At 54.3% G+C, this 54,631-nt stretch overlaps 3 protein-coding genes, 1 long non-coding RNA gene and 7 other non-coding genes across 19 annotated transcripts; 3 read left to right on the plus strand and 8 right to left on the minus strand.

The window, feature by feature from the left end:
* Nucleotides 1-2,596: 2,596 nt before the first annotated feature.
* TRNAP-AGG (transfer RNA proline (anticodon AGG)) lies at nucleotides 2,597-2,668 on the plus strand. The gene has a single exon. It is a non-coding gene; the product is annotated as a tRNA-Pro (tRNA).
* Nucleotides 2,669-5,693: 3,025 nt separating this feature from the next.
* On the plus strand, nucleotides 5,694-5,766 carry TRNAK-CUU (transfer RNA lysine (anticodon CUU)). The gene has a single exon. It is a non-coding gene; the product is annotated as a tRNA-Lys (tRNA).
* A 1,467-nt stretch (nucleotides 5,767-7,233) lies between these two features.
* LOC132027240 (uncharacterized) lies at nucleotides 7,234-8,357 on the minus strand. Its single transcript, XR_009407111.1, has 2 exons — nucleotides 8,115-8,357; nucleotides 7,234-7,678 (listed from the first exon to the last, which is right to left on the minus strand). It is a non-coding gene; the product is annotated as an uncharacterized LOC132027240 (long non-coding RNA).
* On the minus strand, nucleotides 7,442-7,513 carry TRNAP-UGG (transfer RNA proline (anticodon UGG)). The gene has a single exon. It is a non-coding gene; the product is annotated as a tRNA-Pro (tRNA).
* A 281-nt stretch (nucleotides 8,358-8,638) lies between the features above and the next one.
* TRNAK-CUU (transfer RNA lysine (anticodon CUU)) lies at nucleotides 8,639-8,711 on the plus strand. Its single transcript has one exon. It is a non-coding gene; the product is annotated as a tRNA-Lys (tRNA).
* A 2,139-nt stretch (nucleotides 8,712-10,850) lies between these two features.
* On the minus strand, nucleotides 10,851-11,034 carry LOC132027316 (U2 spliceosomal RNA). The gene has a single exon (XR_009407120.1). It is a non-coding gene; the product is annotated as a U2 spliceosomal RNA (small nuclear RNA).
* Nucleotides 11,035-17,908: 6,874 nt separating this feature from the next.
* Nucleotides 17,909-17,981, minus strand: TRNAR-CCU (transfer RNA arginine (anticodon CCU)). The gene has a single exon. It is a non-coding gene; the product is annotated as a tRNA-Arg (tRNA).
* A 942-nt stretch (nucleotides 17,982-18,923) lies between these two features.
* Nucleotides 18,924-24,704, minus strand: LOC132026976 (putative caspase-16). 3 transcript variants are annotated; one of them, XM_059415536.1, is made up of 9 exons: nucleotides 24,513-24,704; nucleotides 24,327-24,415; nucleotides 23,282-23,389; nucleotides 22,977-23,144; nucleotides 22,218-22,440; nucleotides 21,791-21,907; nucleotides 21,305-21,379; nucleotides 20,907-21,013; nucleotides 18,924-20,365 (listed from the first exon to the last, which is right to left on the minus strand). In XM_059415536.1, exons 4-9 carry the CDS (start codon nucleotides 23,079-23,081, stop codon nucleotides 20,177-20,179), a joined length of 816 nt encoding a protein of 271 aa, XP_059271519.1. In that variant the 5' UTR covers nucleotides 23,082-23,144; nucleotides 23,282-23,389; nucleotides 24,327-24,415; nucleotides 24,513-24,704; the 3' UTR covers nucleotides 18,924-20,176. The 3 variants fall into 3 exon arrangements, with proteins under 3 accessions (XP_059271519.1, XP_059271520.1, XP_059271521.1); XM_059415537.1 differs by lacking the exon at nucleotides 24,327-24,415 and having other exon boundaries at nucleotides 22,977-23,140; XM_059415538.1 differs by lacking the exon at nucleotides 23,282-23,389.
* On the minus strand, nucleotides 19,467-19,539 carry TRNAR-CCG (transfer RNA arginine (anticodon CCG)). Its single transcript has one exon. It is a non-coding gene; the product is annotated as a tRNA-Arg (tRNA).
* A 1,668-nt stretch (nucleotides 24,705-26,372) lies between the features above and the next one.
* On the minus strand, nucleotides 26,373-38,915 carry ZNF213 (zinc finger protein 213). Of its 4 annotated transcripts, none has more exons than XM_059415535.1 (7): nucleotides 38,592-38,915; nucleotides 38,369-38,442; nucleotides 30,437-30,952; nucleotides 29,630-29,753; nucleotides 29,378-29,448; nucleotides 29,057-29,180; nucleotides 26,373-27,983 (listed from the first exon to the last, which is right to left on the minus strand). In XM_059415535.1, exons 3-7 carry the CDS (start codon nucleotides 30,833-30,835, stop codon nucleotides 27,301-27,303), a joined length of 1,401 nt encoding a protein of 466 aa, XP_059271518.1. In that variant the 5' UTR covers nucleotides 30,836-30,952; nucleotides 38,369-38,442; nucleotides 38,592-38,915; the 3' UTR covers nucleotides 26,373-27,300. The 4 variants fall into 4 exon arrangements, with proteins under 4 accessions (XP_059271518.1, XP_059271516.1, XP_059271517.1 ...); XM_059415533.1 differs by lacking the exons at nucleotides 38,369-38,442; nucleotides 38,592-38,915 and adding exons at nucleotides 31,267-31,398; nucleotides 32,272-32,526; XM_059415534.1 differs by lacking the exons at nucleotides 38,369-38,442; nucleotides 38,592-38,915 and adding an exon at nucleotides 32,535-32,703.
* A 2,822-nt stretch (nucleotides 38,916-41,737) lies between these two features.
* On the minus strand, nucleotides 41,738-49,744 carry ZNF205 (zinc finger protein 205). 4 transcript variants are annotated; one of them, XM_059415540.1, is made up of 7 exons: nucleotides 49,615-49,744; nucleotides 48,630-48,752; nucleotides 45,667-45,880; nucleotides 45,269-45,360; nucleotides 44,756-44,876; nucleotides 43,114-43,212; nucleotides 41,738-42,852 (listed from the first exon to the last, which is right to left on the minus strand). In XM_059415540.1, exons 2-7 carry the CDS (start codon nucleotides 48,684-48,686, stop codon nucleotides 41,810-41,812), a joined length of 1,626 nt encoding a protein of 541 aa, XP_059271523.1. In that variant the 5' UTR covers nucleotides 48,687-48,752; nucleotides 49,615-49,744; the 3' UTR covers nucleotides 41,738-41,809. The 4 variants fall into 4 exon arrangements, with proteins under 4 accessions (XP_059271523.1, XP_059271522.1, XP_059271526.1 ...); XM_059415539.1 differs by having other exon boundaries at nucleotides 41,741-42,852; nucleotides 43,114-43,215; XM_059415543.1 differs by lacking the exon at nucleotides 49,615-49,744 and adding an exon at nucleotides 46,051-46,170 and having other exon boundaries at nucleotides 41,742-42,852; nucleotides 43,114-43,215; nucleotides 48,630-48,720.
* Between the last annotated feature and the right edge of the window lie 4,887 nt (nucleotides 49,745-54,631).

Raw genomic sequence — 54,631 nt, forward strand, 5'->3', positions numbered from 1 at the left:
ACCTTCCTCCCCACCCCATGCCTGGCTTTGGGGCAGGCAGAGGGGCTTGGACCAGGAAGACCTAGAGGACCAGTTGCAGGACTGGACCCCTGTGCCCCAGGATACTGTGCAAGGTCACGTCGAGACCACCGCCTTTCTTTCCAGTAGGTTTCTAGAACGACCACCCATCCACGGGGGAGAATAAGCATGGTCCCTTGAGGCCCCACATATCTGTGCCCAGGGGTGCCACCACGGAAGGAGGGTTGCTGGACTGTGCCCAGCACCAGGGCAAAAAAAGGGATTTCGGGGGACCCAGAGCTGCGAGGGGGTTTTGGGGGCTGAGCCCAGAAGAGGATGGGCTTGGATGAGGACAGGAGCCTCTGAGTCTGCCCCTGACCCTAGGTCCCCTTCCTGTTAGCAGAGGAGACAGCTTTGGCCCAAGCTTTGGGAGGGTGGGAACTCCCTGGTCTTAGGTTTGAGTCCCCCCAGAACCCCTTACGGTCCTGGAGCCCTGCCCAGCTCCAAGGCAGCCCAAGTTCCCAAGCCTTGGCCCTGGAGGGAGGTCCTGGTGACAGAGCCTCTGGGGGAAATTGACCCTTGAGACTCTGGGCCTAGCATTATGGAACCTCACTCTTTTCTGGAAGATAAGCCAAATACTCCTACCTTGGGGTGCGCTTCTGGGACCCTGCTGCCCCTGAGCCCAGGGAAAGCAAGTGGACAGAATCAAGAACAGAGCATAGAGTCGGTGTGGTTCATTGGTCTAAGGGTGTGAGTCTCATTCTGGGTGTGAGAGGTCCTGGGTTCAAATCCCAGATGAGCCCTGTCTCTGGTTCTTTTTCTTCTCCAGATGGTCAGGTTGTTACCACCTAAGGGAGCCAAAGTCCACCCAAGGCCAGGAAGAAACGGGGACCCAGAGACCCACCATTACACATGATGGGGATTAAAAGACCTTCAGGTCTGCAGAGCCAGCTTGGACCTGCTCTTGCTGCCCTCTGCTTAGACTGTCCCTGTGTTCTCCCCTCCCCACCCCTACCCTCATCCCCACCATTTGGCATGGAGCACGGGGGAGAGGGGAGGAAAGACAGATGATGTTTCCCTTGAGAGCAGATCCCAGTGTTCTGGGTGGAAGGAAGCTGCTGGGTGCCACTGGGAGCATCTCCAGGGGACTGGTCTTAAAACCAGATCCAGAGTGGGCATCCCAGACTCCAGAATATGAGGGCACATGCCTCCCTGGCCAAGCCCTGCCTCACCCATGAAGGGATAGCGAGTTAGTATGTCAGACAAATGAGGGAGAGAGGAGGTTAGAGCCACCAAAGGTGGCCAGTGGGCACTTGACTTTAGACTTTGGTCTCCAGAAGTGTGAGAATATCTGTTTCTGTAGTTTTAAGTCGCTCAGATTGTGATAACTTATTATGGCAGCCACTGGAAACTAACAGAGGTACTGGGTTGGTAAGACATTTTTTCCAAAAAAGCGACTAAGGTGTATGGACCTAAGTACCTAGTAAACTGAACATTCTTTTACCCAAAAAAATACCAGGAACGATTCCCAACACCAAGAGTGCCCTGAAGGGAGAGATGTGGACACTTCTGGGAGAAGTCCCAGCCACAGGCCTGGGATCTGAGCTCCAGGGAGGGGTCCAGGAGAGTGTCAGTCAGCTGCTGTGGTGTCTCCCCCAAAGCAGCCTCCACTCCCACCAAAAAGGAAAGAAAACCCAGTTCTAGCAAACATTGAGAGAGGCCTTTTTAACAGCATAAGCCATTGCAAGAGAATGGAAGAAAATCAGCTGATGGGAACCCTAAGCCCTCCTTTTCTCTCTCCCCCAAAATGGAAAATAAAATCCCCTGCTTCCATTTCCCTTTCACTGGGGAGAGTGGAGCAAAGTTGAGAAGCCTTCCAAATGAGAGACCGCTGACCTGAAGGTGGGAGTGGGGGAGGGCGCTCCCCAGCACTAGGGTGGCCCTGCTTGGGAGCCTCCTCCTGGGAGCCCCACTCAGGACCTAGAGTCCTGCTCCCTCGCGACACCCCCTCACACACACACACACAGACTCTGACCTCTGGATTTGAATCCTGTTCCCGAGTCAAGCACGGTGGGGGGCAGGGCATCCTGCGGTTACTAACTAAACTCTGTGTCTTCTCCCGCCACGTATTCAAAAGCTGGCTGGCGGCCCCAAATATCTGCATTGTTTCCCTCAAGCACCAGCAAGGTGTGAGGCTTCCAAGAGCCACAGCCCGGGGCAGAGGTCTCACGGGAAGCATCCGCCACCAGCCTAGATTGCTAAACAGCCTCGTGTAAACGACAGGAAATACTTTCCTTGCCCGGTGTCATCTTAAAAGGCCTGTTGAGCAGTCAAAAAACCATACATCCAACTTGGGGCTCAAACCCACAACTCTGAGAGTCTCATGTTCTACCGACTGAGCTAGCCAGGTAAGGACAAAGTCTGTCTCTACCTCCCAGCTACTCCACGTACTAAAGGCACGTGTTGCGAAAGGAGACAAAGGTGCATCCTCCTCCGGGAGAGGTGATGCGCGCGTCATTGCCACCCACGGGAGTGGGAGGCGATTAACCAGGGCGTGAAGATAACTAGAAATAAGCAGAAGTAAAGGTTAACTAGGTGTGGCTCGTTGGTCTAGGGGTATGATTCTCGCTTAGGGTGCGAGAGGTCCCGGGTTCAAATCCCGGACGAGCCCGAACCCTTTTCCTCTCACAAACTCCCCGAAGCCTCAATGAAGCTCTGGGTACCCACCTCAGGGCCACCTGCAGCCACAATATCAGCCTGATGGTCCACCACACCCTCATCCCGCTGCCGCGGCTGAAAGAGTCAGAGTTCCTTAATTCCTGAGGCTTGAATTTAAACTCCGCGTTGAGTTTAGGGAGCTGAGGCCAGCAGAGACAGATCTCCAGGGAACCAGACCACACAGACATGGGGCGCCGCAGCTTCAGCCTTGGAGTCCTTGCGCTTCGCGCACCCCCGGCCGCAGCTCCTGCACTCCCAGGTAGTTTCCCTGCCTGGCCACCAGGGGGAGCGAGCCTGTAGGACTGGGCTGAGAAGCCCGCCACCTTCTCCCACGGGAGCCGTCAGAGCACCCAGACCAGGCCGGGAAGCACCCCCAGCTATGTTCCGGATGAGCCAGAGTCTGGCTGACGCCCCGCATTGCCTCTTGTGTTAATAACAGTGCGGGTTCAGGGAGCCTCCCGCGACCCGACCCCCCACCCCACTCCCCAACACACACACTTGCAGAAGGGGAGAATAAGGCGACTGCATAGGGCTTGCCTGTCCTAAGCGTGCGGCACACGAAATGGACACTTTGACTTCAGCTCCACGTTCTCCTCACCTCTTCTTTCCCTTCCTGGGACCTGCACAAAACCCGAGAGCCACTTCCGCCTGTGACCAGGTGCCCAGCAGCAGGCTCTGATGCCCTGCTTCAATACGGCTTCTAACGTCCCAGCCTTCTCGTTGTCTGATGGGGTGCCGCACCTCCCCTCAGCCAGGTGGTGACTGCAGAAGCTTAGTGGGGAGCCTGAACTCATTCCTGTTCAGCCATCAGGAGGCCCCACCTTTGTGACCTGCTCCCTCCTCCCCAAACAAAAAGGAGGAGTTCTCTTCTCCCACCACAGGGGCGCATTGTCAGAAGTCCAAAGACATAAATAAGATCTGGAGTTTCAAAGCATAATACCAGAAACGTCCAAGATGCAACTGGTCATTCTAAGAGCCACGAAAATCTCAACTTGAAAGAGAAAAGGTGAAAGACACCGACACAGATTTTGGAACTGTCTGAAAGGGAGGGGAGAGGTGGGAAAGCAGCCATCCTAAAAATGTTTGAAGAAGCTTTAAAGAACTCACTTGAAACAAATTTAAAAGTTGGGAGTCTCAAACAAATAGAAAATATCAAGAAAAACCACATGGGAAAACGTAGAGATGAGGAATGAGGTAACTGAAATGAAAAGCCTAATGGCTAAACGCATGGGCAAGATGGAAGAAAGAATAAGTGAACGTGAAGATAGAACGGCAGAAATGACCGAATCTGAAGAACACAGAAAACAGACTTTGCAGGAATGGAAGGAAGAGGAAGACAAAGGAAGGAGAGAAGGAAGGAAGGGCAGAACCTCAAGGATTTGTGGGACTTTAACAAAAGACCTAATGTTGGAGATGCCAGAGACCCAAAAAGAAAAGAAAGACAGGGCTAAATGTATCGGAAGAAATAGTAATGGAAGTCTATCTGTGCATTTTTTATAATTATCTTTAATGGGGCACCTGGGTAGCTCAGTTGGTTAGGTGTCTGCCTTTGGTTCAGGTCATGATCCCAGGGTCCAGGGATTGAGCCCTGCATCGGGCTCCCTGCTCAGCAGAGAGTCTGTTTCTCTCTCTCCCTCTGCCCCTCCACTTGCTCATGCTCTCTCTCTCTCTCTCAAATAAATAAATAAAATCTTTATAAATAAATAGATAGACTCCATGCCCAACACAGGGCGTGAACTTACAACCCTGAGATCAGGAGTCACACGCTCTACCAGCTGAGCCAGCCAGGTGCACCTGTCTGTGTATTTTTTAAAAACACACTTTGTTTTTTAGAACAATTTTAGGTCACAGCAAAATTGAGCAGAAATATAGAGTTCTCCAAAACTCTGCCCCGAGCATGCAGGGCCTCCCCCATTTCTGCCTATTTTTAAAACCCACCTTCCTCCATTTTTTTGGTTTTAAAGCACATATAGCATTGCCTCACCCATAAATGTTTTTCACTTTTGTGGGGGCTGAGGGGTGCAAATACCTCTACAAATAAAGTCTTTTGTTTTTGAACACCCTCAGTACTGTGCACACATCCAGCACCATTAAGGATGATACCTTCGTATTCTCTCTTCCCTGGTCTGTGTACGGGTTCCCTCCTTGCCCCTCTCTGCAGTTGCTTGGCTGGATTCAGGATGCAGGCCAGCGGCCCCCACGGCAGGAGCAGAGCGTGGGGAGTCTGAAATCTCCCGGGATCCTCAGCAGATTCACTGAGGCAAACCAACTCCAGAGCTTGGGGTAAGAGAGGAGCAGAGAACTGCTAGGTCCCACTCCCAGCCCAGGGACATCTTAGCCCTCACCCCGAGTCCCTGGAGACTGGATCTAGAGGCAGAGAGCAGCAGGCAGGTGTGACGGCAGGCACCCCGGGGGTCTCCAGAGCCTTCCGCCATCCCCTGCCAGGCGGCAGGTTCCTACAGCTCAGGTTCGCCCAAGGGCAGACCAAGAAGGCATGGGGCGAAATATATATTTTTATAATTTTACATAAAAATACATTGATTTCCGATCATTCAAAGGAAGTGTAGTTGGAGTTTTCATGCAAACACGTGGAATCTGGTGGGTCTAAAACTTATTTTAAGTACACAGGTTTGCTTGATTAGATAAGGGAGGATGGGTCCAGTTGCATTTCCCCATCTCGGGGCCGCAGGTCCAAGGGTGGTGGGGTGTCAGCGGGCGTGGGTCTGCTCTGAGCCCCGACGGTGCTGCAGCACCCCCTGGCGGCCGCGGAGCCCATCTGTCTGTGGGTGCGGGCGGGGCGTCTGCCTTCACCCGCTCGGGACCGCTCCCCTGCGGATTCTGAGCAGCCCACACACAGGGTGCTATCTGGCGACTCCAGAAGTGGCCATGCCCCTCCAGGACCAGATCTGCCCGGCCATTTTGGATTGTGTGCAGCCAATCACATTCTGAAACTCAACAGCCGCCCCTTGGTGGCAACTGCCCGGCTAGCTCAGTCGGTAGAGCATGAGACTCTTAATCTCAGGGTCGTGGGTTTGAGCCCCACGTTGGGCGTCCTTTTGAACCGAGAATTCACACACATTTCTGGGACTGCTGCGCAATTCACACACATTTCTGGGACTGCTGCGCAATTCCTGCATGTTTGGTTTAGGTACAAGCTGTTACGGTGGTGCACCAATACCTTGCCTAAGCCATCGGAGGTGACCAATGATGTTCCCCCCTTACAATGGGTTCTCCAGCCACTTTACTCCTCAACTTCCTTTTTGAGCCAAGTAAATTTAGAAAGGGGTCCGGCGGAGATTGGGACCTGGCTATGACAGAAAAGCCACCCATCCCAGTGTTTCCCTTGGAAATCCAGGGCTGGGTGTAAAGATGGGGGTAGACCCCGAGGGAAGGAGGCTGTTGATTCAGAAGAGGATTTTGGTGGGGAACCATCCCCTTAAGAACCTTGAATGGTTCTGGCCACAGGAGAAGGCAGGGCTGGCCAGGGAGTTCGATTACCTCAGTTGATCTCCACCAGGCCTCAGGTCTAGAGAGACCTCTCCTAGCATCCCAGTGGGCCCCAGGATCTGTGCAGACCTGCTCCCCTCAGGGACTCCAGAATCAGGAGGCATAAAAGGGATACCGCCCTGGGCTTAAGTGAACAAACTGGGTCAGAAAGCAGGCCCACCGGTCTGTACTTGCAGGCAGCCGCCTGGTGAGGGCGCTATGCCACAATCCGGGGGCTGACTCTGGGATTGAGATCAGGAAACTCCTCCCAGACTGGGGGCCCCTGACATGTCCACCACTGCCTTCGGCCCGGCTCATATGAACCATGTCTTTTATATTCTATACTCTGACACCTTGACAGCAGATCCTTGCTGACCCTGGAGAGATTTTCCTTCCCAGGGTTGGCCAATTCCTAGAGATAGCAAATTGTCCTAAACATTTCAAATGCAAACCAACCATTCCAGAGTCTACAGCCCCCAATCACCTCTTCAGCGGGCTCACACACTGGGGGTTCCTATCCCCCTGCCAGGATCACCTCAAGGCCAAGAAACAGACAACTATGGACAGAGCTATGTTCTAGAAGCAGCTGAAATTAGTGCAGACTAGCCCATCTAAGCCTTTGCCTCACCTGTCTCACCTTCACTGAAACCACAAGAAAGGCTCTGGACCGCATTTTCTAGAACTTTCTCTGCTCCTGGACTACCCAGAATACCCAGAGCCTCCTCTGTGCCCTCCCTACCCCCCACCTCCACCCCCTCCACCCCAGGGCAGGATCTGCCCCTTGGCTTTGGAGCTATGAGCCTCAACCCATCTTTTCAATGGCTCATCTGCTGGGCCCGCCATCCCTGAATAAAGCCTCTTGAAACACAGCCCTTCTTCCAGCGTGGCTGGGGCGCCTATGGGGTGCCCTAGTCGTTCATGGCCCCCAAACTAAGACCAAACCTCTCCCCATGCCCAATTTCCACTGTGGTTTCCTTCCTTCCCTTATCTGTGGAAGGGCTTTCTGGTAGCCCCTCCAGAAGGAAAAAGATGTATGCAAACGACCTTTTAATACCACAAAGAAAAAAAAAAAAAGTGCCGAGAGGAAGTTGGGTCGTTATCCCTGAGGATGGGACTCCCTGGTGCTTGCACAGTCCCGCACACAGACCAGATCTCCTGCTCTCGGAGAAGCAGACTAGCCTGTGGTGGACCCAAGTTTCCTCTTGCCCAGGACCTGCCGCGTGACACCGTTCCAAAAGATGGGCTCGTCCGGGATTTGAACCCGGGACCTCTCGCACCCAAAGCGAGAATCATACCCCTAGACCAACGAGCCACGTTGGCGTCGCTTTCCTGACGTTTGTCCTTGGAGGCTTGTGTCCTGGCCTCAGGGCATTCCCCTAGTTCTACGAGTCCTGGCTTCTTGATCCCTTGGGAAGGTGCGTGGAGAGAGGTTTCGGTTTCGATTCCAGAAGAGGAAGGAGTGCAATGCAGCCAGAACCTGGGGGGAGAGAGAGCGCGCAGCCGGTCCCACCCTAGACCTTCAGGCCCCCTCCCCACTCCGCCCCCCACCCCCACAACGATGGCCCCGCCCTCGCCGAAGGCTACCCAGCGCCGAACAATCAGAGGCGGCGGCGGCAGATGACCCTGCGGAGTCTGTGTGGCCCGGGTGAACAGGGAGGTCTCTCATGGTGGACCCCAGCCCAAAAATTTCACCCAACGTGGGATACAGTCCCGGAGCCTGAGAATGAATCTCTGCTGCCTTCCAACCGGCCAGCCTAGCCCAGTCGAGCCTCCAAGTCGGGGAAGGACTTCAGGGCTCCTGTCCTCACTAGAGCCCTCCCCTGCCCCCCAACCCCAGACCCGGGCTTGACCCCAGAAGCTCCTAGCAACTTTGGAACCCCGATGCAGCGGTCAGAACTGGGATCAAGGCTCACTTCTTCCCAAACGGGCAGCTGCCCCAACGCTCCAGACTTTTACTCTCCCATCTTCTCTTTCCTCTTGCGCTAACAAGGGGTCCAGCACCGACTTGGGGAGGAGGGTTTTCCCGGCTTGTCCCGACAGCAAGCCCCTGGAGTCCTTCGGATTCGCTTCTTGCTGCCCACTAAAAAGGGGGACAGCTGGAAACCCACGGATCGCCTGTGACTGGAACCTGGCACCTCTCACATCCTAGTAGAGGATCACACCACGTTCCTTACTGGCCAGCCCCCGTGACGCTCAGCCTCATGCCCTCACCCCACACCCGGCTCCCCTGAGCCGCTGGGCCACGCAGACACACCGACAGTACAGCACAGCACGGCGCACAGTGGCCTGCCCTCGCTCCTTGCGGAAAGGAACTCGAATTCAGCGTTGTGCCGGGGAGGGAGCACGCAGAGGCTCCAGGACCTGTCCTTAACAGGCTCAGAACAGCAAAGTTCCTCAGTTTGCCTGGAAGCCTGTGGCGGTGGGAAGCCTCACATCTGCCCGGCTAGCTCAGTCGGTAGAGCATGAGACTCTTAATCTCAGGGTCGTGGGTTCGAGCCCCACGTTGGGCGTGGCTTTTTATCCTGATAGCCCTACAACTAAACAGGGGACTGGTTCTACCCCTTACTAAGAGGAACCTGTCCCAGTCCAGGAAGGCCAGGATTCTGGGCAACTTGCTTCTGCTGTTTAGATTCCATTATATGTAATTTTTAATTTTACAGAAGTTGAAATTTATGTGAAAGTTCCAGGTACAGTACACACAACAGTCAGAAGCCTCTCTGAGGAGTTCCCCTTCAAGTAACTTCCTTGAAGTTGGCAATCTGGTCAGGCACTAAGCAGCCCAACCCAAGAATATCACCCAACATAGGGCTCAAACCCACAGCTTAAGGGGTTAAGTCCACTCGAACCCACTACTTAACGGGGTTAAGTCTCAGCTCTGTGGGCTGAGGGAGAGCTACAGATAAACAGCATAGAGTGGATTTTCAGCTAAAAGTGGAACCTCATCAACTCTGGCCCTGACTGGGGGCCCACATGGGGCCCCATCTGTAATGGGGGTACTCCCTCTTCCTGACCCTGGTCTTCTCCAGTAGTGCGCCCCCTGCCCAGGCTTCCCTCGCTGGTGGACAGAGAAGCGGCAGTCCAGCCCTGTCCCAACTCCTCTCCTCTTTCTGAAGTAAAAATTAGAAATCATGGGATACTCTGAGGACAGGTTAGTGTGTCCACTTGTTGAGAAGCAAGCAGAGAGGGAACTGTGGGTTTCTTTCTGTGGAAGGATATGAGAGTCCAAAGGCTTAGCTGCCCAGATCCTGAAGCTGGTCAACAGCCGTGAGTCAGGATGTCGGGTCCTCAGAGTAATGTTGGTTTCCAGGGGTCCATTCCTCCCGCCACTTCTGCTGCTCTGGCACCCAGCCTCTCTAGGTCCTGCTGCATCCCAGAAAACCCACGCTTCCATGCAGGTGAGGAAGTGGGCTAGGGATTGAGGAGACATGTGCCAGGTGCCTCTTGGTGGCTGGGCCAGGGCACCCTACCCATCCAAAAGAGATTGTATTTGGGACACCTGGGTGGCTCACTCCATCAAGCGAATGACTCTTGGTTTCGGCTCAGGCTGTAATCTCAGGGTTAGGAGATGGAAGCCCCACAGTGGGCTCTGTGCTTAGCATGGAATCTGCTTGGGACTCTCTCTCCCTCTCCCTCTGCCCCTCCTCACTGCTCACTCTCCCTCAGGCTCTCTCTTTCTCTCAAATAAATAAAGAGAGAGACTGTATTTTTCAGAGTTCTCTGGGGAAACAGAACATAAAAAGATAGAAAAGACAGAGATCTATCTGGATTGATTTTTTTTTTAAAGATTTTATTTATTTATTTATTTATTTGACAGAGAGATCACAAGTAAGCAGAGAGGCAGGCAGAGAGAGAGAGGAGGAAGCAGGCTCCCCGCCAAGCAGAGAGCCCAACTTGGAGCTCGATTCCAGGACCCTGAGACCATGACCTGAGCTGAAGGCAGAGGCCCAACCCACTGAACCACCCAGGTGCCCCTGGATTGATTTTTAAAGAACTGGATCACAGGTTGACAGCTGGAAGTTCCAGCAAAAGAAGATACTGCAGTCTTTTTTTTTTTTTTTAATTTTTTTTTATTTTTAAAAAGATTTTATTTATTTATTTGACAGACAGAGATCACAAGTAGGCAGAGAGGAAGGCAGAGAGAGAGAGAGAGAGAAGGAAGCAGGCTTCCTGCGGAGCAGGGAGCCCGATGTGGGGCTTGATCCCAGGACCCTGAGACCACGACCCAAGCCAAAGGCAGCAGCCCAAACCACTGAGCCACCCAGGCGCCCCGATACTGCAGTCTTGAGTTAGAATGCCTCAGAGGTAGCATTCCTTCCTCCTGAGGGAGCCTAGTCTTGGCTCCCAAGACCTTCAACTGATTGGACAAGGCCCACCTCCATTGCGGAAGGCCATCTGCTTCACCAAGTCTACTGATCTAAATGTTAGTTGCATCTTGTGCTCACTTCGGCAGCACATATACTAAAATGTTAGTTGCATCTAAAAAAAAAAAAAATTACCTTTACAGCAACACCTAGATTTGTGTTTGACCAAACATTTGGGCACCACAGCCTGGCCAAGGTGACATAAATTAACCATCATGGGGTCCTACCGAGTGCTAGGCTTCTTTCTTTTTTTTTTTCTCCCAAATTTTTTATTTACTACTTTAGTGGGGAGGGTGCACCATTCCTGGAGATACTGCAATACCAGGTGAATGCGTGGAGTGGATCAGAGCAAGCTCCTATTCCAACTCCTTACTCCAAAATTCCATTTAATATATTGTCCTCGGATAGAGGATGTATCAGATATTAAACTGATAAGAACAGATACTACACTTGATCTTAGCCAAAAGGTGATTACTAGGCTTCTTTCTTAATAATAGGGGATGCAAGGTACACAGGCTTATCTTCTACTTTGGATATGTCACAGTACCTGCCGGATCAGAGAACATCACTCCCAAGCTTCTCAAAGATGCTGGTGCATCCCCTCCACTGGGCATGTATTATTCCCTTGGTAAATGGCATTGCTTCCAGGCACTGCCAAGACACACAAATAGCAGTGGGTGTTTGCTCTGATGGTGCCGGCCACTAGCATGCCTGTATCTCTGTCCCTTCTGATTCTTTTCTCCACCGTTCGCCACGGTATTTCTGGCAACTCTACTTCATTTCGGGAAGCCAAGCGGGCTGTGTATTAAAACCAGTTGGAGGGATGCTTGCTGGGGTTTTAAGGTCTATGCCAAGGAAGAGTCCCATAGAGATCATCTGTCCCTTTTCCAGCTCCCAACCCTGATCCAGGATGGGTTACTGCTGATGCGTTACCCAGGTACTATGGCGCTGGGTTTAGAGTACCCCTCCTTCTGAGCAGTGGCTGGACTTTCTCAGTTGTGATGGGACCCGTGTTTAGCCCAGGGGCTTGGAGAAGGAGTAGAATCCTGAAGAGATGAAACATTGTCTTGTAAGCATTGGCTTCATCTGAGGTTCCTCCCAGCCTTGAGGCAGAAGGGGTGGAAGCCTAGGTCTCCATCCATCAGCCCACCTAGACCCATTCCAAGTCTCTGGGTCCCACTTCTTCCCTCTCAGCACCCTGACATTGGCAACCTGCCAATGGTGAGAATTCAGCTTTTTCTCAGCATCAGCTCTTTTTACACCGAGGCCCCAAGCCTGGTCTTCAGCTTCATTGGCCCTTTAGGTGAAGGACACGTGGGCTGCTTTCCAGGCTGCCAGAGTGCTCAGAATTGATCATCAGTCAACACAACCATGTCATTCTTTTGTCTCAGTGCATTCAAGATGCTCTCCAACAGCCTAACCAAGGAGGTGAGGGACCGGTACTCTGCAAACTATGAAACATTGAGGAAAGAAACCAAAGACAATGCAAAGAAATGTAAAGACACTTCATGTTCATGGATTAGAAGAGTGAAAATTGTTAAAATGTCTATACTGTCCAAAGAAATCTACACATTTAAGGTAAACCCTGTCAGGATACCAACAGCATTTTTCACAGAATGGGAAAAAGAGAATCCTAAAATTTGTATGGAACCATCAGAGACTCTGAATAGCCAGAGAAATCTTTTTTTTTTTTTTAAGATTTCATGTATTCACCTAGAAAGAGTGCATAAGTGGGGAGGAGGGGCAGAGGGAGAGGAAAGGAAAGAATCTGCAGCAGACCCCACAAGGAGCACAGAGCCCTATGCAGAGCTTGACCTGAGCTGAAATCAAGTCAGATGACTGAGCCACCCAGGCAGCCAGCTCTAGCCAAAGCAATATTGAAAAAGAAAAGCAAAGCTGGAGGCATCACAGTTCCTGACATTACAAAGTTGTAGTAACCAAAACAGTATGGTACAGGCACAAAAACAGACACATAGATCAGGAAACAGAAGAGAAAACCCAGAAATAAATCCACAATTAAAATATTTATTTACTTAACTAATCTCTACCCCCAAGGTGGGGCTCAACCTCATGACTCCAAGATCAAGTGTTCCATGCTTTTCTGAACCAGCCAGGTACCCCAAATAAATCCACAATTATATGGTCAATTAACCTTTGACAAAGTAGGAAAGAATGTCCAATGCAAAAAAGACCCTCTGTTCAACAAATGGTGCTGGGAAAATCAGACAGCTACAAGCAAAAGAATGAAACGGACAACTTCCTTACACCATACACAACGATAAATTCAAAATGTTTTACAGACCTAAATATGAGACCTGAAACCATAAAACTCTTAGAGGAGAACACAGGCAGTAATTTCTCTGACATCAGCTGTAGCAACTTCTGGCTAGACACATCTCCAGAGGCAAGAGGAAAAAAAAAACCATGGAGACTACATCAAAATAAAAACTTCTGCGCAGTAAAGTTAATGATGAGCAAAAACCTAAAAGGTAAGCTATGGAATGGGAGAAGATATTTGTAAATGACATATTTGATAAAGGGTTAGCATCCAAAATATATGAAGAACTTATAAAACTCCTGACTCCAAAAAAGGCATAATCCAACTGAAAAATGAGCACGTGGGACCTGGCTGGCTCAGTCCATGGAGCATGTGACCCTTGATCTCAGAGTTGTGAAATTCACACCCCGCTTGGATGTAGAGATTACTTAAAAAAAAAATCTTTTAAAAACATTTTTAAAAAATTAAAAAATAGGCACGAACAGACACTTCTCCAAAGAAGATATCCAGATGGCCAACAGACATGAAAAAATGCTCATCGTCACTCATCATCAGAGAAGTGCAAATCAAAACTATAATGTGATATCATCTCACACCTGTCAGAATGGCTAAAGTCAACAAAAGAAGAAACAGCACGTGTTGGCGAGGATGCAGAGAAAGAGGAACCCTCATGCACTGTTGATAGGAAAGCAAACTGCTGCAGCCACCCTACAAGCCAGTACAGACCTTCCTCAAAGTCAAAAATAATTACCTTTTGACCCAACAATTGCGCTGAGTATTTATCCAACCAACATAAGCACAAAAATGCAGGGATTCATGTACCGTGATGTTTATAGCAGAATTTTCTACAACAGCCAAATTATGGAAGCAGCCCAAGTGTCCCTCAACTGATGAGGATTAAAAAGATGTGGTATGTGTAGCTATAAAAAGCGGAATATTACTCAGCCCCGGAAAAGAAAGCAAGCTTGCCGTTTGCAACGGCACAGGTGGAGCCCGGGAGTATAATACTAAGCAAGATAAGTCAGCCCGAGAAAGACGAATGCCACATGAGTTCACACGTATGTGGAATTTAAGAAACAAAACAAACAAGCAAAGGGAGAGTAGAGGAGAGAGACAAATCAAGAAGCCGCCTCTTAACCACAGAGAACAAACGGCTGGTTGCTGTCGGAAGTGCCCAGTCACTACACTGTACACCTGACTCTAATGTCACACTATGTTAACTAAATGGAATTAAAATTAAAACTAAAAAAAAAAAAAAAAAAAGATACAAGGCAGCAGCCGCATCATTCCCCCGGGCCTTACCGGGCCCACTGTGTCGCTGAGGTGCCCGGAGCCGCGGGACAAGCGCAGCTCGTCTCCCAGCGCCTCCGGTCTATCCGCAGCCACCGCGGGCGAGGATCGGAATAGAGGCCGCGTTGAGGCGCCCCAGCCTTTCTCAAAACCCTCCCCGGCTCGGGGGTGTGTGGTCTTCCGTGCCAGGCGGCCAGCAGGGGACTCAACCTCAGAACCTCATCCGGGGAGTCTGGTTCCAACAGCTGAGGCAACAGCTCTCCCGGGGGCAAGCCTGAGGCGGGGAGCTGGACCGGAGCGCGCTCACGAAGCGGCTGGAAGGAAGGGGCGCGGTCGGCGAGGCAGGGCAGGGGTGCAAGTTATCACACTCTTCTCTCCCTGCTTCCTGCTCACCCTTCTAGACCCTACTGGGTGCCACTCTGCTTGGCCAGCGGACCCGCGTTAGGTTTTGCAGACGGGAGGCCTCGACTGAGCGGCTGGAGGACGAAGGGACGCGCCGCTTCCGGTTTCCTGTTCCCGCCAAGCCGCGCCCCGCCCCCCTTATCCCGGAAGTAACCTCTTGCTCCAGGAACAGCAGCTGAACCCAGCATGAGATCTCCCAACCCACACAGAATCCGCCTCATCACGGCTCCTGAGAGGCTCCGGCGGGAGCCGCCTGCGGGGGGACCCTCCTCGGAACTCAGTGACACCCAGGCTAGCCGCGCCGCACTCTTTCTCCGAAATCTGCTCCCAAGCTCCTCGAGGCCCTCTGCAAGCTTCTGACGTTTCATGACCACAACCTCTCCCCTTGGCCCGCGGCTCTGCAGGTCGGAGCCCCTTTCTGTGGTACCTTTCTGCCTCCTCCACTGCCTCGGGGGCCACTCTTTGTACCTCGTTAACCATTGTTTTTCCAATAGTCTGTTAAAATCAGGGATGGCTTTTCTTTCGCCCACCCCAGCTTGATAGCACTGACAAAACCCCTACATATTGAGGGTGTTCAATGTAGTTGTTTTGTATCCGTATACATTGTGGACTGATCCCCACAATCAAGCTAATGAACACACCCATCAAGTCACGTGGTTACTCCAGATCTACCCCCTTAGCAAATTTCAAGCCCACCATACAGTATTACTCACTCTCATCACCATGCTGCAAATTAGGTTCCCGCAACTCATTCCTCTTACATCTGAAAGTTTGTATCCTTTGACAAACCTTCTCTGGTTCCCCCAACACCCACGGATGGGTTTGCTGCCTGGACCTTGGTTTGGTGAGAAGTTTGAAAGCAGCCAAGCTCCTTGCCGGGGGAAATGGGATGCCAGTCACTAATGGCACACGGTGGCATCATAATCAACCAAGTGATATATGGCTTGGTTGATTATGATGAAACAGTGCCCGGAAGGACCATGTGGCTGCTGTCCTTAAGTGCTGTGGCAGCAAAGGTGATTATGAGGACTGTGGCCTGGAAGGGATTCTTTTGGGGGCCACTGGTTTGTTCACCGAAAGGAAATGGCAAGACCAGGTCTTTAAAGTTTCAGCCTAAGTCATGTTCAGAAGCCCAGGGACATTACATGATTGGCATGAAATAATCTTATAGCTGTGGGGCTGATATTGCTAAAGATCGAACCCATCATTGAAATGTACGTGTTGTGGAACAACATTGGAAGTTGAGTTCACAGCCTCAGGAAATCTTTCATGTGAAAGAAATGGCCCTGATTATGAAGGAGTTGGGCCAAAGACGTGGAGACCTCTGGGTGGGCTCAAACAAAGTTGACCTGGGTTTCCTTGTCAGCAAAATCAGTTTGGAATCGGGAGAGGAGGCTTCCCATGTTTCAATGTCCTATAATAATCTTACCCAGAGCACTTGTCTTCCAAGGGGATGGCAGTGCTCCACAAAGCCCACACCAACCACCCTTGTTAACACTGGCCCCATGTGGCCCCATGACTACAGCCAGATCAGCATGCGGAGGAAATAGCTTATTCAACCAAAGAATTGCACGTGGTGCTCATTTATGCCAGCAGAGACCCAGGAAATACATGTGGGAAGGAACCTAAGGTCATTGGAGTAAGGAGAATGAGATACGATTGTTCATCTGGTGTTTATTGACCTGGGAGCACTTTCCAGAATGCCTATACTTAACATGTTATTTTGTGCAATTGAATGTGGTTCTGCCATGTTTCTGGGTTGGTTGGCTAAGCATTGAACTCATTGGTAGCCTATAATGAGACTGAGATGTGAGAACATCCCTGGCACCGAGTAGAGAAAGGAAGCCAAAGACTTAGATGGGGATGCTGGAGCAGATCTAGCACACATGATGCGGACACCCACCACCCGCTGACATCACCCAGAAGACATACCTTTCAAGAAGGCATGTAGAAACATTGGCAAGGGAAGCACCAGCATCCTCGGATAGCTCTGCAGTCCCCAGTCTCAGCCCACGGTGGTGGGAGACATGAGATGATGTTGTTGATTGCAGGGGGAATAACGGGTTTCCAGATATTTGGGAAAGTGGGAGAAGTAAGGCCAAAGCTGGAGGAACAGAAGAGTCTCACTTGTGGTTTTTGAAGGCAAAAGGGAACTATATTTTATGAAGCAGAAAAAGACAATTATCATATAATCTCATTGATATGAGGACGTTGAGAGGCAGTGGGAGGTCATGGGGATAGGGAGGGAAAAAAACAAGACAAGATGGGATCAGAAGGGAGACAAACCATAAGAGCTTCTTAATCTCATGAAACAAACTGAGGGCTGCTAGGGGACGGTGGGGTAGGGAGAGAGTGGCTGGATGATAGACATTGGGGAGGGTATGTGCTATGGTGAGTGCTGTGAAATGTGTAAGCCTGATGATTCACAGACCTGTACCCCCGGAGGAAATAATACATTATATGTTAATTTTAAAAAGAGAACTATTTTTGTATATGTATATGGCAAAGCTCCAGTGGTCTTCCCTTCCATGAACATGTGGTATAGGAGGTTTCTGATTTTACTCTACACCATGTGCAGAAGTTGGGAGATTTCTATCTCCAGGATGAAGACAGGGATTGCATGGATGAAAAAAAGAGGAGACTTTATTATGGACTACTCCAGACATGCACTAAAGCAGAGAAATAGTTTAAGGGGTCCTCATCCCCCAGCTTAAGCCATTAGCAACTTACGCCATTAGCAACCATTACCTTGTTTTGTCTATACCTCCAAGCAACCCATTGTATTTTCCCTAGCTTTATGGACAGATAATTGACAAATAAAAATGATATATACTGAAGGTGCACAATGTGATGATTTGATACACACATAGGTTTGTGAAATATTTACCACTGTTAACACTACCGTCCTTCACATAGCTACCTTTTCTGCGTGTGTGCTGAGAACCTTTCAGATCTCATCTGAAAGCAACTTGCAAGTATACGTTACCGTATTTATAACTATTGTCAGCACTCAGCCGGTGTTTTAAAGAAAAACAGTTGTCATATAATTTAATCTCCAAATAATTGCCTTGGGTCTGTTTATAAAAGAACTTTTAAAAATATATAGAACCACTATAAAATTAATACACCTGGAAAAATGAACAATTATTCCTTTATATCATCAAGTAGAATGGATGGTTATTTTTAAAAGGTAAATGATGCAAGTATTCCTTTCTGAAAGCTGGAAACGTGCACCCCTTATTAGAAAATAAAGACAACCAATTTAGTAGTTTAGGACTAGGACTGGGCAACTTCAAGCACCTTTAATTTGGTTTCCTCCACTGCACAAGCATTTCACTTTTTCCCCTTTGGAGGGAGTCTAAAACTTAGCCCTTTGTACCCCGGGTGGGACTCGAACCCACAATCCCTGGCTTAGGAGGCCAATGCCTTATCCATTAGGCCACCGGGGCCGACAATGCAATGGTCCTACACCAGTCTCTCTGATACCTTCCCGTTGTTCCCACTGGTTACACACAGATTCCTCTGCCCCTCTCCGGCCCTTCAACACCTGCATTCGGCCCGCAGCTAAAGCACCTGGCCGGCGGCTAAAGCATCTCCGGATCGCAGAGAGACCGCGCATGCGCAGACGGAGCCCAAAGAACAGGCCACAGGTGTCGCTCAGTTCGTTGACTAGGGTGTGAGCCTCGCTTAGGGTAAGAGAAGCCTGGGGATCAAATCCTGGGCGAGCACTTTCCTCTCCTTCTGGGAGACTCCGGGTCCGGTCATAACTATTAGCAAGAAGGAGTTGCCTGTGCAAAATGTGGGAGAGGAGAGAAGAGGGGTACCACCCTCCTCCCTACACTGCCCCGTAGAAAGGAGGTGTTACCTGTCCAGGTCTCCGCGGTTTTCAACAGATCCCAGTGGCCCGAGGTCTTTGCCCTGAGCGCCCTTCGCAATGGCTCTCCTCGGACTAGCTGCGTCGGTGGAGTAGGAGATTCTCACGGTCAGAGAACCCAGCGTTAGCTTTCCCACCAGAGGACAGGTGTTCTTTCCCATCTCCAAAATGTTCACCATAATGAATTTCAAACCGCTGAAGCATCACAGAAACGATAAAGTAACACCCCCACAGGACCCCAGGTCACCTGTGCCTACCTTCCCGAATGAGGTCTCCGGCTGCCACTGCCCTGGCGGTCACCTGGTGGGAGGAGGTTACATCACCTAGGTTACCTGGCTTAACCAGAATCCCTTGGAGAGAAGTCGGGTCCGCAGGTAAAGACATTTTTTTTCCAGGTACAATGATGACCCAATCCTGGGCATATTCTTTAGGTTTAAACTTTTACATATATATGCACACAAACCATTTAGGTACACTATCATTGTAAGAAATCGGAATAATTTGTTAGATTTTTTAAAACATTTTTTATTGTGGTAAAAAATATATATATTTAACGTTAAATTGGCCAATTAAACCGTTTTTAAGTGTACAATTCAGTGGCATCAGTTATATGCACAATATCATCCAACCGTCACTATTTCCAAAACTTTTCATCACAAGAACCTATTGTATGTTGAAACGCACCTGTCCTCTGACCTTGGGACCACCACCACCCCCACCTCATCCCCGCAACAATCCAACAACCCGTCTGTCACAGCTCTAGTCGGCTGAACTATATTGACCTCGTTTGAGGTTCCCGGACTCGATGCGGGTGTCAGCAGGACACCGCTGGTGCCTTCAGGGCCCCGCAGCACCCTCGAGTCGAGGGAGGTGCAGACCAGACCCTAAGCTCCCGAGCTCCACGCGTGCTGGAACTCTGGAGCTCGGCGGTTTTCCGGGTGCTGCAGGGTGGGGCGCCGCGAGGAGGGGGGCACAGCGCAAACATTTTCAGGTTCCGCGGAGAGTGCAGTTCGGACCAAGGGAAAATTTTAAGTCAAGGGAGGAAAAACAAGCACTGCAGCGACCACGAAGGGACTCGAACCCTCAATCTTCTGATCCGGAATCAGACGCCTTATCCATTAGGCCACGCGGCCCCACCGGTTACATTTCCCCAGCTTCTCTCATAAAGCTGGTCCAGGCGCCTGTGTAGTGCACCACAATGCGCATGCTCCTACCAGCGAGGAGCTCCGCCCCTCGGGCCCTCTGTGGGTGGGGCTGCAAACTGTGGGCCCGGCCACGCAAACAAAACGAGGCCTGGCAGCTCGGCGAGGACCGCCCTAACGAACTGTAGCACGAGTTCGAGCCCCGGTGAGGGGGCAGGCTCCGGCCCTAACCGGCGCGTTGGGAGCTCTTCCCCTACGTGGCTCCGGAGCGCGTTGGGTCAGAGACTGCCCACTGCTCCCTGTGCAGCCCCCGCGCTTCCCGCATCACAGCACCGGTCAGCCTGCTGTGCTCTGTCCAGTCCTGTGGTCCCAGCCCGGGCTCCGAGCAGCGTGAAAGCCGAGACCTCATCTCCTGCATTCCCACGGCCCCAGCGTGGGGCGCCTGTGGAGTGCGCAAGCTGGGACAGCGACGTGGGCCCCGGCTGTCCTCTCTCCGAACCTCCAGCCCAGCCTAGCCCGGGCCGGGTTCCTCGGTCCCCGCGCCCGTGGGAAGGCCCAGACCCCCACCCCCGCTCCCAGGAGCATAGGTGCACCCTTACGGGGTGCCAGTCACGTGGCATGCGTTCTCTCACTGGGTCACCTCCCCGAGGGCAGGCACACAGACCTTTACTGCAGTCCCCCCACCTCCGCGCCCCGCGCCCGCACTGCTGCGCAGGCAGAGCCGGCGCCTCAGCGAGCTGCGGATCTCCAGGCAGGCCTTGCGGCGCCTCTGGCCATCCGGACCCAGTACTTCCAGTTCACACACCCGGCGGTTGACCTGCGAAGACCCCACTCAGCCTGTGCCCAGGACTGCCAGGTCCCTGGGCACCCAGCCTGGAGCCCCGTGGACGAGAAGGCCTAAAATTTCAAGCGCTACCTTGCCATTTTGGGCCCTCAGGGGGCCTCAGAGGCTTAACCATGAGCCCTCTGCTCCTGGCAGATGTGCCCCGCACACAGCAAGAAGGGCTCCCCACCCAGCTGGCTCCCCCACCCTCCACTTGCTCTCGGTCTGAGGGGCTTCGGTTCCCTGCAAGCCTGTGAAATTATTATTATGCCACCCACTCTTTATACCATAAAGCCTGCAGCCCCACAGCCTCTGCTGGTTCACCCTGTTCCTGACCGCAACCCCCAAGGGCCCTGCCAGGTGCGCAACTGCCTTCTCCAGTGAGCAGAACCCTCTAAGACCTGCTGTGGCTCTCACCAGGGGCCCTGGCCTGGCTCACCCACAGGGTGAATGGGAGGTGATCAGAACACCAGGGCTGGGGAGAAGGATGAATCCAGCCCCTTTCCCCAGGTCTCTGCCCCTAACCCCAACACACCTCAGTCAGCAGCTCCAGGAGCTCTCCCCCGGGGTAAGCTCTGAGGACCTCCACCAGAGTCTGGATAAAGTCCGAGCCCTTCTCATCATCCCGATAGGCTACACAGCCTAGGCCAGAGGACCCGGGTCAGAGCATCAGGCTTGGGCCCCACCTGCTGCTCTTTGTTGGCAGAAACAGGGGTGGGGAGGAGTGCAAACAGACAGGACCCCAGGGGTCAGGCAAGGGAATGGTCCCAAAGAGCAGGAACTTCTGGCTTCTGGAACAACTTGGTGCTTGATATTCATGGAGTGAATATACAATTTGACCCTGTCCAGCCGTGGCCCCCCTAAAGCCACCCCAGGCATCTAGCCAGGACGCAGGGCCCCATGTAGTGGGCTTTCCCCATGCAGCAGGCTTACCCTCTGCAGCTGCGTAGACCATCAGGATGTCTGCTTGGTCAGAGCTCCCTGGAGTGGGGCCCCCGGAGGACCTGCCTGGAAGAGGGAGCAACGCACTGACCCAGCCTCCTGGGACTCTCTCAGCCCCAGAGGTCCCCCCAGCCCTGCCTCACGGGCACACGGGGAAGTCAGGAGAATTAGCCCAGGGTGGAAAAGGCAAATCAGAACTCAAATCTCAACACCACCACTGAAAGAACTCAAGTCTCTCAGCTCTGCCACCTACGAGTGTGGGACCTTAGGAAAGCTGTCTCACCTTCCTGCCTCCAGGGTTGTTTTGAGGCTTAAGGAGGGGCAGAAGCCCTCAATTTTCAATGGCCCTTGCGGTTTCGGAAGGTTTTCCTTCCCATCCTCTTGGCAAGACCCTGATCAGAGCCCTGGAGAGGCACACCAGACAGCCCTCCCACCAGCCCTGGCCAAGCCTGGGCTCCAGCAGGAAGCCACGCCCACCTTGGGCATCAGCATAGATCTGGAGGATGTCGGCATGTGAGGGGGTGGTTGGTGATGCCTGCAGCCAGCGCCGGAACCAGGGGAGAGCTGTGGGCCCCACACCGGCGTCCCTCTGCCCTGGAAGGGAGTGGGGATATACAGATTCTTTGGCTCAGCAGATACCTGGGGTGCCCCCAGGGGTCCAAGCCCATCCCCCAGAAATCCAGGGCAGGCCTGCCAGGCTGCAAGGACCCAAAGGATGGAAATGCATGTGCTGAGGGTAAAGTGCTCAAATTCATAGACTTGACTTCTAGAAGAGGCTAGGAGGTGGGGCAGTGCACGTGAAGCTCCCATGATGAGGCCTCCTGGAGAAGGTGGACAGCAAGTCCTGGGAGGCGGGGACCTGGCCTGGCCTTCAGCAGGGAGAGGATGGGCAGGCCCCACTCACCTCCACGGCAAGCCTGAAGCAGGAAGATCTTGGGGCAGCCCCACAGGGCCCTGCAGCGGCTCAGCTCCTGCACCAGTGCCTCTGGCTGGACCTCCTGCCCGTCAGCCCCCAGCAGCTGGCCCTGTGGCCCCCCATGGGCCATGAGGGCCACAAGGGCACAGCTCACCGGGACCCTGCGGGCATCTAGGCCCTCTCGGAACTGGGCCATCTCCTTCTGGAAAGCCTGGAGTGGGGACAAGATGGAGGCCTGGGCCCAGGCTTTGTCCTCCCCAGTGCCTGGTGGCCCTCCAGGGAGGCTTGTCCAGTCCCTGCCCACCCTACTTCCCACCTCCTACCAGCCTCAGGCCCACAGAGAAAGTCCTTTTTCTAACACACACTCCCCCACACACTGCAAACCTGGCATGGCCTAATTGGGAGAATCATGTGGTCTAGCCTCTTGCAGCTGAGTCTTTGGCCAGGGCAGGGAAAATGCTCCACAAAGGAAAGAAGCATGAGGGGAGAGCAATGAGCTGACAGGTGTCTGGGAAGGAAGCTGAGACCCTCGAAGGAAAAGCTGGAGGGCCCTGCTGGGGCCTGGAGCAGAGGAGTGGAGAAACAGCGGGGGACGCAGCCGGAGCCCAGGAGGCAAGCTCCCCACACATGCAGCAGGAAGGATGGAAGCCAGAGCTGGTGAGAAGCCCTGCAGAGAGTCACTTGGGTCCTGGGGTGGAGGGGGGAGCTTCCTTCAGAGCCCTACCAGAGCTCTGGCCTTCACCTCACCTGGGCCGTAGGGTCTGTCCTTAGGGTGGTCTTGAAGTTCAGGGCCTGACACAGGCCTCCCAGTGCCTCCACATCATGCTGGGCCCCCGGCCGGCCACGGATCATGGACAGCAGGAGGGCGGCTCTGGTCCCAGACAGTTCATAGTGAGTGCTGAGGCTGGGTTCTGGCTACAGACAAGTTAAGGAGCATTCAGAGTGGTCTGAGAACCTCCCAGCTCCTCACATCCCCCCATCTCAGGTCTCGCAGAGCCTCTGTCCTGCTCACATCTGCTGTCACATCATTCACCCTACCACGTGCCCCTCACCTGGGGCTCCCAGGGTTCCACATCCCCCAGGCACAGTGCGCCCCTCAAGGAGCTCCGGAGGACTGGGCAGTAAGAGGCCTCTGACTCTTTGGCTGTCCTGTAGAAGACCTGGGGGGACCAGAGAACCCATAGGGGGCTGCTCCATGGGGGCTCAGTTTGGGGAGGGAACAGGGCACTGGCTTCAGGGAACAACCTGCCTAGCTTGTGGCTACCGCAGTCTCTTTGGGGTCCCCTGCCAAAATGGAGGAAGGACACAGACAAAAGAATGGGAGAGCATGAAGGGGATGTCCTAGTTCATGTTCAATATCATGGGCATCCCTGGACATGGATGTCTTTAAGTGGATCCTGGCCATGCCATTAACCACACCACGCCCCACCTCAGGGATCACTGTGTGCAGAGCTGGGGCACTTCCTAGAGCAGGCTGGGGCCTGTCTGGGAAGGTTCGCAGGGTAGCTACTGCCTGGGGAGGACACCAGGCTGGGGAAAGCTGTGGAGTGGAGCCTGGGCCCACCCTTCACCTCCAGGGTCACCAGCGGCCACCCAAGTGCCCAGTGAGACTGTTGGGGCTCCAGCCCAGACCAGTACGGGATCATTCACCACTCTGGCTTCTAGGGACCTGCAGTCTGACAGACAGTCACCGTCTGTCTGTGTAAGTATGAACAGGGCTGGGTAGAAGCAGAGGCGCAGACTCGAGGAAATCAAGGAAGGGTATCAGTGACAGCCTGGTAGGGAACGTGTGAGGCTGGCTGGGACAACAGGAGGGCAAGCCAGAGGGAGTGACATGGGCAAAGGTGTGAGCTGAGAAGCGGCTGGGAGTGTCAGGAATCCTGAGTAGGCTGTGAGCAGGGGCATGGGTGGGGCAGGAGGCAAGGGCTCAAGAATGATACCACATGCATAGACGATAAAGATTCAACTGTAAAACAAATGGGGGTGGGTGGGTGTGAATGACTCGAACCGCCAAGCAGGGTCAGGAGAGCACAGCAGAGCCTGGGGAAGTGATTGGCACAGACCCCCTCCCAGGGATTCCCCATCTGGAGCCCCTACCTCCGTCAGCAGCTGCAGCAGAGACCAGTGAGGAAATCGGCCACAGAGCTGGCTCAGGCCAGTGAGGAAGGCTCCGGGCTCAGGGGCAGCTGGGTGTTGAAATGGTACATGGGCCTGGAGGGCCTGCCCACCCCCACCCCTACTTTGTGCCGTCCCAAAACCGGTGTCCCTGCCCAGCCCACTCACCCCCAGGAGTCGTCGAGAGCAGCAGGAAAACTTTGGGGCAGCCCCACAGGGCCCTGCAGCGGTTCAGCTCCCAGACCAGCTGCTGGGGCTGCCTCAGCTGCCCACGAGGGGCCACCAAGGCCACGAGGGCACAGCCCACAGGGCCCCCAAGGGCATCCAGCTGCTCCCGGAACCCAGCCAGCTCCCCGAGGAAGCCCTAGGACAAGAGCAAAAGCTGAGCCTGAGTCCGGGGAGGCCACAGGGTGGGCCTAGGGGTGGGTGCTGGGATGAGGGTGAGGTCAGAGGCGGGTGAGGACTCACCTGGAGGGAGGCCTCCCTCTTCTGGCAGCTCTCAAAGCCCAGGCTCCGGAACAGCAACAGTGGAGTCTAACACCCCAGGGCTGCTGAGTATCAGAGCCACCCTGGGACCCTGCAGGCCATACTTCCCCTGGGAAAGCAAGGGCAGAGTTGGGCTGAGGCAGGGCTCAGCTGAAAGCCAGGAATGGGCTGGGCCAGGCAGTGCCTCCCACTACCTTTCTTTCCAGACTCTGTCTAGCATCTGCCATCTGGGAGGCCACCTGCAGGGTCCCAGCCACCAGGAAGGCCATGGGGGCTGGGTGGGGGCTTCCTCTGAGCACCAAGCGTACTCCCTGCCCCTGGTGCCGATGCCCCAGATCCCAGAACTTGTCCTTTCCCTGAGCCCTGTCCTATCAGCTCTGTTTATGAGCTGAGCTGGACTCTGCTCCTTCCCTGGAGCCCTAGGCCATAGGCCCCACTGTCTCAGTCCCTGTACTGTTCTCTGGCTCCCGTGGGCTACTTCCTGGCTGGCATTGGCACACCCCCACCTGAGCCAGGAGCCTATGCCCAATCCTATTCTTAGCTCTTGGCCCACCGCCTATCTGATCCTGTTACACAGGAGTGTCTCCCTTCCGAGCAAGCTACCAGCACCGAGAAGTCCACACGCAGCTCTCACCAGCCCCCTCACTCCTGCACACCACCCACGCCACCAGCACATGTGCACACGGCAGCCTTGAGCACAAGGGTATAGGGCGAGGTAGCGCATGCTGTATCACACGCAGAAACCCCCACTGGAGTCATCTATCCACAGCGGTGCCCCAGGTGCCTCATCTGGGAAGTCCGGTCCATCACAGCGAGCTCAAGATGAAGCAAGTGTTAAATGGGGGACTGGCTGAGGAAGGGCCCTGGGGCGGGAGAGGCTGGCGCACAGACTAGGGGACGGAACGTTCTGTCGCTGTCTACCCCCACCACCCTTCAGGCGGCCTGCCAAGGCTACTACCAGGCCACCTGGGAAGGGCTCTGTGGGGGCAGGAGGCCCCCTGACCATGCACCCACCAGTTCTGCACAGGCTCCAGGCGGGGGCAGGGGGAGTGCTCAGCAGGGGATGGGTCAAATGTCAAGTTCTGGGTGGGGAATTGGGCCCATTCTGACAGCCATCCTCTCCAGCTAAGGGATCTGAGCATCGGGACCCGCTTGGAGTACTGGATCCCCCTGAACAGCCAGAGCCACCGTGCTGCCCGCCCCAGTCACCTCGCACCCAAGCCTGTTTCTTCAGACTGCCATTGAGAAGAAAGGGAGCAGCCCGGTGAAGACCTGCTCAGCTCTCCTGTTGTCCTGCCGGGGTGGCGAGGGGTGTCACCAGCTGTCCCATCCTGAGCTGCCCCCGGTCCTCGGCTGACACAAGCTGATGAGAGTTCTGAGACTCCCGCCGGTACTTTGGGGCCCAGACAACCTGGAAGCCAAGAATGGGTCTCCACCAGGCAACCACCCCACGCCAGGGCCACTAGCACCCCCAAACCAGGAGCTGGACAGGTGTGAATTCCGGGACCCCCGCCCAGCAACCACACAAAGAACAGATCAGCCTAGAGAAAGATTCCATTATTTATTCAATGTCCTCTGCTGCCTGCCCTTTGGAGACCAGCAGAGCCGAGCTCCTTCAGAGAGCCTGTGGTGGGTCCCTGCTGTCACCTATCTGCAGACACTGTGGCCTGCAGCACGGAATGCAGTGCTTAGGGAGTCAGCGACTGAGCGCTAACAGAGTGCTAGTGTTAAGTATCACGAACCCCACACCTCTGGTGGGGGGGGCGCCGGGGGCAGCCAGCCTCCAGCAGCCCTGTCCTTGGTCTTCAGTGTGGGCCTCCCATCCCTGGAGCTGCCACCACCCTCACCAGACTGGCCTGGGAGTGCGCTCAGGGACTCGCTTGGGGGCAAGTAGGCTAAGAGCAGAGGCAGCCAGTTTCCTTTCAGGACCCAGCGGTCACGGCCTAGAAATGGGAGGGGATGTGGCTGGAAAGCCCCCTGTGGCCATACCCAAGACCCAGATCCTCCCCAGGATAGGCTGTCCCTCCCAGAGCCCAGCAGCATCCCACAGGTCATGGCCTGTCCTCCACACCCAGTGCAAGGCACAGCTTAGAAGGGCAGAGGGCCAGGCCCACAGACTCAGCCCACAGGGCAGGGAACAAAGAGCCACGCGGGCCAGCAAGGCTGGGGGGGGGGGTGGTAGGGCAGTGCGGAGGACCCCAGGCCCTGCCCCAGTCCTCACACTTCCCTGACGGCACAGCCTGTCTCCCACGCAGAGGCCACGGGCAAGGAATGTGCTGCGGCCCCAGGAAGGAAGAAGGGAAATGGCCATGAGGTACCGGGGGGGGGGGGGGGGGGGGCCCACTCCCTGGGAGGGGTGGGGGGCAGGCCCTAGGGCAGGGCAGGCAGGCAGCCCAGATGGAGGCCCAGGAGGGCTGCAGTGCCTGTTTCACCCTCAGGAGACCCGCCCCACGCCGGCCCTCGCCAGCCCTCAACCCACAGGCTGGGCCATCTTGGCGTGCAGGCTCTGGTGGGCGATGAGGTGGGCGCGCTGCTTGAAGCTCTTGTCGCACTCGCCGCAGCCGAAGGGCCGCTCACCGGTGTGCACGCGCCGGTGGTCCAGCAGGTAGGAGCGCAGTGAGAAGCTCTTGCCGCACTCGCTGCAGCCGAAGGGCTTCTCCCCCGTGTGGATGCGCTGGTGGTCGGCCAGGTAGGCGCTGCGGCTGAAGCTCTTGCCGCACTGGGAGCAGGAGAAGGGCTTCTGGCCCGTGTGCACGCCCTGGTGGCGCAGCAGGTCCGACGAGCTGCGGAAGCTCTTCTCGCACGCCTGGCATTTGTGCGGCTTCTCGCCGGTGTGTGTGCGCTGGTGGCGCGCCAGGTCCGAGCCCCAGCGGAAGCGCTTGCCGCACTGGCCGCAGCTGTGCGGCTTCTCGGCCGCCAGGTCCCGCAGCTGCCGCCGCCGCGCGGGCGGCCGCCCCCTGCGCGCCCCCACCGCGCGGCCCAGGGGCGCCCCCGGCCGGGCCTCGCCCTCCCAAGCCTCGGCTTCCTTGGGGCTCCAGGACGAAGTCACGTCGCCATGGCCGGTGCCACGGCCACCGTCTCCGGCCTGGCCCCCCGGTGCCATCACTGACTCCTCCAGCCCGGGTTGCTCCCTGTGGCTCCGGAGCCCCAAACCTGCAAGCAGAGAGGGGGTGGCCTCTTCAGTTCCACTGGGTTCTGGCACCAGAGCTGGGGCGAGGCAGAAACAGGACTCAGGTCCAGAAAGCCCTGGGCTGCACAGACCCCAGCCTCAGTTTCCTTGCCATAAAATAGGGACATGACAAAACGGCCACAGAGAAACACTTCTGAGGCGGAGGCAAGGGGATCCAGTCGGCCGATCCTGCCTGTATAGATGCCTACTAATCACACGCCCAACCTCCCACAGCCATATCCACACTGGCACCCCACATCCCATGCTCTGAACCTTGGCTATTCAAGCGCTGAAACAATAAATTCAGGTAATTTATAAATTACCCAAACCCTCAGTATTTCTTACCAGAAACTGAGAAGCCACATGGGTTCCGCCTAGGTGGCTACTCACATTCCACAAGCTCTTATCCCCTAAACTCAACAACAGATTTGCACAGAGAATGATCCTAGCCCGTCCGCTGGGTCATGAGGATTCCACGAGATAAGCCCCAAACAGGGGTCAGAAAGGCTCTAGTGGGGACAGGAGCTGCAGGAGGGCGGCCTCCGAAGAGCAGGGCCCAGGCCTTGGCACATGGACGCTCAGTGCTCCTACTGTCAGCCCCTCTTCACTCCTACTGTCAGCCCCTCTTCGTGGGCTGTCGTAAGGACAGTCCCGGCTCAGTCCCTTCAGTGTCCATTGACCTCTCTGAGATCCCTTGTCTGTGACCCACGACCACACTTCTGTGCAGCAGGTGGTGAGAATCACAGGAAAATGCCCAAATGAGAGCTCGGCACAGTGCTGACTCGGGGCGAGCACCCACCATATGGAAACACACACTCACAGGCCGAGAAAAATGAACACTGACACGAAGGGAAAATCACCCAGGGCTCTTGAAAAGACCCAGCGAAAGCCACTTTCCAGCCAGCTAAGGAGGAGGTAGGAAGACTGAGGATTCCAACAGGAACATTTGCGGGTGTATGGCCTGCCCGCCCCCACCCTCTGTCACCGGGACACAGCTGCTACTTCTAGTTCAGAGGAGCCAAGGACCCCAAGGGTCCAGTCTGCACCCACTGCTTACCCAGAGCAACATTCCGGGAGTTCTCTCGCTTTATGTCCCAAAAGAGTTCCCTCTGAGCAGGGTCCAGAGAGCCCCATTCTTCCCGGGAGAAATAGAAGGGAATGTCTCCAAATGTCACAGGTCCCTTGAATAAGATCAAAAACAGAAACAAAAACAAACCATCTGGCTCAGAACTAGCACTCTGGAGCACCCCTGGGGATGGGGGACAGGATGAGTCCAAGCAAAGAGCTGGGAGAGGCCTTAATGAAAAGACAAGGTCCATTTTAGGGACTCAAGATGGCACCGAGGGCCTCAGAGGGGACAAACGGACTGGTAACTCACGTGGGCCTCAGAGGCAAAGCAGGTGTCGGCTGTCTCTCTGGTTCTCCCTTCTTTAAGAGCGGGAAGCTGGGCTGAAGAAGAACAGAGGCTCACAGACGCCAGCCCCGGCCAGGAGTGAGATCTCACATGTGTACATGCACACGCATCCCTAGGCTTTCTGGAACAGAAATACCCTTCCTGCTACCCTCAGCACAAGGCTCGGGAAGGAGCCAGGCCCCTGCCCAGCAATGTGGGGCCTACAAGCTTACTTACCACCACAGCTGTGCTGCTCCCAAGGTGCAGGAGGCCAGCTTCGCGCCCCCACCTTCATGCGAAGCCCCCTGGCCTGGGGTCCCTGGACTGTAGCCTCGGGTTCCACCTCCTCTGAGGGCACTTCCTGTGCGGGGACCACAACATGCTCATCAGCACCGAGACCGGACGGGGGAGACAGAGCTTAATCCCTGGGAAGGAGACACAGGACACGTCCCTCAGGACGTGGGGAAGGAGATCCACATGGGGTCCCAGAAAAATCCAGAGAAGGTGACACCAGGCAGTGCTGTGTGCCCAATCAAGCACAAGGCAAGAAGAGCTCCCCAAGGCCAAATCACAGAGCCCCTGAGTACGGGGTTGTGAGGGCAGACCTCCACACCCAGGGCGGAACACCACACCCCAGCCACTCATTAGCACCTTCCCCAAGGTCAAGAATCCAACACCCCTCAGAGAGCAGAGTTCACACAGACAGCTGCTTTCTCATACCCACTCTGCTGCTCTCATTACACATGACTATATCCCCAAGGCCTGGACTACAGCAGAACATTGTATTTGTAGAACCAGCGTGGAGCTCAAACTGCCTTCCTGGAGCATGCCCCCTTTGGTCCTACTGGGACCACCCTCCAAAGCCACTAAAAAGAAACCAGATTCATTTGGACAGTGTCTTTCAGAAAGGCAACACCTGTATGACATGCTCCTGTTGCTGCTTCCTCTGGCTCTGCATCACCACCACCCCTGGAGGACTTGTTTCTACGGAGATGGCCACCGCTCTGTAGCCAGGTGCCAGCCAGGTGCAGAGGGGCCCCTTACCTGCGGCCATGCTTTCACTGGCTGCTTCTGCAGGACCTCCACCAAGGCAACGGCCTCCTCTCCACTCCCTGGACACCGATCTCGGACCCAGCCCTGGACGCCTCCAGGCAGCACGCTCAGGAACTGCTCCAGTACCAGCAGCTCCAAGATCTGCTCCTTGGTGCGCAGCTCTGGCCGCAGCCAGCGGCAGCAGAGCTCCCAGAGCTGGCTGAAGGCCTCATGGGGCCCGCCCACATCCCTATAGCAAAAGTGCCGAAAGCGCTGGCGACAGGCCTCAGAATCCCTGCTATCTTCTTGCTGGGCAGAGTCCTGCTCCCAGGAGGAATCTTCCACCTTGACAATCAGCAGCCCCTCTCCCTCCCCAGGGGCCTCATCCTGAGGCTCTGGGGGTGCTGCCATTCCTCTGGTCTAAAGCTCAGGACTGGCTGGCCTCAACCTGGGCCTGGGAGCCGCCTGCCCTTCAGTCTCCCAGAGGGATCCCCTGTGGCAGCCGGGTGGGCATCTGGACAGGTACTCCTGGGAAAAGAGCAAAATGCAGGGGTCAGGCGGGGAATACATGAGCAAACACCAGCCAGCCTGCTCCTGTCCTCTCCTGGCTCTGAAGTCTTCTTTAGGCCTCGCTCATGTGATTCTGTGCTACCAACACATGTCTACAGCCCCTTATCCTCGGCTTTGAGATCCAAAACTCCCAGGTGTTCACTACCTGGCCTACTGATGTGACCACATTCATAATCTCCACTTATCTCCCTCAAGGTAAATGTTCGTATAGCTTACAGCAAAAATATTTATGTATCTCTTCAGCCTGTAAATATTTGCTAAGTTGTACTTACCATGTGTTTCTGTCTCACATTGGATGACTGAGTATTGCTGTAGGTTCCTCTGGTGGGGTTGCTTGATATACCATGTGTGCTAGATTACCTTCCTCGAATCTGAAAACTTCTGAATTCCAAGACATCTTGGCCCTGGGGTGTCGGCAAAGAGCTCACAGACACCAGGCTAAGCTATTTATCCACAGGTACATACGAATGAATGACACATATTTATACCTTCCATACTTCTTACAATAGCCCTGAAAAGTATGTATTTTGAAATTCTCCTCAATTGCTCTTTTGTTTCAACAACAACAACAACAACAACAACAACAACAACAAAAAAGTGACACAGAGGGCGCCTGGGTGGCTCAGTGGGTTAAGCCGCTGCCTTCGGCTTGGGTCATGATCCCAGGGTCCTGGGATCGAGTCGCACATCGGGCTCTCTGCTCAGCGGGGAGCCTGCTTCCCTCTCTCACTCTGCCTTCCACTCTGCCTACTTGTGATCTCTCTCTGACAAATAAATAAATAAAATCTTTAAAAAAAAAAAAAGTGACACAGAGTGTTATAATAAAATGCGGGGGATTTCAACAACACAGAAACATAAAATAGGAGCTCCCTTCCAAGGGCAGTTGCACCCCCCTCCCATTAACAGTATGACATGTGACCTCCTGGACTTTTCCCTGTCCATTTACTGGAAATGTATCCATAGGAACGGGGAAAACCAAGTGGTTTTGTGTGCTTACAGAAACGAGGTCTTACTGCTCGTACTATTTTGTATCTTGCTTTTCCCACCTAACAATGCTTCTTCATCAGCCGCTCTGGTTGATTCCAAAGTGTGAATGCGCTCTAGGTTCTTACCCAAGAGAGGCACCCAGCTTGTTTCCAGTCCTTCTCTACTACACACTAAGCACTTTATTTACTTTATTATCCTACTCCTCACAACACCCCTGAAAAGTACGCGCTCCATTCTCATCCTCCAGTGACCGAGAAGAAGGCTGCGCTCGGAGAGGGCCCGGGACTCACCAGGGTCGCTCGGCAGGACGCGGCGGGCGGGAACGTGGACCGGCCGGAGCCCGGCGCTCCGACCCCAGCAACCTCGCCAGCGCGCCGCTGAGAGGCGACGGGCGGGCAAGGCGGGCGCAGGCGACCCCACCCCCGGCGCTTCCTAGCAGCGCGCGCCCCCTTCGGCCTCTGTCTCGAGGCGCCGGCCCCTGCTACCCGTAGCCCTGCGCTCTACCTCGGAGCCCCGCAGCCCCCGTCGCCGGGCCCGCCCCCAGGATACACACCGCCCACAACTGTCCAGGGGTTCTTAGTTCCGTCTCCAGGTTCTTGCGCCGGAAGTTCGCGCGAGGCTCGCCGGGAAACCACACAGTGCATGCGCCGCAAGAAGCACTCGAACTACACGCCCCCAAAAGCCCTTCACCCATTGAGTCCGCCTTCTTCCTGACGGATAGCCAATGAACGAGGAGAATTCCCAGAGTTGGCCAATCAGGAGGTAGCAGCGCCCACCTAATGCCCGCGAGCTGAGATCAGCTTCTAAACTCGTTTTTTCCTATTTCTCTACCCTACCCCGGTCGGTGAAAGGCGAAAAGGGGAAGCCATGGCTGGTTTGGTGGGCCGAAACGGCATCTGGCCCAGCCACGAGTTGAATGCGCGCGGCTCGGCTCCGGGGTACTCCTTTCCAGCCTCTTGGGTCCCGTCCTCGCCGAAGTCGTTAGCTGCGCCTAGCGGGGCGTGGAGCTTCTTGGGAAATGCAGTCCCCCGAAGGACGCGGAGCCTCCTGCGGCGATCTTCCCACCCGAGCTTCGGCGGGAGTGTTGTGGCAGTACGCCGCACGCGGTCACCCTGATCCCGGGGAGCCCCCCGGTCGCCCGCCAGCAGCTTCGTCTGCGGGGCGGTGGGGGAGCTCTGGGTTCTCCTTCCCATGCATTTGTACCTGCTCCCACACTCTTCTCTACCTGGAGATCTAAGGCTGTATTTCTATATAAGGCTATCTTATTTATACCTATCTATATATAGATATATACAAGGCTATATATATCTGTATTTCAGGAAATACATATTTCCTGAAATATAAAGCGATGTCTTTTGATTTGATTATGCAAGTACGGAATTAAGTACGGAAAATTTATCTGTATCCACAAAACTAGCACCCTCGATCTGCTCAAATGTCGCTCCCTCCAACTGGCTTTCCCTAAGCCTATGTGAACAGCCTCCTGCCATGCTTCTGCCCTACCTTATTTTTCTCTTTTAGCACTACCTGACATACTTGTGTAATATTTGTCCCCCAATACTGGGCTATAAACTCCGTGAGGTCAGCGTTTTCACTGCCCTACTCCTAGCATCTAGATTTGTGCCTGGCACAGTATTTGCTGACTAACTGAAGGCAAAAATAACTGGAGGTAAAAATATATTCCTATTAAGGCCATTCAGAAGTGAACATTATTATTTTAGTCTGTTTTTACACTTCTACCTCTATGGATATTTCTAGTGTAAATTTGGAATAATTCTATGGTAAGTAATGTTTTGTTGACACAAAAGTCTATCAAGGATATCTCTAGGGCTACTGAGTCTCCCTTCAGTCAGATAGATCCCAGAGTCCTAGAATTGAGCCCTATGTTGGGCTATCCGCACAGCGGGGAGTCTGCTTCTCCCTCTGCTTCTGCCTGCCACTCCCCCTGCTTGTGCTCTCTTTGCCAAATAAATAAATAAAATGTTTTTTTATTTACTGCAAGGGGAGCAATAGAGGAAGAGGGAGAAGCAGGGTCCCCACTGAGCAGGGAGCCCAATGCAGGGCTCAATTCCAGGACCCCGGGCTCATGACCTGAGCTGAAGGCAGATGCTAACCATCTGAGCCACCCAGGTGCCCCAATAAATAAAATCTTTAAAAAAAATAAAAATGGTATCTTTCTGTATCACCATGTACAAATAAAATGCAACTTTTTTGCAGGCTGCATAGTAGTCCATAGTATCGAAGTTCCAATTTTTATTTTATTTATTTACTTTTTTTTTTTTTTTTTTTTTTTTTTAAGACTAGGGACGCCTGGGTGGCTCAGTTGGTTGAGCAGCTGCCTTTGGCTCAGGTCATGATCCCAGCGTCCTCGGATTGAGTCCCACATCCAGCTCCTTGCTCTTTGGGGAGCCTGCTTCTCCCTCTGCCACTGTCTGCCTGTGCTCACTCTCTCTCTCTCTGACAAATAAATAAATAAAATCTTAAAAAAAAAAAAAGAAGAAGAAGAAGACTTTATTTACTTGTCAGAGAGAGAGTGCACAAGCAGGCAGAGTGGCAGGAAGAGGCAGAGAGAACCGGGCTCCCAGCTGAGCAAGGAGCCCAATTTAGGACTCAAGCCCAAGAGCCTAGGATGATGACCTGAGCCAAAGGCAGCTGCTTAACTGACTGAGTCCCAGGCATCCCCCAAATTTTATTTAAAGTTCCTTACTCTGGGTCATTTAGACGATTTCCAGTTTCCTGTATTTGCAAGTCATTTATACAAACATCCACCTTCCAGCATCTGCTTTAACAATTTGCTGGAGGGTGTGAGTCAAGAACGTTCTGGGACCACTGCTGAAATGGATGCTCCTAGGCTCCCTCTGCTGGTCCCCTGGAAAACGCACTGAAAAAAAGGAACTTGAAAGTCCCCTTTTAACTAAGTGTAGTCTTAGATTGTTCTTCTGTCGCCCTCTATTGGCAAAGGCTAACATCAAGTTGGCTGGCAAAGGAGAAAGGCTCTAGTACCACAAAGCGGGAAAAATGTGTGTATTGTGGGCTGAGAAATAATAAATTAATAACTGGCACACTTACCATATATTTTATTGGCCAGTGCCAGTAAATGACAAGTTATTTGCATTCAATTACATGGAAACTGACCACCCAAGAGTACTTCTTTTCTTTCGTTCTTTTTTTTTTTTCTTCCTGAAAGTATTTCTTTTTCTAGCTAGGAAATATAATCAATAAATAATGAAAAAGTCTAATTTTTCTTTCTGGAAAATTTATATTCATTTCCAGAATTTATACTCATTATTTTCTTAGTACAGAATTCTCTAAACAGTGTAAAAAATTGAGGACAACAGACATAACTCTCTTGCTTCATGAAAATACTTTTAATGATTTACAGTTACCCATTGTGTCTCTGATATATATCCATGCTCATATTAAGGAGCATTTATTCTCATTTGCAGCAAAAGAACTACTAGCTGTTCCCTAATATCACTTTTCTCCTATAGTAAGAATTTTTCAACAGGCACATAGCCATTCAGAATAAGGAGTAGGGGTACCTGGGTGGCTTAGTCGGTTAAACTGTCTGCCTTTTGCTCAGGTCATGATCTCAGGGGTCCTGGGATCGAGCCCCATGTAGTGCTTCCCACTCAGCAGGAAGCCTGCTTCTCCCTCTCCCCTGCCCCTCCCTACCCCAGCTTGTTCTTTCTCTCAAATAAAGTCTTAAAAAGAAAAAAAAAAAAATAAGAATAAGGATTTCCCAGCCTCTCCTGCAGCTAAGCATGGCCATGTAATTAAATTAAAGGTGATGAGATGTGAGCAGACGTGATATATGTATTTTACTAGAAAGGGATGGGTCCTGTCTTCCTATTCTCTTTTTCCTAGGTGCTAATAGGAATTTGGACACAGACCATGCAGACTTAAGTAATACCCAGAGGTATCGAAGCAGTAAGACAGAAAGTGCCTGGACTCCTGATGATTGTGGAGCCACCAAACTAGGCCTGGGTTTATACCCAGGCAGTGATGTGAGAAAGAAATAGATACCATGTTTAAACTTCTGCTGTACTGAACATCTATTACAACCAGAGTGTATATCCTAATGAGATTACTGCCTAGTAAGAAGTGTTTTGTTTTGTTTTGTTTCATTAAAAATAGAACACAAGGGGGCACCTGGGTGGCTCAGTGGGTTAAAGCCTCTGCCTTCAGCTCGGGTCATGGTCCCAGGGTCCTGGGATTGAGCCTCATGTCGGGCTCTCTGCTCAGCAGGGAGGCTGCTTCCTCCTCTCTCTCTCTGCCTGCCTCTCTGCCTACTTGTGATCTCTGTCTGTCAAATAAATAAATAAAATCTTAAAAAAAAAAAAATAGAATACAGCGGTGCCTGGGTGGCTCAGAGGGTTGGGCCTTTGCCTTTGGCTCAGGTCATGATCCCAGGATCCTTGGATGGAGCCCTGAGTCAGTCTCCCAGCTAAGCAGGAAGTCTACTTCTCCCCTCACTCTGTCCTTCCCCCTCAACACTGTGCTCTCTCTCAAATGAATAAATGCAATTTTGAAAAAAATAAAGCAAAAAAAGAACATTAGGAGCACTGCATGGGCTCAGTCAGTTGAGCGACCAATTCCTGGTTTTGGCTCTGGTCCTGATCATAGCATTGTGAAGTCAGCACAGCATCAGTTTCCATGCTTGGCATGGAGTCTGCTTGAGATTCTCTGTCTCCCTCTGCCCCTTCCACTTGTGCTCACTCTTTCTCTCTCTTAAATAAACAAGCTTTAAAATATAGAGCATAGGGGCACCTGGGTGATTCAGTCGTTAAGTGTCTGCCTTCAGCTCAGGTCATGATTCCAGGATCCTGGGATTGAGCCCCGCATTGGGCTCCCTGCTTGGTGGGAAGCCTGCTTCTCCCTCTCCCACTCCCTCTGCTTGTGTTCCCTCTCTCACTGTCTCTCTGTCAAATAAATAAATAAAATCTTTTAAAAAACAGAACATAAAAGTAATTATTTTTATAATTTCTCTCATGGGATATTAGATACTCAGAATTTCCTTGTCATACTGACTACATTTTGGTAGTTTCACTTTTTTTTTTTTTTAAGATTTTATTTATTTATTTGTCATAGAGAGAGAAGCGAGAGCAAGCACAGGCAGACAGAGTGGTAGGCAGAGGCAGAGGGAGAAGCAGGCTCCCTGCCAAGCAAGGAGCCGGATGTGGGACTCGATCCCAGGATGCTGGGATCATGACCTGAGCCGAAGGCAGCCACTTAACAAACTGAGCCACCCAGGCATCCCGGTAGTTTCACTTTTCTAGGAAATCATCCCTTTCATCTACAACTTCAGATTTATTAAGATAAAGTTGTACATAGTATTCCCATTTGGTTTACATTTTAAAAACCAGCATGTATGAAGATCCTACTCCTTGTTTTGGGATATGAGATAGCATTTGAATGGTGGTACAGCAGCAGGCTAGGAAGAGCCAGGGTCCTGTTGACTTTGTGGGTTCAGGCTGCCACACCAGTTCCATCATAAGCTGCCTACCTATTATTTGTGTGGAACTGAATCCTGATTCACTGCCTCACAGGGTTGCTATAAGGATGATGTAAACGAGCCCAGCACTAACTCTTACACGCAGGAAGAGCTCAGTAGTGAGTGCTTAGTACCAGGGAACGACCATCGCCAGGAACCTGTCACAGGGGCATGCCCACAGGAGCATACGGTATAGGAGAGGTGCTGGGATTTAGGCCCTCCAGGCACTTTTTCCACTTTCCCCTGAACATCTGAACCCAACTTGTTCTGGTCGGTGGCCGTTTGGATGGTAGTATTAATCTCCATGACTGGCCTGGAAATTTCTTAGCTGAAAACAGAAAAACTGGGGTCCTCCAGGAGGTGACAGAGGTGCAGGCCACAGAGTGCTGTCTTTGCAACCCAGGCAAGAAAGCCTGACGGGCCACACATCACAGGCTGGCAAAGGAACACGAAGATGAGAAAGGCTGGATCATCTTCATAACCTCCCTTTCTCCATCCTCTGCCCTATACCAAGGAGAAACATCAGAACACAGCCCTGGCAAGTCTCACCTTCTAGCACCTTCCGAGCCCCTGCCAGCCTCCTGCAGGCACCTCTCACCTTCCCTCCCACCCACCAGAGGTGTCATTTCAGCTCCCGGTATATCAATCTCTTCCTCATGGCAGGGCCTTTGTTCATTCTGCTCCCCTTGCTTGGAAGGTTCTGCCCCCAAATCCTTGTAAAACAGCTTTTTGTCATTCTCCAAGTCGCAGCTGAAATGTTCCCGCCTCAAAGCGGCCCGCTCTGACAGTCGGTTCCTATCCCCCTCCATCGCTTCGCCCGTTCCTTCCTTCCTGGCGTTTGTCTCTACTTGAAAACCACGTGTGTCACTTATCTGCTTATCAGTCTCCCTCACCTGACCAGAAGCCTCTAGGGCAAGGACCTCGTCTGGCTTTGTCATCGCGTATTCCTCAACGTTTGGCAAAGAACCTGGAAGGCAGGCATTCATGTGATAAACGGATGAATGAAAGCAGCAAAGTCCCACTTCACGTCCCGCCGCCCTTCACCTGTCTCCGCACGCCCCCAGGGCCACCCCCACTCCCCTCGCACTGGTCACCTCCGTTTCCCCAGCTCCTCACCCCTCCAAGAGGACCGCGGTCTCCCTCCCGGCTCTCCCCAGCACCACTGTCGGGCCCTGCTCCGGGGCTCGGAAGGTGCTAGAACGCCGGCGGGAGCTGTCCGCGCGCCCGCCGAGCTCCAGCGCGGCGGCCACAGAGGGCTGCGGGAATCCGGCTCCCCGAGTTCCCAGTCGGCAACTAGACGCCGGGACTGGCAGCTCTCGAAACCGGAAGCGGCCCGCTCTCCCGAGTCCCCTCTAGGACCGCAGGAGGCTCGGCATCTCGGTGGTAGGCCCAAGGCCCGCTGTGAAAGCTAGGGCGTTGGCGAAGTCAGGAGTCCGCCCCGCGTCTTTGGCCTCTTCGGCAACTGCCACCGGGCAGAAGGGAAATCGCAGAGCGTCAAAGCGGAGATTTTCGGATGTTGCCGGGCAACCGTGCCGCTTGGGGAGTGACGGGGAGAAAAAGGGTCGTGACTGGACGGTTTTGCTGGACCCCGCCCCCTTCCCGCCCCGCTCCCTGATAGCCTAAGGGAGGAGCTGGTGGGGCGGGGCCTCCCGGAAAACCATCCTCCTCCCTGCAAGGACCCTCAGGGAGGGTCGTCCTCTTACGAGCCCCTCTCCAGTGTCACCGCCTGGCTTCCCCGCGGAGTCACCCAAGTGCGGGAGAAGCCCCCGGGCCGGGGAGGGCAGCAGGGCCAGCTGGGGCCTCACCCCCTGCAGCAAGGACCCGGGCGGTGCCTTGGGGCGCACAGGATTGGGTGGGCAGCCCGCGAGGAATATTCTGCGCCTCTTCCCTCGCCCTCCCTCTGACTGCGAAGACTTAGGCGAAGCGTGAGCAGCCAGTTGGGGGCATTCCAAGGCCGAAGCTGGGAGGTCCCGTGAGAGCAGAAGCCGGGAAGAAGCAGGCCAGCGACACCAAGACCCTTCCCTGGCGTCCACCCAGAAGTCAGCTATCTCTCTATCACCCCCCAAGTCCCGAACACCCTTCGGCCTCACACCCTAGGCCCTTCCACGGCATCTCCACTCCCTCCACTGTCTTAATGGATCTTGCCAAATGTTTCCTAAATTGCCAAGTTCCATTCATAAAATGTTCTCTCCAGCTCTATCCCAGAATGGTGGCCTCTGAGTGGGTCTCTAGGGAAATGTGGATTGAGACTCACGGGGCCCTTGGAATCACGTTCCTCTCGACGGTGCTATGAAAAGGGGAAACAGTTTCTCCAGGTCTCTGAGTTCCTCAGAGGCCAGAGTGGAGTCTTTAACCAACCCTCTGGCTCACTCCACAGACCTCAGTGGTTCAAGTCCTGGCCATAAAAGCCCAAGGAAGCAGGGCACCTGGATGGCTCAGTGTGTTATGCCTCTCCCTTCTGCTCAGGTCATGATCCCAGGGTCCTGGGATCGAGCCCTGCATCAGACTCTGCTCAACAGGGAGCCTGCTTCCTCTCTCTCTCTGTCTGCCTACTTGTGATCTCTCTGTCAAATAAATAAATAAAATCTTTAAAAAAAAAGAAAAAAAAAAAGCCCAAGGAAGCAAATGCATATCCACAGTGCAAATAAACTAGTACCAAGTTAATAAGTGTCCTTTTTGCCTCTTTTCATCAGAAAACAAGTTTCTGGAAGCAGCATGCCTGCTTTAGGTGAACAAGCCCCCTTCAGCCCCTTACACTGAGCCAAGCTGAGAAATTCCATTTCTGAGTGACCAGAGAGCCATGAAGACAAGGTGAAGGGAGAAAACAGCTTTCTTTCTCATGTCTTCAAGAACTGCCATCTAATTCAACCAGTCCAGCCAGTGACCCGGCCCTAGATCCCACTGAGACCTCCCAAGCACAACCAAGTTCTGCACAGGTTCCCACTAGTCAGCAGCTTCCTGGCATCTGGCTGATGACCTGCTCTCCGACTTGCCATCTTCAGCTGAGTCCAGCACCCCTGAAGATCGAATCAACAATCTGACTTATCCTTTTTGGACCACCCCACCTCATAACATGCACCAGACAGCCAGTAGTTGTTGCATGGAAACAGGGTATTCTTTACACAATGAAATCCCTGGACCTAAACCCCAGCTTGCAGCTCTCTGGTTGTTGGCTAAGTTCCTGGAGCTCTCTCTCGGCTGTTTCCTCATCTATAAGACCAGGACAGAGTCCACTGCTCAGAGTTGTAGAGACTAAAAGTGACATACACATGGCAATTGGCCCCTCAACTAGCAGTTATGACTATTGTCAGTCCCCTCTCCTGCTCGAGCTCCTGTGGGAGCCAGGAGCCAGCCTGGGCTGCAGCCACCCTGCCAGCGCCGTGACCCAGGCAGGCAGGTAGAGGCTCAATGGCCTCCCACATGCGGGTGTCCTCAAGGTCAGTCAGTGTCAGAACCAAATGTCATCTTGGGAGCCAACCTGCAAATCCTGGGTAATAAGCAGGCTGAGCCCATTCCTCCCTGGGGGGAAAAAGGCGGGGGCGGAGAGAAGAGAAAACAGAAGTACAGAGATCAAAAAGCAGAAGGCCAAGAGTAAAAGAGCCAGACAGGGGCAGGTAGGGCAAATCATAAAGGACATGTACAAAGAAGCCACGGAGGTGAAAAGTAGCAGAGAGAACTGGCAGCAGCCTCAGAAGGCACCAGGAGGGACAGTGGTCCCTAGCAAAGGGAGGAATCCTCACTGGATTATAGCTGGGCCCCAGTAGAAATGCATGGAAAATGTCCAGTCACAAAACAGGGGTCCAGTACCTGAGACAGGAGACAGGGGGGCGGCAGAGCACGAGTTCCCAGCTGGCTCAGGTCTGCTCCAGCTCCCAAACGGAAGAGCAGAGAGAGGGTGCTGGGTTCAGTGGGCCATGCCCCCGGGGCCAAGAGTGATGCCAGCAACAGCAGCAGGCCACCCCTCCACGCGGATCCACGGTCTCACAACTGGCTGGCTGGCATCAGGTTTGGAAACCTCTCTGTGCCCAGAAGCCTTTGCTCATTGACTTCAGTTCTGGGTGCTCTGGACTGGCCCCATGACAGGTCAAGGCTGGGAAGAGTACCCAAGCCCCCAGGACAATGACTCAGGGATGCCTCAGCCACGCTCACCACCAGGGCCCCACGAGACCGAGCACAAGTGGTGGGTGGAATTCCAAGGCCTTTAATTCGTAGCCAGCGTGCCCGCACCTCGCCCTAGCTCCTGTGTTGCCATGCCCCGCCCCATGCCGGCACCCCCCACTCCCTTCCCACAACCCCTCTCACGCTGCCCTGCGCATTCCCCTCCCCCCCGCCTCCTAAGTGGGAGCAGGTGGGGGTGCAGCCAGAGCCCCCGCCGCCCCCAGCATCAGCATGGCCAGGGCCTTGGGGCCCGTCGTGTGGATCTTCTCATGCCGGTGCAGGTTGGAGCGGCGGCTGAAGCTCTTGCCACAGAGGGGGCAGGAGTAGGGCCGGACGCCGCGGTGGGTGCGCTGGTGGGCAGTGAGGTGGGAGCTGTGGCTGAAGCTCTTGCCGCAGTCGAGGCAGTGGTAGGGCTTCTCGCCCGTGTGCGTGCGGTTGTGCGCGATGAGGTTGGAGCGCTGGCTGAAGCACTTGCCGCACTCGGGGCATGGGTAGGGCTTGACCCCGGTGTGCGTGCGCTGGTGGGTGACCAGGGCCGAGCTCTGCGTGAAGCACTTGCTGCAGACGGGGCACTTGTGGGGCTTGGCGCCTGTGTGCGTGCCCTGGTGGGTGACCAGGTCCGAGCGGCGGGTGAAGCGCTTGGCGCAACGGTCGCACACGTAGGGCTTCTCGCCCGTGTGGATGCGCTGGTGCTGGATCAGCGTCGAGTGGTGGCTGAAGCTCTTCCAGCAGGAGGGGCAGGTGTAGGGCTTCTCGCCTGTGTGGATGATCTGGTGCTGGATGAGGTGTGAGCTGCGGCCGAAGCGCTTGCCGCAGTCCGTGCAGGTGTAGGGCTTCTCACCCGTGTGCGTGCGCCGGTGGGTCACGAGGTGCGAGTGCCAGCTGAAGGCCTTGCCGCACTGCTCACACTTGTACGTCTTCTTGCCAGCGTCACCGTCGGGGACCAGGCCCTCCTCACTGCTCTCGGGGGGCCCCACCCACCCCTCTCTGGCTTTCTCTGTGAGGCTGGCGTTGGGTGGCGCCGGTTTTGCCGGCATCTCCTGCAGGGGACCCGGCTGCCCACCGTCTCTGGCCTGTCCTGAGCTCTGGCCACTGCCGGTTTGCTGCCCAAATGGCTGGACGTCCCCCGGGGCTCTCCCCATCCTGCTTCTGGAAGCCTTCACATCCCCCAGGGCTGCCAGGGATGGGGCCGGCTCCTCCTTGCCCGCCTCAATGGCTCCTGGAGAAAGAGTTTCCAGCAAGACAGAAAGACTTCCGTGAGGGACCCAGGGGAATTCAGGAAAGGAAGGTAAGAGCGAGGACCCTGGAAGGAAAAGCCACCACCCCGGCAGAGGACAGGACACCGGCAGCCCTGTCCCTGGCATAGGTCTGCACCCCAAGCAACAGAGAGCCCGTGCTGACAAGGGGCACCCGGGAGTGACAGCAAGGAGCCCACGGCCCCGTGCCACAGCGCCTGCCCACCTGTCACCTCTGCACACACCTGTCTTCTCCTTGTCATCTCCCATCTGCTGGCTCGAGCTCGATGCCTCACCCTTGCCCTGTCCCTGGGAGCCCCAGAGAGGTCTGCTGAAGGGAAATCCTGCTGAGAAGAGAGACACGAGATGCTATGCTCAGTTGTGGAACCCCCAGGCTGCACAGCAGGAGACAACCCCCCCAAACGAAGAGGCAGAAATGGGGAGGCAGCTCTGCAAACATGGAGTAGAAAGACACAAGCTAAATTTAAAAAATAAATAAATAAAAGACACAAGCTGAAAACTCGCATGGGGTCCGGAGTCCAGCCCCCCATAGGCAGCGCACTGTAGGGGAACTGCCTGACTCACTCTCCTCAGGGCTGAGGTGGGCTCCACCTTGTTTCCCTGAATGAGCCCCAGAGGCAAAAGGAGAGGGGCCAGGTGAGGTCAGCTGCTGATAACCCCCTTTGTCACACAGGCCCCCAGGTGCAGGCCCAGCAATGTCTCCAGGCCCGCAGCTCTCCAGACCAAGGGCAAGAAGGGCTCCTGGAGGAGGGACAGTGGTGGACCGAAGCCCAGGGGGAGGGCCCGGGAGAAGAGGCCAGGGGTGCCGTTGGCCCAGAAGTCAGGGACCAGCAGCCCCCTGGCCAAGTCCCCTGGGGCAAGGTCCTGGGGCTTCTGGTCAAGTCAGAGAGCAGAGCGGCCCAAACCACACCATGCAGGAAGAGAGGAGTGTGTGGGACCCGCCCCTGGGTTTCGGGCACTTGTGAGGCTGGCCGTGGGGCTGCAGGTGGGTGCTGAGTTCCCTCTGATCTCCCAGGACTTGCCTGGGCCTGCCGCTCTGGGCCGTGAGGAGTGCTACGATGGGTGGTGAGCAAAGCCAAGAAATTAAAGGTGTGAGCTGTCCTGACTCCGAAGCCCACCGCCGAGGTCAAGGTGAAATCACCAAGTCCCTGGCTCTCCTAGACCAGCAAGTATGCCCCTGGTAGGTACTGACAGACAAACAGGCAGATTGAACTGAATGGCAATGAAGGAATGAGCGCCAGAAGCTCCTCTCAATTCTGCCAACAAAAACAGGGTCTGAAACAGAGAAGTTGGGGTGCTGGGACTTGATTTACCATAAGAAACAATGAGGGACCCAAGGCCCGTCTGAAGAGAGGATAGGCCCCTTGGGGTGGATGTGACAGCTCAGGGTCTGGGGGCCTGGAGAGATGAGCTGGCACCAGGACCCCCCATCCCCTGGCACAAAGTCCCGATAGGCAGCCAAGCTCTCCACACACACACCTCTCAGGTGGGGCTTGGAGGAGCAGGACGGTGGCAGGAGCAGCCCAACACCGCAGAAGGACCGGGCAGCAGAAGCGCAAGGCCAGCACTGCCTGGCGCAGTGGCCACTCGCCACGAGTGGCTACGACAATTCAAACTTGACCGGTTAAAAGGAAATCAAGGATCAGCCCAGGCACTCCAGCCACATTTCTGGTGCTGAGCAGCCAGTGGCTCGTGGTCTCCAGGTCAGTGCAGAGCGCGTGTCTTTCACCAGGGAGAACAGAGCGGCCCACGTGGATGCTTGAGAAGCTTAAGCCCGAGATGGGGGGAGGAGGGGGTGGCAGGACAGCCCCACCTCTGGCATCGGGCCTCAGAAGTGGCCACCCCAGCACAGGCTCGGGCCCTTACCCAGGGACAGTCCGTTCCTCTTCTGCAGGACGTCCCTGTAGAAGCTTTGCTGGGCGTGGTCCAGCCGACCCCACTCCTCCCTGGAGAGGTACAGAGCCACATCCTCAAAAGTCACTGGCATCTGCAACACAAAATGCCCACTCTCCAGGGCACGCCGGGACACCCGGGGAGGGGGGGGAATGGCTCCAAGATGAGGGCCGCCCCTGCCCCTGGCCCCTAGCCCACTGCCCCAAGCAAGGCCTGTGCTCCCATCTGACGGTGAAACAGGACAGCCACCCAAGGGGGGCATTTTTTTTTTGGTGGGGGAGGGGTGTAAAAAACAAAGCAGTTGTGTACCACAGACGATAAAACACAAAGAAAAGGCCCTTTCTGGCACCACAGTCAAAGCTCAGGATGTCCAGGCGCCCCCCTCCTCCAGCCCCCAGATCCAGACAACGAGGCCCCGTCTGAGATGCCACTCCTTCATGTCCTTGTGCTCTCCGTCCAGCCGTGCACCTGATCGGGGACACTGACCTGGGACCAGGCGGTGAGCAGCGCCGCAGCCATCTGGCGGTCTCTGGTCCGCCCCTCTCGAGAGAGCACAGGGATCTGGGGGGAGGGGAGGGCTGAGAGAGCAGAGAGGTCCTCAGGGCGGCCACCTCACCCTGCTGGGCCCCGCTGCTGCCCCTGAGCCGACCCCAGGGGACACCAGAGCTGCCTCCAAATCCACTCCAACCCGACCCAAGAAGAGGGTCAGCAGGCTCTGAGGTAGCGCAGGAGCGGCCTCTGAGGGGCAGGTGGGCAGACATCCGGGCATCTCCATGGCAGGAAAGCTCATGCCCTGACCCCCTGTGCTATGAGCCTCCACCTCCCCCCACAGCTGCCACCCACAAAGAGCCTCCCTCCACATCCTTCTCCATCCCTGTCCTCACCTCCACCAGGCAGGAAGAGAGCCTTCTCCTTAGAGCCCTGGCTTAGGGACACCCAGCTTGGCGTTCCCAGAGCCCCATCCCCCTGCCATGCCCCCTCGGGGTGTGGCTCTTCTGCCTCCATCTTGATGTGCAGTGACTCCCGAGTGGCTCCCAAAGGCACCATCTCCTCCGACTCAGAAAGCATTTCTGGACAAGGATGCCCATGGCCCAGAACCTAGGAACAACAGCCCCCATCAGTACGTGGGCAGAGAACAGGAGACCCAGCCGAGCTCCGCACCTGAAGGTCCTGGCAGGGGCCGCACACACCCAGATCCAAGGCACAGCCTGAAGAGCGGCCCTTGCTTCCTTCTGCTGGCCCTGGGGACCCACACATCTCTGGTTTACCGACACAAGGCCGAGGCAGCCAGGGAACGAAGGAAAGAAGGGAAGGCTCGGGGTCGGGCGAGGGGCAGATGCCTCTTCTCAGTTCCAGCCTCGTGCCTCCCACAGCAGCACGGCCTGTTCCTGTTTAACAATGAGGAAACTGAGTGCAGTGGATTGAATGTGTCCCCCCAGATTTCATGTCGCTCGGAACCTCAGAACATGACCTTATTTGGAATAAAGTTCTCCACTGATGTAATTAGTTAAGGATCGGCTCCATAGCTCAGGGTTAGTTAAGGATCTTGAGAGGAAATCATCCCACATTTAGACTGGGCCCTAAATCCGATCACTGGTGTCCTGATAAGAGGAAAAGACATGGAAATACAGAGAAAGCCACATGTATATAGAGGCAGAGCTGGGGGACAGAAGCCGCAGGACACATGGAGCCGCCAGACCCTGAGAGGCAGAAGGAGCCTCCTCCTCGAGGCTGGGGAGGGAGCCCCGCCAACACTGTGACCCCGGCCTCTCAAACTGAGGGAATAAATGCTGGTTGTTACACAGACACAGGACACTGTGATCCCGGCTCAGAGGTCAGACAACAGCCCAAGGTCAGAGAGCCCATCAGGGCTTGGCGAGAAGTGGAACTCAAGGGTAGCCAACTCACAAGTCAACGCCAGAGCCACCATTTCTTGGAGATGACAGGGAGGTATCATGTGGCCTTGGGCCATTTCCAGCCTGACTCAATGTGGAGTTTTGGGCTTTGGAGAAAAAGGCCCAAGGGTACCACTAACTGTGCCATGGCCTGGGCCTGCCTCCATCCGACAGAGGGAAAACCTCCCAGCTCACCCCTTCAGCACCACCCACTGCCATGGCACTTCCAGTGTCCCCCCACTTCACACCAGCCCCAGCTCCAGCCCCTGGGATGGGGAGGAAGAGCCTTTGGAGTCAGGCAACCAGGGTTCAAATCTAGGCCGGCCCCTCATTAGCTGCTCAGCCCCAAGTAGGCACCACAAACCTCGAGAGTTTGGGGCAAGTCACTTTCTTTGCATTGGGAGGCCCCCGGTGAGGCCTCACTGGCCTCCGCAGCTCAGGGACCCGCCAGGCTTCTCCCTGTGCCACCTCCACCTCCATCTACATTAGGGTCTCAAAGAGAAAGACCCTCAGGCCAGGGAGCCACCTGGGCCAGGCAGCCTCCAAGACTCAGCTGCTCTGCCTCATACACAGATAACCTGTGAGAAAGAGCTGTGCGCTCTGGAACATTCTGGATAAACACAGAGTGGAGCCAATAATTATTACTACTCCTCTCCTGTGTGAGCTGACGGACTCCAACAGCAGCAGAGAATGTCAGGGACGCGTGAGGCCCACTGGGTGTTACAAAGGCACCGTGGAAGCGAAAGCAAAAAGTGCAGGGGCTTCTTTGTGCTTCTGCGGTACGAAAATGATACAGACGGTCCCCGGCTTACAACGGCTCAACTTAACCAGTTTTCGACCCGACGACGGTACAAAAGGGATATCCATTCCACAGAAACCGTACTTTGGGTTTTGAATTTGCATCCTCTGCTGGGCTAGTGATCTGCAGCTCGGTCGTCCCTGGGGAGGGAGGCAGCAGGAGCTGCAGCTGCCGGTCAGCCACGCGGTCACAAGAGGAAACGACCCACAAACTGTGTTTCTCCTTCAGTACGGTCGTACTCACCACTTCATTATGGAAGAGGCTTTGCGGGAGGAGATTCTGCCTGACTACGGGCTGATGTTAACGTGTTTTGAGCACGTCTGAAGGAGGGAGATTAGGCCATGATGCTCAGAAGGTTACTGTGTTAAATGCATTTTCAACTTCTGATACTTACAATGGGTTTATCGGGATGTAACCTCGTCGCAAGTCAAGCAAGATCTGCACTTGATTTGTATTTGAACCTACAACCCCTGGAAATGCGAGTTGAGGTGTTAAGGGTTTCTCTGACCTAGGTTCTAGTTGCTGTGGATGTTTCTATTTTCTGTATTACACTAATTACCACCTCAGAGCCTCCCAACCGCCTGGAACAGCCTGTGGGAACAGCAGGCACATGACAGATGTTTTACAGATGACACACCTGGTTCCCAGAGGCAGGGGACTTGCCCAAAGTCACACACCTGGCCGCAGGTGACTCATGTTCCTTTGATTCCAAGCCCAATGGCCCTGGTCGCCCCCACCACCACCGCCACCGAAGGGTATAATTACACATGTGGGCAACAGGTACATGAAGGACTAGGTGCTTAGACCCAGAATGGAGATGGGGTCCAAAGCAGAAGGGAGGGTAAACTGAGGCTTCCCTGCGTGCTCTGGACACCGTTCGGAGAGGAACCCCACCAGGAGAATGCCCCATGCAGCCTCCCTGCTATTTTGTATGGCCTTTGGCCAAATGACAACTGAACTCACCAGGCAAAGCAGAGAAACTTGGTAGCTGTCGATTCCCACCACCTTTTCCACCTCCCATCACCCCCATCCACCAGCTCTGCACCCCGGTGAGCCTAACTCTTCCACTGGTCTAGGCACCTTGCCTTGAAAGTCTCCTCCTGCTCCCTGTCCTTCCAGGGCACGCATCCCTTACCCAGCACCCTGTCCATACCTCTCGGGCTCTCTCCTTGTCCTGGGCAGCCCGGGTGCCTCCGCCATCCGCAGACATTTCTATCTCAGAGGTAGGAAGCACAGCTGAGTCGTTGGCCAACCCCTGCCAGCTCTGGCCAGGAGCCTGGAAGAGCAGGAAGAAGTCAGCCAGCGTCTCCCTGGTACCTCTGAAGCAGTGTGAAAATCCCCCACGCAGGACCAGACCCACCCGTGGTCCCAATCAGAAATAAACCTTCCAGGGGCGCCTGGGTGGCTCAGTGGGTTAAGCCGTTGCCTTCGGCTCAGGTCATGATCTCAGGGTCCTGGGATCGAGTCCCGCATCGGGCTCTCTGCTCCGCAGGGAGCCTGCTTCCCTTCCTCTCTCTCTGCCTGCTTCTCTGCCTACTTGTGATCTCTCGCTGTCAAATAAATAAATAAATAATCTTAAAAAGAAAAAGAAAGAAATAAACCTTCCAGCTGCCTTCCAGTGACCTCACTCCCTAGGATGGTTTTTGGTCCCTCGCTTAACAGAATGCTACTCTGTATCGTCCCCTTTGTCACTTAAGCCAGAACTCTGCATCTCTGAGCGGCCCAGTTGGGAAAGTCAGGGCTGACTCGGCGTCTGTCTCTCCTGCCATCAGGAGCCCAAAGGACTGCAGAGATCCTATAAACAGGTGCTGGGTGTGGCCACACCCGTCACAGCCAGCTCCGTGGGAGAATCAAGGCCCCACCGTCTCCCAGGCCCCGGATACACACACCCCGCGCTCGACCTGACTTGGCCCTGCCCGGGATGCAGAAACTGAGCAGCCCGAAACTGCAACCACCTGCCAAGTCCATCCTCCTCACGGACCTGGACAGACCATATCCTTCCCCTTCCCGAACCTGGGTCCAGGCCCCTTTTTCTCCCCACCAGCCTGAAGCCTTCCACCTCTGACCCCGTCCCCTCCTGCCAGCTGACCACCCACAAGGATCTCAGGATCAGGCACCCTCCCTGGCGCCCCTCTCACCGAGGCGGAGGCGGAGGGGGCACCTCGGGCGGTGGGGGGGCCCCCTTCCCCGGGGAACGGAGACTCCACAGCCTGCAGCGGGCCGGGAGCCGGGTGGAGACTGGGATTAGGGACAACAGGAAGTCCCTCCCAGATCCCGTTCCCCACGCAGCTGCAGCCCTACAGGGTTCCTGGCTTCGAGGGTTCCGGGTCTGGGGTCCTGAGCGGGGCTGCACTTGATCTCAGCCGGGAGGTGAATCCTAAATCCTCACTGCCCGCTCACGATCACTTTACCTGGCGTGCACTTGTGAAACCAGCAAAGCAGGGATGCCAGAACGGGGAAATACATTCTCTGGAAGGTTCTGACATTTGACGTTTCAGAGAGGGCACTGCAGCTGTTCTCACAGAAGGAAGGACACTCTCCTGGGGAGAGGGGCACGATGGTCCTCTTCGATACACAGGGCTTCTGGAGGTCTTGTGGTGTCCCCATGGAGACGTTCCTGGATTTCACCTTAGGCCCTGAGGCCAGTGAGCAGGGGAGAGTCTTGGGCTCTCCCCAAGACTGGCATGGAGTTCTGTCTCCCTCAGAACAAACTTAGTAAACAGGCCTGGGAACCTACCCTCAGCCCCATGCCCCACACCCTGAGGCCCTACCCTCACCCCCGTGCCCCAATCCTTGAAATGATGTTGGACCAATGTGAGATTCCTCTAGACTCCTCTCCCCACCTCCATCTCCAGGCTGGGGAGTGTAGCAGGGGTAATGGGGTCTGACCCAGCCATCCACAGGCTCCCAGACTCCAACTCTCAGTCTTGGCCTTCCCTTCGGACCCTGAGAGCCAAGGCTCCCAAAATTGAGGCTCAGAGACTGCTTCACTTCTAGGGTGAAGAACTCATCTCCCCCCTGAGCAGGGCACAGGGGATGGGTGTCAGAAGAGGGGGGCCAGCTCCGGAGTCAGATTCCAGGAACCTCCCTATAACCATGGCCTCCGACCATCAGAGTCCTCTGACATGTATCCATTTCACCCTGTAAGGCAGGCCCTGTGCTGGCCTACAGGTGTACTATGTGGGCCCACAGGGGTTTGATTTCTTTAAAACTTAGTTTCCAACATTTAACAATTAGTATATTTGTCATAAAATCGATTTTCTTGAAAAATCAGAACATTGGGCAACCCCGGACTCATATTCCTCACATTCGGGGGCCGTTCTCACATAGCTGTACATGGTCCCCACTTGCTCCTGTAGCATTTTGAACTCTGATATAGCCTTCTGTCACCTTGATGAACAAAAAATATTAGCCTTGGGGTCTGGTCAGTATTTCCAGGTGTTTTAATCCTCAAGGCAAAGAGGGATATCCAAAGTTGTAGCCAAAGTCAATACCGCTGTCAAGCCAGAGAGCTATAAACTGAGAAGTCACAGGGGGCTGTGAAAAAAGATTGACAACTCAGTCCGTGACTGTTTCTCCATCAACATGGACCATGACCAGTGTCCAGAGTAAGGGGACTCACTCCTGAGGTGACCCATTTCAGCCCACATCAGCTCTAGCTGTGCACGGAGTCCCAACACAGTGGGTGTGTCCTGATTCACGGGCAAACGTTTCTCTACCAGACAAAAGGGATACTGGGGAAGCCCAGCAGTTTGGATACCACCAGGGAATCACCTAAACTAGACCAAATGAAGTCTCAACATTTATTTAAGTGTTCGGAAAATATGTATTAAGCACTTACTATATGACAGACATTAGCCCCTTCTTGGAGATGAGAGGAAACACCTCTAGGGCTGGCTCTAGGACTGCGCAGGTCTAGGAGAAAGAGTGTTCACAGTTGCTGTGTGGGAACTGCAGTCCCTAAAAGACTGCAGAAAGGCACCAGGGAAAGCAGAGATCAAAAACCTAAATGCCTCGAACAAGTGGGCAGCACCACAAATGACCGGTGGCTTGGGTGCAAGACGGTAGTAGGGGAGGGGCTGCAGGGCCCTCAAGAAATCATATTTTGTTCAAAGGGGGCAGCTGGGGGCTCAATATTGCCAAAGCTTGAGAATTTTTCAAGAAAAGCCGAAGAAGAAGAAGAAGAAGAAGAAGAAGAAGAAGAAGAAGAAGAAGAATTGCATTGATGTGAAATGTTGACGATTCAAATAAAAAATTTAAGAACTCCATACAACTCCAGCAGAAAACACCTGCTGTCTAGCTCCTGGGGCACCAGGGATGTACTCACCTCCGGAGCCTGTCACGAGGATAGCTATATCATGGATGGAGACGCTTATCTGAGCTGTGGACCAGCAAACACTCCCGCATCTGGCGGCTTCACTGAGCTTAAGAAGAGATCAACTTCAGTAAATAAATCATGGGATCTACCTTCAGAGATTAGCCTGAGAACTGACTTCGGCCTCACAAAAATGCTCACAATAATTAAAACTAGAAAAAGGAATCACATGAAGCAAGAAGGGAAAAAATGTTTAAAAAGTAAAGGGAGGAGAGCATGTAGTCATGAAGGCTGTTCAGCCAGGCTGGAGACGGGGTAATGCAGACCTCTCTGCAGCCTTAGGGAGGACAGGCGGTAAGGGGAAATAAAGGAACGTGAGAGAGGCCAAGGAAAAACAGGAATAATCGAGGAAGCACAGAGCAAACGTTAAGCACGGAAAAAGAAAAGGAGAGCGGATAGGTGGGGAAATCCCATAGGTGGGGTCCCAGGAATACAAATTTTTTTGAAGAAAATAACTAAGAACGCCCAGGGCCACGGAGAGCAGGGCATGGGCGCCCCCGCGGCCAGCAGCAAGCCCGAGGCCCGGTGCCCTGACGCCTGGCGGCAGCACGAGCCAGCGTTCCCCGCCGCGGGACGCCAGCGAGCCCCCTGCCTCCTGCAGCCCTAGCGGGCGGAACACGGACGCCCGAGCGCGTCGCCCAGGCAACGCCGCCACCCCGCCCACGCGCTCACGCAAGCCACGGTGATTGGCTGGAGCCCGACAGCCTGGCCCGTGCGCGCCTCCAGGGCTCCGCCCCGGCCTGCGCGCTCCCGTCCGCGCCCACGAGAGACAGCTGCGCCGAGGGAGGAGGTTAACGCTGGTGCCTCCTGCCCTTGGCCGGTGTGCCCGCGTTTCCCGTCCGGCTGCCCCATCTCAACTTCCGGCTTCCCGGCGCTCTCGCTACGCCGCCTTGTGGCCATCGTGCGGGGGGGACAGCCGGGGCGGTGAGGACCGTGGGGCGGACAGCCGGGAGCCCTGGAGTCGGCGTCCCGCGTGGGGAAACTGAGGCTGTCTGCATGAGGGCCCGGCGCCCCGTCTGGCCCCCGACACTCACCTGTTCTGAATTTTGTTTCAAAAACGGGAGTGAAGCGTGCGCTGCCGCCCTGCCCCCTCTGTGGCACATTCCTTGCTCAAGATAAAAACAGAGGGAGGGAAAGGAACGTGCTGGGTCAAAACCAAACCACCAGACATTAGTCGAAGCAGGGAAAGCCTGCTTTATTCGGTAACCGCTGACAACTGGGGAAAGAGCTGAGCTCCGACTGGTCTGTGCAGAGGGGGCTGGGGTTTTAAAGGGAGAAGGGAGGGAGAGAGCAGAGCCCACTGGAGTCACGGTCAGGAAGGCCACGAGGCTCCTTCCCAGGCAGCAACACCAAGGGCTTTCTTCCATGATCGTCAAGGCCAGCGGCTTCAGCTTCTGCCTCGGCCAGGCAAGCTGTGAATTCCAAGGCCAGAACCACCCCCATTCCCCACCCCACACCCGGTCAAATGTAAAAGGGTAGACTGGAAATGTTCCTGGATCACCCACATCCCAACTTCCGGAACACTGGCTTGATCTGGGAGCTAGACAGCGGACAGTACAGGCAGGGAGCGGACACGCTAGTAAAACTAGGCTAAGAGCTCAAGACTCACTCCGGCTGATCCTTTGGTGTGGAAATAAGTTAAGTTACTTTTTCGTTAGAGACTTGTGCATTTTTAGGAAACCAGAACAGTGTCATCACCCCAAAATACCTTCGTTGGTGTGGCCACCTCCTATCATCTCATCCCTAAAGTGTCCCCCAGTCTCAGCAGAGTTTCAGGTTACATTCACACTTACAAGCCTAAGACACTGAGGCAGATGGGGATGGGGGTCTCAGAAGGCATCCCGCTGGCTTAGCACCAGAGGACCCTTACCTGAGGCCCCTTATGGGAGCAAATGGCAGTGGCACCAGAGCACCTGCCTTTGGTGGCCTTTTTGGCTGATATTTACAGCCCTTTGTCCTGCTGCAGTCTCCCTCCCCCACTCTCCAGCCCTCAGACTCCCTCTACATGTCTTGTGGTCTCTCCCACAGAATCTTTTATATTCGGACTTTACTGGGTGTGGGGGGAAAATGTAGAGCTTCCATTGGCTTTTACTTCTCTCATCTTTTCACAAATTCAGTTTTTTTTTTTTTTAAGATTTTATTTATTTGTCAGAGTGAGCACAGGCAGACAGAGTGGCAGGCAGAGGCAGACAGAGAAGCAGGCTCCCGCTGAGCAAGGAGCCCGATGTGGGACTCGATCCCAGGACGTTGGGATCATGACCTGAGCCAAAGGCAGTGGCTTAACCAACTGAGCCACCCAGGTGTCCCCACAAATTCAATTTTTGCGAATTTTTTTTTTTAAAGTAGCCTCTAAAGCCAGCATGGAGCCCAAGGCAGGGCTTGAACTTACGACCCTGAGATCAAGACCTGAGCTGAGATCAAGGGTCAGATGCTTAACTGACTGAAATACACAGGCGCCTCTTCAGAATGTTTTATAATGTGGGGGGAAATCGGCTAATGATAAGAATCAGGGCCCTTGGAGAGATGGCTGGTCCTAGGTCCAGCTCAAGATTTACACAAGATGAATCTATAGATGGTGAGAGGGGAAATGGTGCACAAGTGTGTAACAAAATAGTCTTCTTTTTTAAAAGATTTATTTATTTATTTGACAGACAGAGATCACAAGTAGGCAGAGGCAGGCAAAGGGGTGGGGAGGCAGGCTCCCTGCTGTGCAGAAATCCAGATGCTGAGGCTTGATCCCAGGGCCCTGAGATCATGACCTGAGCCGAAGGCAGAGGCTT

The sequence above is a fragment of the Mustela nigripes genome, chromosome 11 (assembly GCF_022355385.1).
Source record: "Mustela nigripes isolate SB6536 chromosome 11, MUSNIG.SB6536, whole genome shotgun sequence".
Lineage (NCBI taxonomy): Eukaryota > Metazoa > Chordata > Mammalia > Carnivora > Mustelidae > Mustela > Mustela nigripes.

Excerpts from the sequence above, each read along its gene's own strand:
- LOC132026976 (XM_059415537.1), bottom strand. The coding sequence starts at position 23,081 with ATGATCCGTGGCCGGCCGGGGGCCCAGCATGATGTGGAGGCACTGGGA. Across the intron at positions 21,014-21,304 it reads GGTCTACGCAGCTGCAGAGG|GCTGTGTAGCCTATCGGGAT; the intron begins GTAAGCCTGCTG and ends CCTCTGGCCTAG. Across the intron at positions 20,366-20,906 it reads TCCTGGAGCTGCTGACTGAG|GTCAACCGCCGGGTGTGTGA; the intron begins GTGTGTTGGGGT and ends GGGTCTTCGCAG.
- ZNF213 (XM_059415535.1), bottom strand. The coding sequence starts at position 30,835 with ATGGCAGCACCCCCAGAGCCTCAGGATGAGGCCCCTGGGGAGGGAGAG. Across the intron at positions 29,181-29,377 it reads GCTTTGCCTCTGAGGCCCAC|GGACCTGTGACATTTGGAGA; the intron begins GTGAGTTACCAG and ends ATCTTATTCAAG. Across the intron at positions 27,984-29,056 it reads CTCCCGGAATGTTGCTCTGG|GTTTGGGGCTCCGGAGCCAC; the intron begins GTAAGCAGTGGG and ends CTCTGCTTGCAG.
- ZNF205 (XM_059415539.1), bottom strand. The coding sequence starts at position 48,686 with ATGTCTGCGGATGGCGGAGGCACCCGGGCTGCCCAGGACAAGGAGAGA. Across the intron at positions 45,881-48,629 it reads ACAAGGAGAGAGCCCGAGAG|GTTCTGGGCCATGGGCATCC; the intron begins GTATGGACAGGG and ends TGTTGTTCCTAG. Across the intron at positions 45,361-45,666 it reads TCTCTTCCTGCCTGGTGGAG|CCCTCCCCTCCCCCCAGATC; the intron begins GTGAGGACAGGG and ends CTGCTCTCTCAG.